General features: G+C 55.2%; 2 protein-coding genes across 6 annotated transcripts in view; both read right to left on the reverse strand.

Annotated features, from left to right (window-relative positions):
- The window catches only part of FOXN1 (forkhead box N1), a 12,882-nt gene extending 4,793 nt beyond the window's left edge, over positions 1 to 8,089 (reverse strand). The window contains exons 1-5 of the mRNA XM_035724826.1: positions 7,967 to 8,089; positions 7,125 to 7,583; positions 4,609 to 4,719; positions 2,728 to 2,858; positions 1,328 to 1,424 (exon numbers count right to left, since the gene is read on the reverse strand). Coding sequence (XP_035580719.1) covers positions 1,328 to 1,424; positions 2,728 to 2,858; positions 4,609 to 4,719; positions 7,125 to 7,583; positions 7,967 to 8,089 — 921 coding nt within the window. The remainder of the gene's footprint in view (positions 1 to 1,327; positions 1,425 to 2,727; positions 2,859 to 4,608; positions 4,720 to 7,124; positions 7,584 to 7,966) is intronic.
- A 21,914-nt stretch (positions 8,090 to 30,003) lies between these two features.
- On the reverse strand, positions 30,004 to 53,566 carry SLC13A2 (solute carrier family 13 member 2). 5 transcript variants are annotated; one of them, XM_027626299.2, is made up of 13 exons: positions 40,344 to 40,422; positions 39,749 to 39,863; positions 38,623 to 38,751; positions 37,579 to 37,715; positions 37,245 to 37,459; positions 36,308 to 36,485; positions 36,072 to 36,194; positions 34,026 to 34,244; positions 33,737 to 33,825; positions 33,332 to 33,453; positions 32,017 to 32,178; positions 31,247 to 31,384; positions 30,004 to 30,720 (listed from the first exon to the last, which is right to left on the reverse strand). In XM_027626299.2, exons 3-13 carry the CDS (start codon positions 38,719 to 38,721, stop codon positions 30,565 to 30,567), a joined length of 1,638 nt encoding a protein of 545 aa, XP_027482100.1. In that variant the 5' UTR covers positions 38,722 to 38,751; positions 39,749 to 39,863; positions 40,344 to 40,422; the 3' UTR covers positions 30,004 to 30,564. The 5 variants fall into 5 exon arrangements, with proteins under 5 accessions (XP_027482100.1, XP_027482097.1, XP_027482096.1 ...); XM_027626296.2 differs by lacking the exons at positions 39,749 to 39,863; positions 40,344 to 40,422 and adding an exon at positions 53,424 to 53,566 and having other exon boundaries at positions 37,254 to 37,459; XM_027626295.2 differs by lacking the exons at positions 39,749 to 39,863; positions 40,344 to 40,422 and adding an exon at positions 53,424 to 53,566.
- Positions 53,567 to 60,948: the final 7,382 nt, after the last annotated feature.

Here is a 60,948-nt window from a genome sequence, read left to right on the forward strand (position 1 = left end):
ATAAAACAGGGATTACACAGCTCCCAGGAAAAATAATTAAGCCAGGAAGATGAGATGCAGGGAGGGGCTGGGGGCCAGGCGGGGAGTTGGCAGGGAGGAATGGCTGCGAGGAACAGGGCAGGCCCTCACTTCCCTGTCTCTGGCCTGGCCCCTTGAAGCCCTATAGAGGACCCTCCAAAAGCTTTAGCAGTTAGGGAGTGTTTCGTCTCCAGATCTGTTGGGATATCCGGGCAGCTCTGGATACTGGCTCTGATGCTTCTCAAATCCCAGAGACAACTCACCCCCCCCCTTCCAGAATCTCTGGTGGATGACCATACTTCCCCATTCCCGGCCAGACCACTCTGGCCATCTTGCCCACTCCTCATTTGATCGCAATGCAGCAAGTACAAACTTGTTTGAATATCAGCTTCAGATTATCCTCAGGCGGGACAATTGGGAAGATAGTGGGGCCAGAGATCACCTACTGGCCGGTGGAGCTAAGTTCTGGACCTGGGCCTCAGCTCCCATCTTCGGCCTGGTTCTCGGATGAGATTATATCCACCAGGGTGTAGACCTCGGAGAAGGCACTCCTCACACACAAGCTCTGATCTCCCCTGCACCCACCCCAGAAGAGGTCTGTGCTGGAAGGTATGGGGCGGGGGGCATGCCGAGAAGGGAAGTGGGTGATGTGTGAAGCCAAACAGCTTGAGCCACCAACCGATCCCCCTGTTGTGTGACCTTGAGCAGGTGGATCACCCTTTCTGATGTGTTTGCCCATCTGGACAGAAAGGTATCTGTCCCGCCTCTAGGGAGGGAATCTGGTAGAAGCCCCTTCCGTGGATGACAGGAACTAGCTACTGTACATGGGAAGGCCAGGTGAGCCACCCAGTTCCCTGGGACACTTGAAGACCATGAAGCCCACACCCCGTTTTCTGACAGTGCTGCAGCTGAGCCTGCCACCCACAGAGGCAGATCTTAATCTCTCCCTGGAAGGCAATGGGTCCTGTGGTCCCAGCGTCCCATGCCACCCTGGCTGGCTATTGCTCTTACTCAGATTCCTCTAACCCTACAGCATCCTGGGGGCAAGGGTGGGGACAGTCTCTCATTTCTTCCCAAGCTCTCTCTCCCCACTCGGGGTAGGTGGATGCTTCTTGAAGCCTATCAGGACTGACAGGTCCGCTTTCCACCAGCATGAGATCGGATTCCAGCCTGCTGTGTAACCTTGGGTGAATGGCTTGAGCTCTCTGTTCCTGACACAGAACTCTCAAGAGAGAACTCTCTGGCTCCAGAGAGGCCTGGTTCGCCCAGCACTCAGGGATGGGAGGATTGGGGTGGATCCCGGGCTCACCTTGAAGTAGGGAAAGTGCTCCGTCATGAAATTGTAGATCTCGCTGACAGGAAGGCTCCCCGTTTTACTGTTCTTAAGGGCCATGAAGATGAGGATGCTGAAGGCAGAGAAAACCTTGAGAGTTTGAACTTCTGAGCAGGCAGGGAGTCTGCCCCTGACCACCCCGCCTGCCCTGGCTGGAGTAGTTGAGAGGAATAACCTGCTGCAGATTTAGGTGAGAGGCTCCATGGGGTGGAAAGGAGAAAGGATGAGAAGGTGTCCACTGAAGTTGGGAATTACCGACCTACAAGGGTCTTGTGGAATGTAAGAGATCTGGGTTGTAATCCTGGCTTGGCCACTCGCTGGTTGTGTGACCTTGGGTGAGTGCCTTAACCTCTCTGAACCTCAGTTTCCTCAGCTTTGAAGTAAGAAAAGTAATAGTTACCTCAGAGTTGTGAGGATTAAGGGTGCATTACCAGGCACCCTCAGCCAACTGCACACTAAAGGTTGGATAGTCAGGGAGGGAACTATGGTTTCTTGAGCCCCTACAATGTGCCAAGCATATTCTCTCACTTAATCTTTCCAAAGGCCTGAATATTGCTGTTCCTTTTTTTTTTTTTTTTTTTTTCTTAAAGCAGATGAATAAACAGAGGCTCAGAGAGATTAAGTAACTTGCCGGAGGTTTCACAGCTAGTAAATTCGAGAGCCTGGACTTGAACCGAGCTCTGTTGGACTCCAAGGATGGGGTATTCTCCTTTCTGTGCATCATCCTGCCTCCCACAAACCCCTTCTCTGTGCTCTTGGATGCTCTTTGAGTTCCTTTTCCTTCCCTGAGTTCACACTGGCTGATGATCTGATCCCACTTGGGGCCTGGCACACAGGAGGTCAAGTGTCACTGTTGATGGGAGGCATGAAAGTTCAGGGGGAAGGTCTCCTAGACTGGCTGGGTGTTGCGGCCTTTGGCATTTACGACCCCAGCCCCGATCCTGCAGGCGCTGGATACCTGAGCTGAGTCTGTAGGCCTCATCTCTCACTTATCTCCCAGAGAGCTTTGGGGTTCGGCTTCTCTCTATATCTAGGGGAAAAGGAGGGGGAAGGGGGCGAGCATCCCTCCTAAACTCTCAGGCCCAGACCCCGGGCCCCATGAGGCTAGAATTTAGGGGGCCCAATCTCGGGGCACCAGCCTCTGCTGAGTAGAACCACTGACATAGCTCCACAGGGTTAGACAAGAGGTCAGAGGTGATCTAGTCTGTCCGCCTGCCTCCGTGCAGGACTGTCCTCTCCAGCATCGTCTCGAAGCCTGCTGAGTATGACTTCCATCCTCTGCCATCACCTTATACCTTGAGGATTCCATGCCTCAGTTTCCCCACTGGTCCTCTCAGCCCTCTTCCTTCCACCCCAGGGGGGTGCTGGGAACATACCTGTAGGAGTAGATGGGTTTTGGGAAGAGAGGCTGGTGCCCATCTGTGCTGGCCTGGGGCGCGATCCGCTGGTATGGATAGTGTGAGGAGCCCAGATACGGTAAGGGGTAGCTGCCACCACCTGGTGAGTACTGTAGAGGTCAAAGGGGCAGAGTGGTTGCCATGGTAACCAGTCCTTCCCAAGGTGGGGTAATCCCCCTCCCACACCCCATTCATATACATCCAGGGAGAGAGCTGAGGCTAGATTCTTCTCTCCCTGGTTATGGGCTCCAAGAGCAGAGCCATCTGAGGGGGCTGGCCAAGGGCGTGGACATCTGAGGGCCTCTGAGGAGCTCCCCATTCCCAAATCTGGGATCTCAGAGGCCTCAAAGCTCCTTTCCTCCAGTTCCTTCCTCTCAGGCCCGTTGCATGGTGATGGAGAAGCGGCCTGGCTGGGCTAGAGAGTGTAAGGCCCTCCAGGCCCCCCCTACATTTCCTGCAGCAGCTGGGTCGGAAGTGGGGTGTCCAGCCCGGGCCTTCGTTTGCTGGGCACTGCCACCTTTTACGAGTTTCAGTGGCTCTTTGAAAGGGCCGGTCACGGTGGTGGGCAGGTGGGGGTAGGAGGTGGTTTTACGGCAAAGGGAGTGGCTGTGGTGCCAGGGGTGGTGTTTTATGGGGGGCAAAGGGGGTAGGAGACTCTGACTCCCCCATCTGCTCCAGGCTGAGGTGCTCTTTCCAGGTCACCCGAGAGACACTTAGTGCCTGAGTCACCCTCTCTGCAGGCTCTATAAAGCCCTGGGTGCGGCCATCTTGTTCGGGGTGGGGGGGGGGTGTGCGGAATGCAGAAAGCATCAAAGCAGGGCTGGGCATGGTGAGGCCATGTAAGGTCTGGCAGCCCCTTAGCCCTGCTGTGGCTCCGTCCCTGAGGGGCCAGGCTGCCTCAGGGACACCCCCTGCCCTGGGTCAGACCTTGAGCCTCAGGAGGGCTTTAGCCATCTCAGCTGGGCTCCTCCTGGCAGCGAGGATGACCCCTCATGTGCCCCCTCTGCTTCCCTCCACCTCTTTCTTGCCCCCCAACAAAGCAAGCAGTCTGACCACCTCCTCCACCCCCCACCACCCCCATGTGCCTGCCTCCCTGGCTTGGCCAAGATCAGGGCCAAAGCTAAAGAGCTGGGAGTAGAACCTGCTCCACAGGCAGGGCCTGTCTCAGTGCCAGGCTGCAGGTGGATGGAGCTGGGCGCTGGGCAGCCACTTGCTCTGTCTTGCCCAGTGACTCCTGGGAGCTGCCTGGCTGCTCTGGGGCTCTTTTCTTTCTCTTTAAAAACCTGCATGCCATGCCAATGTGGGGCAATTACTTGGCATCCTGTCCATGTCGGAGGAGCTGAGGCTGGGCCGTGGGGTGGGGAGAGGGGAAAGGGCCGAAGATGATGGGGTCTTGGAGACTTCCAGGTGGCAAGGTGCCCCAGCTCCATGCCTGGTCCCACCCTGTCTTGGTGAAAGGGAAGCTGGGGGCCAGGGCTATGTAGCAAGACAGTGGCTGACCCAGGCGAGAGCCCATTGTTCCCTTTCTGCTCAGTCTTGTGTGTCACCCCACACACTCCTTTCCTCTTGGCCCCTGTCTTTGTCGGGCTCTCCTCCTCCCTCTTTTCTGTTCACATCTGGGCCCTGCCCCGCTCTCAGCCCCGCTCCCTTTCCTGAGACTCTCCACCTGAGACTCTCAGATGAACCCCACCTACGCCTAGAGAAGGGCGATTGCTTCCTTCCCCACGGACCCCTGGCCCCCCACCCCAGATGGCCCTGGACCTGGCGATGCAAGCGTGCACACGCACATCCACGCCCGCACATCTCACACCACAATATCCTGGGGCCCCAGGGGAGCATGCCCACCTGCCCCTGACCCACCTGGTGGAAGGGGGGCTGGGAGGGACAGTACATGTGCTGCAAGGGGGGCTGGTAACAGTACATCCCAGGACCAGTCTCCAGAGCTGGGGGCTTGACCTTGACTTCTGACCCCTGCTGGAAGGAACAAAAAACAGATGACCAGGTAGGGCCTTGGTTTTCCCGTGGCTTGAAACTGACACAAAAGCAACCGCTACTCTGCCTCCCCCAAAGCTTAGTCCTGGAGAACAAATGGAGAACAGAGAAGGTCAGGGCGTTTCCTGAGGGAACTCAGCCAGTTAGCGGTGGAGCTGGGGCTGGAAGTGACAGCACTCCCTGGCCCGCACCTCACTTCAGGTGAAAGGCAGAGGCCAAGCTGTCCAGGCGACTAGGGGAGATTTGACGACGGTCACAGTCAGGTGGGGTAGGGTCAGAGATCTCTCTGGAATAGCACGAGGACACAGTGCCTGATCCCACGCATCAAGCCTGGCTTGGGGCCTGCTTGCGTTCAGAGCTGCCAGCCTCTCGGAGCAGGTCTGCGAAGGACATCTGGAAAAGGCTACCGCTCTAGAATTCCCACTGCAGAGCCATAGTAAGGGGAGCACAGGAAGTGGCCAGAGAGGTGGGCCCAGCTGGTGACCCAAAGTCCTGCCCCTTCCACCTCGGCAAAGCTCCGGAGGAGCTCCCCCCAAGGGGAGCTCCAGCAGGCTCTTTGGAGGGGGCTGATGAGCCCTGCCCACGCTGTCTCCTGGCCATCCTCAACTCAAAGGCCTTTGCTCTCTACTCCGGGGAGTCTGCCCTCTTGCTGGTCTGCTTGAGTCCCGCGGCTCTCCTTCACCCTGGCACGGGGACCCTATAGCTGCTGCCAGTGGTGGTGGCCAGGCTCTGGCTTCCCATGGGTGGTAAGCTCCCCATGGGGCCCCCAGAGTCTAGCACAGAGCTCTACGCTGAGTAGAGTCCGAAAGAGTGCACCCCTGGTTTCTAGAAGGTGAAGAAGGCCGGGCGGAGGTAGGCCACTCTTCCTGGGCTTACCAGGGGCCTTGGGAACCAGCATCTGGGCCCAGAGGGTCAAATCAACTGTCAGCTCTTTCTGGATGTGCCCTGGGGTTGCTGATGCAGAGATAGCCATAATCATAGAATCTCAGGCCTGGAAGGGCCAGCAGCACTAGGTCCAACCTCCTCATTTGGAAGATGATGGGGTTGAGCCCACTAAGGGGAAGTGATGTGTCCGAGGTCACCCAGTGAGTCGACCAGCTAGCTGTGGCTCTCTGGGCCCCGGCTCCTCTCCACTGGGCAGGGGGTAAAGGGAGTGGGCTCAAATCTCAACCTCCCTTCCTATAGGCCGAGGGTCACCTTGGGAAAGTCACTTGACGTCTGTGGAACCTCGGTTTCCTCAGCTGCAAAATGGGGATAGTGGGAAGTCTTTTGAGGGTTGTCGTGAGGATTAAATGGGGCACTTGAGAGAAAGCATCGGGCACAGTGCCCAGGGGCTGGCAGTGCGTGGATTTGGGGGGACAGGAGCTAATATGATGTTGCCCTCACCATGAGCGGCTGTCATGTTCAGCGGGCCTGAGGAGAAGCCATCAAAGGGCCCCAGAACCAAGGGTCCTGTCTTGGCCACAGCTGGCAGGAACCCAACCCCTTCTCTATCTTCCAAGTCTGGGAATCAGGCTTTGTCGGGGGTGGCTTGGGGATGGAATGGGAGCTTGTTTGAAAGCAAAAGGTGAGGAGAGCTGGTGAGCATCTGGAGTAGGCACAACCCGGGCTGAGCCCGCTCAGTGCTCACTACCTCAGGGACCTCCAAACCTCCCTCTAGCTTTCCTCTCCCCAGGGCAACAAACCCATGAGGCAGGTCCTCTTAACCATACTTTTCCGATGAGGCCCAGAGAGGTTAAGTGACTTGCCCAAGATCACACAGCTAGTGGGTATGACTGTGGAATGACATGCTGACTTTCCAAGGTGCTTTCAAGGTATTTCTATGAATACACCCAGCCCCCCTCCCCTCTGGGGCAAAGAATAGGGCCTGGAAGTGTCCTTTGAGAAGCTGTAAGCCCTCTGTCCACCGGCTGTACGCTGATGCCGCTGATGCCGGAGAGGGAACCTTGTGCTCTGTGGCTCCTCCCTCAACCCTTTCTCTTGGTCTCTGGAATGTGTTTTTCTTCTCATATTTGCATATGGGCGGGTAGGTCTGGCTGGGGATTCTCGACTTTTAAACAAACAGAGAAGTCACACACTGGAATCCTGACTCAGGAGCCGCTGGGAAGCTGCCAGCTTCCTTAGCCTGACCTGCCTCCCCCACCTTGGCCCCTCCAAGCCAGGGCAGGTCAGCATCCCCTCCCCAGCTGACCTTGGAGGCCAGAAGGAAGCTGAGACCCCCACTTTCTGAGCTTGCTGCTTCCCTGGCACAGCCTGACCCTGAGTCCCAGAGGGGAGAGGTCTGGAAGGGAAGGTGGAGTTTGATCTCAGAGGACTCATTCTGGGCTTCGGCCAACTAGGACCCCTAGGGGTCGGTGGGAAGCCCACCGGCCACTGGTACTCACCAGGACTTGGGGGCTGTGCTCTTGGCTGGGGTAGGGGAGCCCGTTGCACCAGGCCTCTGCTGAGAAGCTAGGCAGGAAGGCCTCAGCCTCCCCCACATCCACGGGGATCTCCTCGAAGGCCTCCAGCGCCCCCGGGGTCTTAAAGGAGTGTCCATCGAGGGCCAGGGCGGTCTGGGCCTCGGGGAAGACGTCCTCGTGGAAATGCCGCTTGTATGGATGGAAAGGCCCGTGGCCACCCTTGAGGAAGCGTCCGGGGCTGCTTGCTGGGCCCTCCTCAAAGCCGAAGCTGGGGTACTTGTCTGAGGGTGAGAGCCGGAAGGGGCCCGGGCCCGGGCCAGCTGGGCAGTGGACTTGCTCAGGGCCTGGTGATGCGACGGTGGGGCTCTGTGGGGGCAGTGAGGATGCCCTCTCTGGGGGGCCGTCGGACACAAATGATGAGCAGCTGAAGCCGGCAAGCTTCTGGGGTGGACAGAGGGTAGAGAGCCTGTGAGTAGAGGCTGGACCAGGACCCTACTCTGTGCTAGGGTAACCGGGTCTGCGGCTCAGCTCTGGGGGAGCCCCCAAGTGATCGAGGGGACAGAAACTGCCCTTGGAAGCCCTAATCTGATGAGGGCACACTGCTCCTAGATCTGAGGTTCCCCAGGTCAGATGGATGCACAGCCTTGCCCTGGGAAAGCCCCAGTCTGAAGGGATAAGCAGAGGCCTGCATCCGAACACTTCTGGATCTTGGAGTCACTGGGTACTTGCTCACTGCTGGAAGGGACAAAGCAGATTCCAGGAGGTGCCCGGGGGGTGGGGGTGGGGGTGACTGGTCCACCTGCTGCGAGGCACCAGGTACTTACGTTCTGCGGGGCAGGGGAGCCTGGGAGGCCCGGTGCCTGCATGAGGTCCCCCTGGGGCTCGCCCTCCAGTCTGGCGGGGCCGGGCAGCGTGGCGTCAGACTGCGGCGGGAGTAAGGACACCATCACCCAGTCCTGGCCTCGAAGAAAGCCGGCTGTGATGAGAGTGAGGACCGGGGTCCTGGGGCGACCAACCCCAAGCTCACTGCCGCCACTCCCACCCCATCCCTGGGCTGGAACCCTCACTCCAGCCAGACATCTGGTGAGACAGAGAGAGACAGACAGACAGATAGACAGGCAGATAAACAGACACAGTGAGAGAAACATCTAAGACGGAAGGAAGCAGATAAACAATGAGAGCCAGAGGAGGAAAGCATGGATGGAAGACTGGAGAGAGAACAAAGCACACCAGGTAGGAGACTCCCCCCCCCCCCCCGACCCCAACTCCAGCCCCAGGAGGGACTCCTGGGGGTCCCTCACAACTCACAAACTGCTCTGGAGCTCAGCTGCGGATGGTTCCCTCGAGACCCTGCCTCGGGCCCCTATCTCCCCAGTGAGGGACTGGGCTAGGTGACCATGGCGAGCCACCTCTGCTCAGTGGCTGAGCAGGATGTTGGTCTGGAGAGAAGGGGGAGCTGGAGAGAGTGGATCCAGCCCCAGCCTTGGGTGGGAGAGGCGGGGCCTGTCACAGGTGCCACTTCGGGGACTGGTGTGCCCGGTGTGCCCCTGGGGACTGAGGGGACCTGGTTGCCTGCTGGCCCTGTGAGCCGGCCCACTGTGCAATGTTGGGCACGGGCACTTCCTCCTAACGCCTCCAAACTGCATCTCGTACCTATGACCTTGTACAGGCCAATGGCCTTTTCTTTTCCTTTTTTTTTTTTTTTTTAGTATTTTATTTTCAAGTAATCTCTACACCCAACGTGGGGCTGGAACTCACAACCCCGAGATCAAGAGTCACATGTTCTATGGATGGAACCAGTCCGGCGCCCCCAGACCACTGCCTTTTCTGAGCTTTTGTTTCACTCTTTGGAAAACTAGGGGCTTGTAGTAGATGACAGCTTAGGGCTCTTCCTGCTCCGATCTTCTAGAAGTACAGAACTTTGTCCCCGGCACAGCCCAGAGGTTGAGAGGACTTAGGTCCAAGCCCTTCCTTGCCTGCTGTGTCAGGGAGCCTCTCTGAGTTTCGACACCATCATCTACAGAGCAGGGGGAGAGGTAGGGCCTCCCACTTAGGCATGCTGCAGTAAATGAAATCACACACAGGAAGCATTTTGCACAGCGCCTAGCACATCCTAAGTGCTCACTAGATGTCAGCTCTTGTAATTAATATCATTATTAGAACGCCTTTACTATTCTCATCCTCAGCTTTCTTTTTTTTTTAAAGATTTTATTTATTCATTCATGAGAGACAGAGGGATAGAGAGAGAGAGAGAGAGAGAGAGAGAGAGAAGCAGAGGGAGAAGCAGGCTCCCAAGGAGTAGGGAGCCTGATGCGGGACTCGATCCCAGGACCCTGGGATCATGACCTGAGCGGAAGGCAGACGCTTAACCATCTGAGCCACCCAGGCGCCCTCATCCTCAGCTTTCTGCCTTCCTTCTCCACCACCTGCAAAGGACAGTTCCTCGGGAATGTATTCCTCTTTGCCAAGTAGTCTCTGAGGAAGACCACCATTTGCTGAGGGCCTGCTCTGGGAGGGCCACTGTGTGAACAATTTGGAAAATTTTCTCATTGGTTTGTCAGAACAAACCGGTAAAAGGAAGGTACACTATTAAGCCACTTGACAGTTGAGGAAATTGATGCTCAGAAGGGTTACGTGACTTGCCCAAATCACATAGCTAATCCTTAATAGAGTCAGGATTCGAACCCAGGTCTGTTTGCTGGACTCCTCTTACGGTTTCTTCATTTGGTGGGGGCCAGAGTGGGTGCCGGCTAAGCTGAGGGGCCAAGCAACAAGCAAAACATGAGATTCACACTTACTGCCTCCTACCCGAGACCTCTGCCAAGCAGATCAGGATAACTGTGCATTTCCCAGGCCGAGCTCTCCTGGGAGCTTCCCTGGGACCCATGGTGCCCAGCCTGGGGTCGGCTTGCCGTCGATGAATAAACTACTTCCTCCCTTTGCCTGGGGGTTCCGGGGACAAGGAAGGGAGGGCATTTGCCCCAAGTGCCTCAGGGGATCAGTGGCAGAGGGGGCTAGTAGCTGGGGTCCAGGTGGAGGCTCTCCCGCCCCTTCAAGAGTCCCTACCGCCCCTTCTCCATGTCCCGGCACCCGCTCACTCACAAAGCTAAATGTGGCGTGACCAGGGAAGCGCCGAGCTGGCCGTAACTGGACACCACAGGGGAGCGGGCATGGGGCCCGAGGTGCAGGGCGGCCCATCTCTGGCTCCGCATGACCGCCGGCCCGGCCCCGGTTCCCCGGACAGCTCTGGGACAGCTCTGGGACAGCCGGGGCCTGCCTGCCACGCCCGGATCTGGCCCAGAGCTGCTTTCCCAAGCCTCCTCCAGCACCTCTGGAGGCAAGGCCGGGGGCCCTTTCGCCCCCCAGGTCTCAGGCTTCGGAACCCATGGGGCGGTGGTCGCTCCCCTCTCTGGAGGCAGAGTAGTATGTGGTTGAGAGCAAAGGTTTTTGATTTGGTCCGACCTGAGTTTGAATCCCAGCTGTGTCACTTCAGGGCTCTGCGATTTTGAAAAAAAAACTGTGTATTTCTTTGTATCTTGCTCCTCTGATAAATGGGGCTTGTGGGCCTATCTCACACAGTCGTCATGAAGATTAAGGGAGACGACGTGTGTAGGATGCCCGGCCCATAGAAAATGTTCAAGGACACATGTCATACATTGGCCTTATTGGCCAAATGTGGCTGTGGCCTGTCACCCTAGCCTCTAGTTTCCCTGATGGTCTTGCGGCTTCGGGCTTGGCAGGCCTGGGGAGGTGGGCCAATGACCCCCGGGGTGGCAGCTCCCCTCGCTAGCCCTGCCCTCTCTGCCCAGCCTTCACTCAGCCTGGCCTCAGGGGGGCTCAGACCCTGGCTCTGCTCCTCAGAGACATGAACGCGAGGAGGCCTCTCTGAGCCCCAGCTTGGGCTGCACCTCCTGCTGAGGGCCTGACCTTCCCGGAAGGCCCCCTGAAGCCTCTGCCCCACCCCCAGCCTTGCATCAGCCTCTATGTCCCAGGACATTATCTGGAGCCCTGGCTGACTTCCTGCATCTCAGCGGCCTTAACTGAAGGCTTTGGTTCACACACGGCCATATGACTTTTACACGACTTGGCCAGGTCCCCAGGGACAGGATTAAAACCAGGGAGTGTACCCAGAGCTCAGAGGCCCACCCCTCCATTTGCACTGAGGATGCAGAAATGCCGGAATGGCCCTCCGTGCAGGGCTTCCTCTGGTTGGTTTTCTAGATGCCCACTCCTGACTCAGTGGTACCCCCCTTGGTCACCTCAGCCCAGACTCTGTTTTATGAATGAAGAAAGAAGGCCCAGAAAAGAGGTTCAGTGACTTGCCTAAGACCACACAGCCCCCAAAAAGAGGGGTCCTCTGCCATCTGCATTCAAAAGAGACCGGGCAGTGGGACTCTGATTGGTGTACATGGGGGGCGGCTCCTGTCCAGTGCAGCGAGGAGCTCACTGTGGGGCGAGGGAGGAGGCTGCGTTGGTCCCTGACCCCTCCCTGGAGTAGCCAGCAGAGCCCCTGAGGTTGGATGATCTGGTTCAGAAGCTCTAGAGTCAAAAACTGGTTTTGAATCCCAGGAACTGTGGGACTTTGGTTGGGCAAGGTGCTCCACTTCCTTCCCTGGGCCTCAGTTTCCTCATCTGTAATAGAGGCCTAATAATACATACCTCTCTGGAGGATTAGATGAAATATTGCTTGTAAATAGCTTAATGCATAGTACATGCTCAATAAATAGTAGCTATTAGTAATAATTAGCAGTGGGACAGAGTTAATTTAAAGCATGAGCTCTGGAGGTGGGGGATGGAGAACGGCCCCCCCTCCGTCTCCATGACATCATCCTCCTGCACTGGCGGACGCTAAACTTCCCTCCCCTTGACTCTTTGGCCTCAGAGATCATTCCAGCGATCCCCCTGTGGTAGAGCCAGGGTCCGTAGAAACTCCCAGGGAAGGGGGGTGGGGTGGGGAGGGTTACTCTATTGCTTCGGATCCCCAAGGGCTCCAGTGTCCTGAGGCTGGCATCCGCATTCGGAGGGAATTTTAGAGTCTAATCTCTACCCTACTTGGTTTTTCCCAAGGAACTTGATGGGGGGGCGGGGTGTGTGTGCAAATAGCAGCAAACCCGTGTGGGAGGTCCAGCTAGCCGTCCTCCTTTCTCAGATCCCAGCAGCTACCAGAAATGGTTGCCACGACCCTGCCACTTAGTGTGGGCTTCCTCGACCCACAGCCCGCCCCCTTTCTGGGCTGGAGCTAGGCCAGGGCTCTCGGTGGTGGACTGTGCCCTGGGGTCCCCTCGACTGTAAGGACGATCGGCCTCCCAACTCTCCATCTATAGAGCACCCTGCAATTTACAAAGCACATGCATCTGTCGTCTCCTTCGTTCTCCCTTTGCCCCAGAGGGTAACAGGCAGGGGTGTGCCGGAGACAGCTACCGTGGGCTTGCAGGAGCTGACCGTGCCCACCTCTTTCCAGCTCCCCGCTCCGTCAGATCAGCCGGGATTGGCCATGGTGTAAGCATTTAGTCACGGACATTAGCAAACACTACAAATCAGAGCCTTTTTGTGGGGGGGGGGAGCTGGGTGGTGAACATTGATCAGCACACCACCAGTGGGGGGGGGGGCAAGGTCATTAACCCCATTTTTCAGAGGAGAAAATTGAGGCCCAGAGAGAGGAAAGAACATGCCAGTGCCCCACAGCTAAAACTGAAAATCACAGTTCCTGATTCTCAGGCCGCCAGCCCCAAGCACAGCCCCAGACACACAACTCTCCGGACGTCAACCCTTCATTTTAGTAGCTCAGCATCCTGTCTGCCGTCTGCTCTCTGAGCTACCTCTCCTCTGTCCATGACCCTCGGAGAGTCGGAGGGCAGGGGTGGGGCTGGAAGAAGGAGACTTGATCTTCCCTGGGGTCAGAGAGAAGGCAGAGCAGAGTCCCTGCTCCCTAACCTGAGTAGGGAGCGCCATGGGAAGAAATTCCCCAGAAAGCATGACAACGGGAGCAACAAGGAGCATTACTGCATCCTTGCTCTGTGCCCTTCTCACAAACAGCCAGGCCCCGGGCTACCTCTACCCAGCACATCTCCCCTCCTCTCAGAGACCCTTCTCCTGGTGCCTTAGGACTCAGGCAGAAGGGGCCATTTGGGAGTCGGAGGCGGGGGACCCCTGTTTGCTGGTTGTGTGACCTTGGCCAAGTCACACCCTCTTTCTGTACCTCTGTACCCTTAAAAATGCAATGAGGGGCCAGGACCATTTGCATCTGAAGTTGCTGAGACTGGTCCTGCGGGGCCTCAACCCTGCCCTGCCTTCAGGAGGGACCCCCCCCCCCCCACCGCCCCGCCGAGGAAATCCTCAAGGAACCAGCTGGGGGAATTATTATACCCCAGAAGAGGATTATCATCCTCATTTTATAGATGAGGAGACTGAGGCTCCAGAGGTTAACTCGACTGACCCGAGTTTGCCCAGCTACCAAATTATGCCCCCCCAGGATTCAGACTCTTCAAAGCCAGTGTGCCTAACCACGACACCACCCGGCCCCAGCTCAGGAACACCTCAGCTTCCTTGCTGGCCCCTGGGAGCCGGAGTGGCGGGTCGGGGGCCACGTTGGAGGGTTCCCTGGGAGGGTCTGTCCCTGCGTCCTCTGTGGGCAGCTGAGTCACAGAGGACACGGAGGGCCCTTTCTGGGCTCTCCGCACACTCCCTCCCACTGGGCAGCCTCCTGCCCGCCCTTTATGAGCGAGGCGGAGAGGGTACGGTTCCGCCTTAATGGTTTCTGTCACTGGCTGCGGCAGCATGTTTTATGAGGGGTGGGGCCCGGGCCTGGTGCTGCCGGTGGCCCCACCCGGGGCTCCGCCCGCCCGGCTGCTGGGAGGGGGCCCTGGAGCAGCTCAGTAATTACCTAGTTGGGGGTGGCAGCGAAGGGCCCCGGGGGCTGCTCCCGGGGCTTGCGCACCCCAGGATACTGGGAGTCTGAGGGTGCCAAGAAGAAGGGAGTTTCTAGATCCTCTCGTCCCATCAAGGCTGGCGGTTTGGAAGCTAAAATTCTGGCCCCTCTGGCTCTTCACCCTGCCTCAGTTTCAGGAAAAAGGGTCAGCTGCCCCTGCCTTGAGATCTGATTAAAGTGCTTTGAGAGGCAGCCTAGGGACAGAAAGGGCAGGGGGAGGAGGGGGGGAGAGCAAAGAATGAAGAGCAATATGGTGTCCTCCATGGGATGCTTTCCTCAAACCTGAGCCTCGGACACCTGCAGCTGAGCCATTCCCATCCCCCAAAAACAGAGCTCTCCCAGAGCCACTGCAGTCATTCCCCTGCTTCTGGAAATAGACGGGTCCTATTTCGGCGTGCCCATCCTGAGAAAGAACTTGAGCCACCTTCTGTGTCTGGGGCTGACCTGGAAGTTCTTCCAGATATCTAAACTTGAGCCCCCTGGTCATCTTAGTCCTCCTGCCCTGTTCTTCCTGCCATCCACCAACGGACCCTTCAGAGGCTAGTCAACAGCAACGGACTCATCCCTTCTCCAGGGTGGGTCCCAGCCTTGCTGTGGATGCCCGACTCCAGCAGCTTCCTATCTTCCCCACTCTCCTTTGCCCGGCGTCCCTTTTTTTTCCACCATGCCTGGCCACCTCTGAACAGCTTCCCATCTCTCCAGCCCACCCCCAGCTCCTGCCACCCAGCTCTGGCCCCAGAGGAGCTGAGTCCAAGCACTCACAGTGGGCTCGGGGCCATGGCCACCATCGCGGCTTCGGGGAGTCATTCAGCCCAGCAACACCCAGGGAGCCTCCATCGAGGTATAAATACTCCCACATGCCCGGACCGGCCCCCTGCCTGAGGGCTGGGGCGGGGCTGCCTCCCCAGGCCAGGCAGGCAGGTCACATGCCCCATAAATGCCACAGGACCACAGGCCCTTCCCAGCAGCCCTGGGGAGACCAATTGGGACCTGACCTTTCTGGATAGATGGACGATGGATGGATGGATGGATGGATGCAGTACACAGATGAATGGATGGACAGATTGATGGGCAGACTAATGACTGGATGGGAAGCTGGACAGGCGGATAGATGGGCAGATGGACAGACAGACAGATGAATGGATGCGGGACAGATAGATAGGGGTCCTTGACCTGCCTGTGGATGCTCATCTGGTAGATGGGAAAGAGGGGATGCTTGGATTTAAGGAAATAAGAAATGCCACCCCTCACACTCCCATCCATCTCTTTCTGAGACATGCTTACCAGGACCCCTTTTCTCCTAGAAAAGACTGTCCACCTAGTCAGAGCCCACTGGCTCTACTGGGTTCTCCCTACTCCTTGGATGCCCTTTTCGGGAGACCTAAACACCCCAATCCCCCAGAGATCTTTTGCTCTTACTCTTGGAGGTCATTCATGGTCCGCCTTTTCCTCCCTCCTGCCTACTCCGGAGTCCAGGCTCTGAGGCTGTGAGCCCACCTCCAGATCTTGCTCCCAGAAGCAAGGTCAGCTTGCTCCCCAAGGTTAGCAGGAAGAGGAGGAGCAAAATTCTCAATTCCAAGAACATGAACCCCTTAGATGGGCAACTTAGGAAGAAGGTGCCCCTCCCCACCACCTTCCCCCAGGGGTTTTTAAAGGCATGATTGGGTCTGATGGTGAGAACAGGCTTGACAAGGGACTTGTAGGTAGACAAAGTGACCCAGAACCACTGGGGGCTTGACTAGAGAGCAGGGCTCCTGGAGGGTGGGGACTTCTTGCCTGCTTAAGCCCCCCAAGGGGACAGGGTGCAGGAAGCAGTGGTCTGAGGCCCCAGACACTGATTTCCAGAGAAGCAATTTCCTTCTACACCTCAGTCTGCCCCAGCTTTAAAAAGGCCAAAGAGTGGATGGTGAGGTGAGGAGTGATGGAAGAAACAGGGGGATTTTTCACAGATTATGAAATATGGCCTCATTCTCCCTTACGACAAGCTTCCTCCAGCCAAGCCGTCTGTGGGGAGGTGGAGGGATGGGCAGGGGGATGGGACCACATTGCCAGCCATTGTGTACCCATTAGCTCTGCAGACAGTCCTGTGTCCAGAAGTCACTCGGCTGAACCTGTGGTCCCCTCCCTAGCCCCCCGCAGGCTGCTGTGATAACTGGCGGCGGAGCTGATTGGCTATGGTGGGACTGGCCGCTGAGGATTTGAGCTGTGAGACCAATAGGCATGACTAGAACCTTGTTTTACCTCATCCCCTAGCCCAGCATTTATCAACTCAGAAGGCCCCGGCTGCCCCACCAAGTCCCCCTGTTCTCTGATGGGGAGTCCTTCTGATCCAGGACCCCAGAAGTGTCCTCTCCCAGCTCTGCCGTCAGCATGGCCAGTGGGGGGATGAACTTCAGTTCCTCCTTTATTACATGGGATCATCTTTGCCCTACATGCCTCACCTGGTTATCCTGGGGACCGAGTGAGAACCAGAAAACCAAAATTGTCGGGGGAAGCTAAACCGACACCATCTTTTCTGGTGCTCCCGCCTCCTCCCCTGAGGTCCTGGGCCCATGGGATTTCAGGAAAGGGTTTGGGGGCTGACGTCGTTCCCCCTTCAACCATTGGCCCTTTCCAGGGTGCTCCCGATGGGGGCGGTAAAGAGTGCTCACATCCAGTTGGTGGGCCCCTCTTTGCCTGCCCACCTGAGCGGGGGCTCGGGACGCCCACCTTCCCTTGGGCCAGGGGCCTCTTGGGCTCTGTACATATCATTTTCTGAAGGCCTGCTCATTATTACCAGTCTATCATTATGGGTATGAATTCTGCCACCAATACTAATAACATAGATCTAGTACCAGACAAATACTTACTGGTGCGGCCCCTCCCCCCATGTCACCCTGAGCGCGTGCGTGCACATCTGTACAAGGCAGGCCGTAAGCTAACTGCTTGAATTTACCAAACTGGAGTGAAAAGAGCACTGGAAGGCCCTCCCACCCAAGTCCCTCTCTGTTTGACAGATGGGGAAACTGAAGGGATTGTGGAAGGGATTGTTCTCTGCTATGCATATCTGGGCACTGGCCCTTCCTCCAGGCACCTGGGCTGGGTGAAGCTGGCTGAGTGCCCGCTCACTCCCTTGCCCATCTGAGGAAAAGGATGCCGAGAAGTGGTACATTCTGGGGGTGTTGCTCTGAACCCATCTAGCTGGTGGGCTCCTGCCCCCACCTCTCTCCTCTGAGCATCCCCAGGTCCCCCCCCACCACCACCACCCCCAGGCTTGGCATTGTCATCCCAAAGAACTTTCTCTCCAAAACCCTTCCCACCTCGGAGAGATTGGGCATGCTCACAAGCATGCACAGAGAGGCCGAGCCTCCTCTCCAAAACCACGTGCTCTGTGGGGCCCAACATGGGCTCCAGTCCCCCCTCCCAGAAGGAGCTGAGGACATCTCCGACAGTGAACACTGCTGCTTCGACTCTGCTAAGTGGAGTCTGATCACTGGGCTTTCTGAGCATGGTGGTGTGTGTGCGTGAGCACGTGTGCATGCATGTGTGTGCACGCGCTCGCGTGTGTGCGCGCGCTCGCGTGTGTATCCTTGAGTACAACCTCTGCCTTCCCAGACGGATGGACTGGTGTAGTGTGGGACATGGCTATGGAATTTACAAGTGTAGGTGGAATCTCCAACTGTCTCCCGGCAATCCAGTTCCAGGGACACGCCCCATTCTAGGGGTATGTGTGTGCATGTGTGTGTGCGTGTGCGTGTGCGTGTGTGTGTGTTGGTGCCCAAGCTGGCTGTCGTTTGTCAGAAGCAGTAATTTCAGGCCAGAGGAGCAGGGATGAAAGCTGACTGATCATGCACCTTCCCATGAGCATGGGATGGAGGTTAGGGTCAGACCTGCCAGTGGGGTCTCGTTGCATCCAGGGGTTCTTGAGGGGGTGCCCACCCCCCCCCGAGCTCCCAGAGTAGCCACGAGAGCAAGGGTTCCCTTTTTTCCTGTGACTCACAGCTGGCTCTCGAGTCAAGTTCCTTAAGCCATCACGATTCAGCTAATTCTCTCCCCGGCCCCATTAATCCGAGCTGACTAAGCAAGAGCCACAGGCAGGGTAGAGACCCAGGGATGCTCACGACAGCAGTCATTCCTAAACAACCCGGCAGGCCTTCTTGCCCCGGCTTCTGTCCATCTCCCTGCTTGGGGCCTGGCCGTGCCTAAATGGATTGGTTCCATTTGCGGCCCCCCCCACCCCAAGAAAGCGTGCCACTACTTCCCTCTGGGGCCCTCTGGGCGTGTCTCTCCATCTTCCCTCTCTGCCTGCCACCCACCTGCAGCGTAGAGAGGTCCACCTGAACATCAGACCTCAACTTGTCTTTTTGCACTTGATCTCATTTTTACTGTTTGGCCAGCATCCAGCCTTGAAGGCCTGGATAGGCTCAGGAAGTAGAGGGCTTCTCCAGGGATGACCCCATCCAGTCCTTTCTGTTCTGGTGGCATTGCTCTGGGCTTTTCCTAAACACTGGGAGAAGGGGGAGGACATAGCAGGACCTGGTGGGGATGAGGCCGAGGGGTGTTGGGCTTTGAGGGGGATCTCTGGTGCACAGAGTGATCCGTTCTGGGGAGGTGGGGATGGAAGATGGGTTTGGGGATGGGGATGGAGGTGGGGCTGAGGAGGTGAGGTAGAGAGGGATGGGATTGTGGAGACGGAGGTGAAATTGGGGATGCGGACGGGGGTGGAGGCGTTAGGGATAGGCTGAGGGTTGAGGTTGGAGGTGGGCACAGAGGTGGAGGAAGGGGCAGTAAATCGGAAAAACCAAAATTATTTAGGGATGTTTGATGCCTCTGAGATGCACTCTTCTGAGGTCATCTTGTCATGTCCCTGCTCCTGGGCATGTTGCCAGCCCAACCACACCCATCCAAGATCAATGGTCGCCTCTCCACTCAGGAAACCACCTCTTGTGGTCACACAGTCAGCCAAACTCAGTTTATGATCCCGAAACATGTCATGAAGTCCAATGTCGATCCCTCCTGCTTGCGGAAGCCAGTCTTGGGCCTAGCCATGGTTGTGGGCTGTGACTGGGAAGGGAAGAAAGGAGGGCATGGCTGCAGGGGTCCCCTGTCCCTTGCATCCCTCTGTAATGGAGAAAGATTAGGGGAGGTGGGCAGAAGTGGCTCCCAATAGCCCCACCTCATCAGAGTGTGGAGCTGGAGAGACCCTGAGAAGGGCCGTGGGGCCTTCCTTCTGTCCTTTCCTGTACATCAGGTCTCGGGAAATTTCAGTGTGGCTTATTAACAGTCTCTGGCTCTATGCTTGAGCCCTGTGCACGTGGTGGTGTTCTGCAATCCAGGAAGACTCAAGCCGGAAGGAGGGAGTTAGACATCAGGAAGGACTTCCTGGCTGGGAAGGATGGAGAGAGCCCATAGGAAAGGGAGCTGTGGTGCTTTCTTAGAAGGCAGATGGGACTCTCCTTGGGGGCTAAAGAAAGGCCCTCCCTTAGACCAGGGTGTGGGTGGGGGCTGGCTCATGACAACCTCCCGGAAGGCATGTGTCCCTGGTGGGCTTTCCCCCTCGTCTTTCACTTTCCCGAGCCTCCTCCCCCTCTCACAATGAATGGCGAAGGCCATTGGTAGGAGGCAAGGTGGTAGGCTCAGTCTGTGGATGAGACAAAGGTGGGGGGGCAGGGACCTCCCCGATCTTTCTCTCCCCTTCCTGAGAGCAGAATTGAGAGGATTCTGGGGCTCCCTGAGCGTCCTCTGAGAACTCCCTGGCATTCCCGGGAGAACAGGTTCCTGGCCCTGGGAGGTGAGTGAGGCGCCGGGCCTGGGGGGGGGCGGGCAGCATGCCTCAGCAAGCCCTGGAGCCGGGAGCTGAGCTCCGGAGAGGCAGCACGGGCGGGGCCGGGCGGGGAGCTGGGAGGACATGCGCCTCTCCCCATGGCACCTCCTCCTCTGAGGATCCCGAGCCTCCCCAGCCCCAGCCTGACTCTGGCCCTGCCTGGCCCACCACACGAGAGAGGGTCTCGAACAGAAGGTGCCGCCCCACCCCCCATCAGTTGGGTCCTGTGGGTCGGGCAATGACCGAGGTGGCAAAAGGGCCTGAGCCAGCCCCTATGGGGACAGGGCTGGAGTGCAAGGCCATCCTTCCACTCTACCCTCCAGTCAGCCCAGAGGAGCTGGGTCTCATCAGTGGGGGAAGGCCAAGGCTATGGGTCAAGTGGAGCAGTGGAGACTTCATGACTTTGAGGGAGCTGACTGAGCGTCCTCCTGCAGGATTAGCATAGTGAGGAGGGCAGCCCTGCCCGGCATGGGACATGAGCGGCATCGGGTCCAGGAGAGGGATGAGGGGACTTCTCTGGGATGGGCCCTGTTCACCCAGGTCCTTTCCCACTGGCCAGCTGTGCCCGGCCACGACGCACACACAAACACACCCCCCCACCAACACCCCCCCCTCCACGCCCGAAGGCGCAGAGAGAGCTGGCAAACACGCCCACTTGTTAGAATCTGTGCTTTATCTAACTTGCTTCTTTGGACATTTAAGGAGGGCCTGGGGGACTCCCCGGGGAATGCCAGAACCTTCCCTGATCAGGTAGGGGGTGGGGAGAAGCTGTGGGAGCCAGAGGGGGCTTCCTGCCGCTCCAGCCATTTCCCTAAGAGTCTTTGCTTGCCAGACTCTCAATTCTACACTTCAGGGGTCCTAGACCTGCCTTCCTATCCCAGGTCTGCTCACCAGACCTCTCCATCACAGAGGTCTTGAGGGAGAGCGGTGTTCCTAGACCTCCGGGGGATTCTGCCTTGAGCTCCGCATCCGACACTGGCCACAGCACCTGTTTGCCACCTGTCTGCTTCTCCACGAGCTGTACCATCTCCTTTCTGCACCCCAGGCCTCCCCCCAGCCCCCGGGGCGTCTAGACCCCAGCCCAGGACGCCCAGAGACGTTGAGCAATGTCTGGATCAGCACAGCCCCTTGGCACCACCCAGCCCCCGGAGCTGGGATCCCTCCTCTCCCCCAGAAAGCCACTAAAATTGGGCATCTGCCTCCCGTCTTGCAGCTCTAGTTTTCTGGTCCTAGCATTGCCGAGCCCTCATTTTCTCCCCGCACGGGGTGGCTCAGCATAGCCTCTCCAGCCACAGAGCCGCACACAAAATCCAACACACCCCAGAACCACAAGCCCCGCTACAGTAAGAAGGGTTGGCGTTAGGCGGCCTGGGACAGGGACGAGAGGGAGGAACACGAGGGGGGGGGTTCTCCTTGGCCTCCAGGCACTCACCCCGCTTCCTGAGTCTCCCTTCAGCTGCAATAAGAAGATGGGGAGCACCCAGGGGCTCCCAGCCTCTCCCAGGGCCCGTTAAAAAGGCAACCCCCTCCCTCCCCATGCTCTGGCCCTGCCCTGTTGGCCTCCACGGCTGACTTGGGACCAGTCTCCTCTTACCTGCTCAGCGAAGCAGGTCGGCGTGGGGGCCCGGGTCTGGGGGGCCAGGAGCTCCGTCCGCCTGTCAGTCCGTCAGCTTGGCCGTCCTGGGTCTGTGCTGACATCAGGTGAGGGGAGGCAGCTGCTGGGTGAGCCAATAATTATGATATCAGCTTCCCCTTGCCCCGAGGGGCTGCTGCCAAAACGGGGAGAAGAGCAAGGTGACTAAGAAGCTAGTTTGCTCCTTGGCTCTCGTTTGACAGGTCCCGGCTCCTGCGCCCGCCCCAGCCGCACCCCGGCTCCCCCCCAACCCCTCCCTTCGCCTGGGCCAGCCCCGGCCCCCAGTCTCTGCCAGCGGGCACAGCCTGTGGCCTACGGAGGAGGGGGTTGTCCCGTGGCCCCCACCTGTACCCCAGAAAGGGGCTGTCAGCCCCCACGGGTGGGGCATAGGCCTGTTGGGACATGCACACGTGTGTCAGGAGAGCTGGGCCACCACATGTATGTTCGTGGAGCCTGCAAAGGGATCCTGGGCAGCAGCACTGCATGGTGGCCCAGGGTTCCTCTGCGGCCTGATGGGAACAGGCAGTGGGGGTGACCCCTCAAGGGCCAAGCTCAAACAGATGTGCAGAGAACTTATCTGTCCACGGGGTCCGGTCATCTGTCTGTCTCTCCAGTCCCTCTGATACCTTCAGGGTGTCTCGTGTGTGTGGGTGTGTGCGGGCGTGGGCACCCAGATGTGGATGTGGATGTGGATGTCTCCCTCCGTGTGTCCGTGGGCCTGTGATTCTTTCCAGGTGTCTGTACATTTGTCTCCCGGGGTGGCATACACCTGCACCGGTGTCTTTCCCTGTGTCTGTATGTGGGTCTGCGACCCTATATCCTAGGTCCCTGTCCTCTTGTGGGTCATCTGTGTCTGCGCTCTGAGTCAGCAGTCTTGGTCTGTGTGTGTGTCTGTGGGTCTGTGCAGGTGGAGATGGTGGGGGGCCCTTGGTTCTGTATCATGATCCCAGAGCTACTCTTTTTGTTCTGGAGGATACAAAAAGAAACCCACACGGTTGTGGCCCTGATTCTGGGCCCACAGAGTCCACACGGAGAGTGGAGTGCCTGGCGAGCCCTCAGAATTGGTCCCCACTGCTCCCCTCTGAGCCCCCTCCCGCCCCACTCCCCCCCTGCCCCAGGTCCTGTCCCCCCCTCCTTCTCACTGCTTCCCTTTTCATCTTCTTTGCCCCACCCCTGTCTCCTGTCCTTGGCCATTCCTTCCCTCCTCCCTCTTCCCCACTTGTCCTGGTTTCTAAGCACACTTGTCTCTCTTCCTGGAGCTAAAGGCTGCAGGTACCTAGTGGTGATCTGCTGCCCAGCAACACAGGGGATTTGGTTTCTGGCCTCGGGGTATGGAGAGGGCAGTTCCTCCCCACTTACTCTATCTATCTCATTCCGAGGAGGGAGGTAATGCTAACCTTGGCGGGGGAAGGGCGGTGGTCATCTGGCAGCAGCGTAGAGTAGACTTAAACGTTTGGAGACTTCCTGGTCTAGGCAGGGAACAATCATTTCAGAAAAGAGACTGCTGAGGCAGGTAATAATGAACCCATCTGTGAGTGATGGTTAGCGGTGCCATCCTCCGTACTTACCACTCGAGTCTCAGTTTCCTCATCCGTTAAAAAAGGAATGATATTATTTACTCATAGATTAAATAAGATTAAATAAGATGATGTTTAAAGTTCCTAGCACAGGCGTGCCTGGGTGGCTCAGTCGCTAAGCGTCTGCCTTTGGCTCGGGTCGTGGTCTCAGGGTCCTGGGATCAAGCCCCCATCGGGCTCCCTGCTCGGTGGGAAGCCTGCTTCTCCCTCTCCCGCTCCCCCTGCTTGTGTTCACTCTCTCGCTGTGTCTCTCTCTGTCAAATAAATAAAAATAAAATCTTAAAAAAAATAAATTTCCTAGCGCAGTCTGGGGTATACAGTAGATGTTCCATGTGTGCCCCCTTTCTCTTCACCAGGTCCAGTGGTGCCAGGTGGGAAATGAGGATTTGCTGGTTTGCCCACTTGGGTGTAGGAATTGTGTTCTGGGGCTAGAACAGGGGCCCTGGCTCAACCCACCTTTCTCTGGGGCTCATGTTAGCAATCAAAGCCCTGTTCCCTTAACCTAATAATCAGTGGAGTTTCACAGTGAAAGAGCAGCTGTCTGGACCATCTAGTATGTTTGCTATTGCTCCTCTCTGGTATATGTGGGGCTAATTATTATTTTTAGACTCATGGGTATTTCCATATGGATACCCTGGGCACTGAGAACCATGAAAGCTGTAAATTGGAGGCTGCTCTCATTGCTATCAATCAACATTATTCTGAAGGCCCTAACCAGTGCAATAAGATAAGAAAAAGAAATAAGGGACATAAATATGAGAAGGGAAGAGGCAAAACCTTCAAAAATTACAAATGATGTGATTGTTGACTTAGGAAATCTAAGAGAATCACCTAAAAAGCTATTAGGACTAATGAGAGAATTTAGTGAAGTACCAGAACACATGTTAAGTATAGAAAAACCAAAACCATGTCTATGCAACTAAAACAGCCAAGTGGAAAATAAAAGGAGACAAAAGATCCTATTCACAATAGTAACAACATTATACGGTACCCAGGAATAAACTTAATAAGAAGTATATAAAATCTCCATGAAGAAAACAATAGAACTTTACTGATAGACATAAAATAAAGCCTGAATAAATATAAAGGCAATCATGTTCCTGAATAGAGAGGTCAATATAATATTGTAATGATATCAGTTCTGCCCTAAATAATCTATAAATTGAATGTAATTCAAATCAAATCTAATTTTTCACCCCCTAAACTTGACTAGTTGATTCTAAATTTGGGGGAAGAGTTAATACATGAGGATAGCCTAGAACTTTTGGAAAAGAAGACTAATAGGGAGAACTTGCCTTCCGGATTTCAAAATGTTCTATGAGGGCTTCTGCAATTAAACCAGTGTGATTTTGGTGCAAATTAGCAAATAAATTAGTGGAAGATAATAGAGTCCAGGACGAATGGGGATTTTTGAGACTTGGATATATAATAATAAGTGTTCTAAGCAGCAGGAAAGTGTAAAAAAATTCAATGAATGGACCTGGGATAATGGGTTTTTCCATTTGTTTTTGTTTGTTTTTTAAGGTTTTATTTATTTATTTGAGAGAGAGAGAGAAAGCATGAGCAGGAGGAGGGAGAAGCAGGCTCCCCACTGGGCAGGGAGCCCAATACAGGCTCCATCCCAAGACCCTGTGATCATGACCTGAGCCAAAGGCAGACGCCCAATGGACTGAGCCACCCAGGCGCCCCTGGGTTTTCCATTTGAAAGAAAGAAAGTTAAATCCTACTTCACACTACTCATTTAAAAAATCCAGGTAGATGAAAGTCTAATGTAAAATGAAAACCATACACATAAATTTTAAAAATATAGAAAATATTTTAGTAATTACGGAGTAGAGAAGGCAGTTTTTAAGCATGGCATCAAATCCAGAAACCACGAATGAATATACTGATAGACTTGACTAAGTAAACATTACAAATTTCATTAGAACAAAATATACCATAAACAAAGCTATATATATACCAGCCTGGAAGAAAGCGTTGCAACATATATAATAGACAAAGAATTACTATCAATAATATGTAAAGAGCTCCTCTAAATAGATCAAATGATCATAGGAAAATAGGCCAAGGACATGAGTAATCAATTCAGAGGTAAAATACAAACGGCCAATAAACAAATGAAAAGATTTTTAACTTCCTTAAAAATCAAGGAAATGTAGATTGATTCAGAGGCCAAGGGTCCCAGAGGGGCTCTGATGGGATGCCAGGAGAGACTGGTTTTCACCTTACTACAGACTCTGCTTTTGATGGTGAGGTGAACTCTTTCTTGGGAGACAGGATCCACCTCTGCCCCGGGATTGGGGGCGGGCTCTGGCTCCCTCTTGCTTTTTGGGAAATACTACTTCCTCATTGCAGGCCATCTGGGAGTCGAAGCGGGAGCCTTGGGAATTCCAGTGTTTTTGGACCCCAAGGGGGATTTGTGAGGGCTTTCTTCTCATTCTCCACCTCCAGACGGAGCATTCTCTCCTTCTCTCATCATCCCAGCCCCTCAGAGTTCTCTCTTAGACCCAGAAAGTCTGTCCTGGTGTCTAAGCTCAACTCTAGCGGCTGCAGTGTTGGCTCTGCTCTCCTTGGAAAGGACTTGTACCTGGAGGTTTGGTCTCACACACTCCAGCACCCTCATTTCAGGGCCTGTAGGTATAACCGGGCTCTGGCCTGGATGGACTGTGGCTGGGTGTTGAAACAGACAGGGGCCAGGAGAAGCTCTGTCTTTCTGGAGACTGGAGGTCAGAACTTGTTCACTGCCTGCTGCTTAGCTCTGCCCAGGGCTGGACTGCTTTGAGCCAGTATCAGCCCTAACGGGGGATGGAAGTCTCTGGTGCCGATGTCCGCCATGCTCCCATCTTGTGCAAGGCTCTGGTTACCCCAGGGAGAAAGAAGAGCATGTTTCCACCGTGGGGAGCCCCAATGTGATGGAAGAGGGGCTCCCTCCATGTACCCCACATCAGGACTAGCCATCTTCTATCCGCTTCTGTCCATGTGACTGGACTTGTCTCCCCAAAATGGGTTCCCAAGACCGAGCCTGCCACATTCCAGGCCTTCCAAGTCTTACTCCATTGGCAGGGAAGACACTGAAGACCGCCTGCAGGGGAACTGGGCCCAAGTGAAGCTGCCCGGAGGCCCTGAGGCCTGAGGACCCCATGTCAAAGAAGGGTTGGAGAGGTCTGGGGTTAATCCGGATGGGTTTCCTGGGGGAGAGCCGGCAGCTCCTTGGCTATAGATGGCAGAGAAGCACTGACCAGAGTTGTGGAGGGTGTGTGGCGGGGGCACCCGGTTGGAAGGCCTGAGCCTGTTCTGGTTGGCTGACCCTCTGGGAAATTCAGGGAGTTTCCAAGCTGAGAGCTTGGTGGGGGGGTTTGGGAGGGAGGGACACAGCCAGAGTCCTGCTGGGGGAGAAGGACAGGCTTCTCCGGACTAGTCTTAATCCCTCCTGCTTTAGGAAGCAAGGCTGTGGAGGTGGGGGGAGAGCGATGCCTGTGTGTGTGTGTGTGTGTGTGTGTGTGTGTGTGTGTGTACAGACAAATGTCTGCGGCTGTGTCTGTGAGTGATTCTGTGAATGACTGGGGGTCTGAAGGGCTGTAACTTTGCACACATGAGTGTCTCTGCAGGTTCTCACGTCTGTGAGTTGTTCTGCGTGTAAGAGTCTGTGACTCTGTGTATACATGTGTGTAGGTCGGTCTGCCCTTAAGAGCAACTGCTCGGAATCCCTGTCCCGATCTCTCCAATCAGGCTGCTCCATGCTCTTGCCCCCACTCTTCTTTGACTCCTCCTCAACCCCTCCCCTCCCTGAAGTTGAGGGCTCACCCTTTTGACTGCCTGCCCCTAGGAAAACCTCACGGCTCTGCTGACTACAACGAATGGGGCCCAGACTGGGGTGGAGGTTATGTGGGGCACTCTCATCAGGCTGGAACCCACCAGAACCTCAGCGACCCCAGTTCCACCCCACCCCTCACCCTGCACCCCCTCGCCCTGTCACCCTCCAGCCTACACAGCTCACCCCTCCCTCTTCAGCCTTCCGTCGGAGACTTTGGAGAGACAGAGAAGTCATGGCCTTCCGTCGGAGACTTTGGAGAGACAGAGAAGTCATGGCCTGAGCCCCCCAAGGGACCTATTCTGGATGTGAGGACCCTAACCTCCAGAGTTGCCCTTGACCTAAGGCCCAAGTCAAGATGAACCCAAAGAGTGGGATCGACGACCCTGCTTCCTTCCACCTTCTCCATCTCCCTAACTAGGGTTCCCTGGCCATCCTGCCAGTTTCTCTTTGAAAACTTGGCTTGATAGATCTTCCATGCGCTCTCTGGCTGCCAGCTGCCCATGGGGTTGGGGCTGGCTGGCAGGATGAGGGGGGAGGCAAACGGGACACTCCCAGGACCCTAGGGGACAGGGGCAGGGTTTCGAAAAAGTAAGAGATGACTGAGAAATCTAGGCCAATCCGCTGAGCCTAAAGGTGACATTGGTTCAAGGTCACACAGCACTCCACGCACAGCAGTCTGGAAAGGGGCTTTGAAGTCAGTGTGCCCAACTTCCCTCCGGGAGCAAGAAGCCCCCCTATGCTTCTGATACATGCATGCATTCATGCATGCATTCATACAACCGTCACTGGGCCAGGCCCTGCGTGAGGAACTGGGGACCCAGCGGCATCAGGCAGATTATCCTTGGTTGGTTCTGGCCTCACTCACCTTCTCTAGCAACAGGAGGTGCATTACCACAGAAGTTCTTGAGTCCCAGCACTGCGCAAATTCAGCCGCTAGGAGACATCTGGAGCACCCCCCACCCCGCTACCTTTCTGGAAGCCATGGCAGAAAGGGTGTGGGTGCAGTGCGTCGTCCCCATGGTGCCCCATCCACCTGCCACAGCCTCGAGTGTATGCGGGAGGAGATGAGCTGCTAGGGCAGCCTGCACAGACCAGACCTGGGCTGACAGCCTGGCCCTTCCTTCAAAGGCTGGCCCAGTCCGTGCCACTTTATTGCCTAACTAATGATGGTGATTAGGCCAACAGGTGCTACGTGCCTTCTGTGTCCACCCTCCTGCCTGCTGAGAAGGATGGTATCTGAGCACCCGGGGCAGGCCTGCCCCGTGCTCTGCCAGGGCACCCACCACCGCTGCCCGCTCAACCGTCAGGCCAGTTTTTGCCCACCTTGTCCCCAGAGAACGCAGGGCTAGTTCAGTCCTCATCCGCTGGGATTGCTGTGTGGCCTCAGTCCCCATCTGGCCCTCTCTGAGCAGGACTGAGGGGGAAGTGGGTAGGTGGGAAGGGAAGCCGAGGACAGTGTGTGGGGGGCATGCGCCCCTGAGAAACACACCTACCTTTCCCCTAGCTACGGCTCGGTTGTGGGCACCCAACTAGAACCCAGAAGCAAGTAGTAGCAGGGGGTCTTCCTTGCAGATGAGCTGGGGCTGCTCCTTAAGAAGCCACTGCATTGTGGGGTAAGTCACTGGAAAGATCCCACCGTTCTGGAGGGGTTGGCCCACCACTCCCAGTTGGGGGGTGCTATTGCCTAGGGCCCGGGTTGTGTATGTGTGTGTGTGTGGGGGGGGGTCCTAATGTGGGTCTGGGTGGGAGCCATGATTTATGACGGTGCTTCATGAGTGAGGAATGCCAGCCTGGGGGGCTGGGGTGGGGGGCGGAGCCTCTTGCCTGACACTCCTCATTCTGCTGGATGTCTGCCATGTCCTGTCAGGATTCTCTTGTCCCCTGGGGATAGCCATGTTCTCCCACATGCGGCAGCCCCCTCCCATCTGTACCTCGCACCTCCAGCCCTGGGAGGACTGAGCGCCGGCCTGGCTGAGGGGGAATCCAGACCTGAAAGCTTTCTGGTTTTCTGTCTTCACAACTCAGCCCCCTTTGTTAGTGGGCATGAGAGTGATGGTAAATAGCTCTTTTCTCTCCCACTGCGGCAGGAGGGAACTAGATGAGACTTTTGGAAACTTCCATCCAGATGAACTCAAGCCTCACTGGCCACCGTCCACAGCGAGAGACTTAGGATAGATACAAAAATGAACTTCCAGCTAGGAAGGGTTGTTGAGCTCCTAGAACGGATGATGGGTGGGGCGTCATCCTTCCCCACTCTTTTTTTTTTTTAAAGATTTTATTTATTTATTTGAGAGACAGAGAGAATGAGAGAGAAAGCACATGAGATGGGGGGAGGGTCAGAGGGAGAAGCAGACTCCCCACTGAGCAGGGAGCCCGATGCGGGACTCGATCCCGGGACTCCAGGATCATGACCTGAGCCGAAGGCCGTCGCTTAACCAACTGAGCCACCCAGGCGCCCATCCTTCCCCACTCTTACCCCCACCTTGCCAGATAAACGAAGACTCTGGAGTGCAGGCAGGTGGGGAAGCGGAGGGCGCTTGGCCGTGAGGTCGGGAGGCAGCATGACCCAGAGCGCTGTCGGGTCCTGGACCCCGAGGTTCATGCCGATTTTGAACCTGTTCTTGTGAGTCTCACTTGTATCCCTCCTGCTGCAGGTTCCTTCTCTGGGTGAGGGTCCTTCTTTCTGGACACCGAGCATGGGTCAGTCTGCCTTCCCTGGTCTGGCGGGACTGGTTTTTCAAGCCGGGGGAAGGGTCGGCCGAGGAATTGGCAGAGGCAGAGGGTTTTATGTAAATGCCCAGGGAGTGCTCTGGGAACGGGGAGGCCGGTTTTCCCAAAGACACGCAGGGACTGGCAACCTCCAATTAGCCGGGGCCGGTGATGTCAGTGCTGCTTTCCTGGGTGGCTGCGCCCACTCCAGTCGGCCTTGGCAGGGCTTCCTGGCCATTACCTTCTCCCTTGGGTGGGAGAGGTGCCAAGGGGGCCACCATACAGGAGAGAGGCCAAGTCCCCTCCCACCATACTCCCCAAACTGGGGCCTGAACCATGTTGTGGACCAGCCCCGGAGAGTGCCGTGAAAAACCAGCCCAGACTTTACTGGAAAAAAGACTTTAATGTGGCTAATATTCCATCCCTCTCCCTAAACCTGAGGAGCTGGGGAGACCTCAGTAGCTGGGCTGGTCCCAGAGGCTGTTGCCATGGCAACTGCTGGTAGGCCCTGCTCCCCAGGCTACCCCAACCCCAAATTTCAATAAATACAGTGCAAAGGGGTCTGGTCACCCACCAAGCCGGGGAGACGAGGACCCGGAGTGCTAGAGAGGGCATGTTGTACGGTCCGAGAACCCACACATGCGCACTGCCAAGCATGCACACCGAGGGCCATGTGCACACACGACAAACCCCCTCTCAGGCATCCTCACGTGACACGCCATCCACACACACACACACACACGCGCGCGCGCACACACACACACACGCTCACACACACATTTTCCTCAGCAACGAAGCACTGAGCACACACACCCCTTCCTTACAGACACACACACGAGGTTCTGTATATATGTGCTTTCTCTCAAGGTTTGGCTTAGAGCCTGGGTGTCCCCTCCTGGCTCAGAGGAATACGAACAGGTGGGTCTTCCTGGTCTTGGCCAGACCATACCCTGGTCTAGGGCCTAGGTGTTGTGGCCAGGCAGTTGGCCGTGTTGTTGGTGTCAGCCCAGGAGGGGAAGGTGTGCAAGTTGAAGATGGGGTAGCTCCAGCTGTTGATGGCCAGTGTGATGACCAGGACTCCGATGATGTTGAGCAGGAATCCTGTCCGGGCCTGGTGTAAGGAGAGCCAGTCTGAGTGACCAGTTGCTGAGCTGGGCCAGAACCTATCTCTTAGGGGCTCAGAGAGGCTCGGGAGCTCTCTTACTGGCAAAACTCTCCCTGAGAAATCTTCTTGTGGGTCTGACCTGCAGCACTAGGAAGTGCCCCTGCCCCTTGCTTTCATCCCAGCGCTAAGGAGGGAAAAGGAAGCCCTTCATGAGCTTTCAGGGCCTTGGGCTCTGTTCTCCCTGAGTCCATCTCCCTGGGTGCAGGTGCCTCGTACCTTGGAGCCTCCCCTAAATTTCTCACCCTCTCCTTTCCCTCTCACATGTTCTGGGGTTTGGCAGGGTCTAAAGATGCTCCAACTGGGGATCATGGTGCAACCTCCCCTGCTGCCCCCTCTCCAGCCCCCCCGCCCCAGACAGGATTCACTCTTAACTCTGAGAACCTCAGTGGCTTTAAGTTACTTTGTGGTCCACCAAGAAGGAAAGACAGAACAGGGCGGGGTGCCGAAGCATTCAAGCCCCACTGCTACTCACCATGTCGGACACTTTGAGACCTCCAAAAGAGAAGACAATGGCATTGGGGGGGGTGGCCACAGGCAGCATGAAGGCTAGGGAGGCGGCCAGTGTGCAGGGAAGCATGACATAGAGAGGGTGGAGGCAGATGGCCTGAGCCTGGATGGGGAGACAGTGGGGAGAACTGATCTCAGTCCCCATCCCACAGAGGAAGACGTGGCCCCCAATTCTCCTGCTTCCCCTCTCTGGAGGACAACCCGCCAACAACATGCACTCTGGCCACGAACCCACCACTTTTGCCAGGAGGCCCTGGGTGACCTGGGAAGGGCCCCTTGACCTCTCTGGAGGGGATGAGTGTGCGGCCCTGCCCAGTGGGGCGTGGTGAGAGGAGGGGCCCATAAAACGGATCTCAAAGGGGCTCCAGGGTGTCATCAAAGGCTGTGGGAACGCGCCAGGGGAGGAAGGGGCTGGGGACGCTCCAGGGAGTCATTTCAACCTGTCACCTCAGGACTGACCAGAACAGGGACTGGGCCAGGGAGGTGGGCGAGGCCACCAATGAGGCTTATCCGGATACTCAAGGCGTGACTTCACCAGGGATGGAGTGAGTCAGGGGCCAGAGAGCCTTGGGGCCCGAGGTAGCTGAAGAGTCTGGGGAAGGGTGGAAGCTCAGGGGTCTTCTCCCGGAAGTGAGAGGAGGTGCACACAGTTTCCCTCTGACCTGCAGGTGGGGCCCCTGGATGGGGTGGGCAGGAGGGCTGCCTGGAGGAAGTGTGTCTGCGGGACCAGCTCACCATGGAGGCCAGAATGGGCAGGAAAAGTGTGGTGGTGGCCACATTGCTGGTGCACTCAGTGAAGGTGGCAATCAGGAGGCAGATGATGAAGGCAATGGCGGGAGATGGCACATTCTGTAGTGGGGTCAGCTTGTCCCCCAGCCACTCGGACAGTCCTGATTTCTGTAGGCAGAGGAAGATAGTGTGTGAGAGGGTGAGATTCCTGGGGCTCTGAGAGGGCCCTGCTCCTGCCTCCACCTCTCCAGAGCCTTCAGAAGTCGGGTCTGCTTGGGAAGGAAGATAAGACCCAGCCAGAACCAAGAGGCCCCTCTGGTGATTTTGAAGAACGCTTGGCTGTGGGGAGAAGGGTCAGATGAGGAGCCGGGAGATGGGGCCAAAGGGCCTTCCTGGGAAGCCTGGGACGTGGTGGGAGGAAAGATTTTAACTCCTTTTACTCTTGTTCTCCCAACAGCTCTTGGGAGCTCCCTGGCCACCCTCAGTCCTCTCCGGGCCTCCTCCAGCCCAGCAGACGGGCAAGGGGCGAGAAGGGGGAAGGGCCCTGGTATAGATGCTGGGAAGAGGCTGACAGGAGAATGGGGACAGCCCACAGGGTCATGAGGGCTCCCAGGTCTTTCCCTGTCCATGTGTGTACTGCCAGAACTGCCAGACTGTGAGTCCCAGGGCACTGGGACTTTGTCTCACACAATGCTGCCCACTCAGCACGTGGCACAGTGCTTGCCACAGTCCGTGAAAACTAACCTCAGATCCAGGAGTCCCTGGCACCGATCCCTGACCCAGGGAAGCTGCCTGCTGTCCGTGCAGTGAACGAGCTTAGCCAGAACACGGAGGCCCAGGGGCGCAGGCGGGTTCAGGGATTTCCCTCCTGGATGGAGGCTCTGGGGAATGAAGCGCTCTCCGGTCCCTATAGCCTGGCTGGGTGTGACCATGGCGCCCCCTGGTGGCCTCAGCGGGCCAACTGCGTCCACCCAAAGCTCGCTACTCCCCGGTGCTGAAGCTGTTGCGTTCTCCGTCTGGCGGAGGGTGAGGCCGGTGGAGTGGGGGCGGGGCGGGGTTGGCACTGAGAACAGTCGCTGCCCACCAGAGGAGCCTGCCTTGCCTTTGACTTTGAGACCCTAACAGGCAGAGGTCCTTATGGCCTGTGTTTCCTCCCCCTCCCTTAGACAGAGCTCTAACCTGCCTCTCCAGCTGCTGCCGGGGCTCTGCCCACCAGGAGGCTCCTAAGTGGGGATCCCCTGTGTGGGATAGAAGCAGGGCACCTCTTTCCCTGCCGCAGGGTCCCCCTCCAACAGGCTGCGGAGGGGGCGGGCTTTCTCACCTCACTGCCCTTGGCCAGGGCAAAGCCGCCCCCCAGCAGGAAGACGATATTCCAGGGCATCTTCTCATTCACCGTCTTCCAGTTGAGGAGGGCAGGAGGGGCCTTCAGCCTCCCCGGGTTTTCTATTTCCCAAGCAGAGGAGGACGGATCACCAAGAGCCAACAGGTTTTTCCTCCCCTCCACTTGGGTCTCCCTGTGAGTCCCTACCCGAGCTTACTGCAGGCGGGAGAGGGACCCCCAGTTCTGCAGCATCCTTACTTTGTCCCTGAGTCCCTGCACTTTTGGCAAGTCATCCCAACCTGTCTGGGCTTTGACTGTTCCTGTCAAGTGTGGTTGAAGGCTCATTCCATGCTAGAAGGCAGGGGCTGCCCAGAGGCCCCTCCCTGCCCCAGTCCAGGTTCTTACCTGGATCCGGAGTCAGCCCTGGGATCTTGGAGGGCACCAAGAACAGAATTATGCCAATGAAGATGGCCACTGTTCCATCGGATGCCATGCTGTGGGCAGGGCAAGGAGAGCAGGCTTAGGCTCCAGGCTGCGCAGGGTCATAGGGTGGAATGGCGATGGAGAGGAGCCCCTCCCAGCAAGTCTTCCCCACCATATCACCTCCTGGTCTGCACCAGGGGCCCTGCTTCCTTCCCTCCTCCCTTAGCCAGGTGAGCCCCAGAAGTATCCCCCTCTCCCCAAGAATGCTCACCTCTTTCCGTCCTTATCGGGAAAAGCCAGGTTGCCCCAGCCAACGAAAAAGCCCGGCTCCCGGGTGAACCATAGCACCACCAAGGTGACAAAGAGGACAGAGACAGCCTTTTCTGCAAAGGTCATGGGGCCCAGTAGCTTGTGTTCTGTTTGGATGACGCGGAAGGCTGCCCGTGCTCTCTCCTGTGCCTGTCCCCCAATGCCAAAGTTCTTCCGGAAGCTGCAGGCAGAGGTGGGGGGTGGGGCAGCTCCTGAGGACCCCGCATCAGGCAGGGGGGCAAGGGACTCTGAGCACCTGTGATATGTTGATGCCTGCAGAGGCCACCTTAGGGTTGCTACATGAAGGCTCTGGCCCCACCCAAGGTTTTGAAAGAAAAGCTGAAGACTCTCAGCGGGGCGGGGGGGGGGGGGCGGGGAGGGGTGGTCGTGGTTCTTATTTAGCAGAGGCAAGTCTGGGGCTCCAGGGGCCAGTTTCCCCATGCTTAGCCCTGCTCCATCTGTCCCAATGACCCCTTTTCCCTCCAGAGATTTTCTTGCGCTAAGCCCTCCCTTGCCCAGAGAGAGGAGAATCTAGAGGCCTGGACCCCACGACTCCTTCTGGCCCCAATTCGCCACTCCCCTCCTCCAGCAGCCTTTCAGGAAATCCTTCCCTCCCTCTCCTACCTGCTTCTGGGCATCCCCTGCCAGCCTAGCCCCACCCACATCATTCTTAGGGGCACAGGAGACGACCGCCCACTTCTGTGTGCCCCTTGCTTAACTTAGGTTGACTTTTAACTTTCCACTTGGGCAACTCTCAACTCCCCTGATGGACTGTGAATTTCTCAGTGGCAAAGACCATCTACCTCACACATCTTTGAATGTCCCACGGTGCCCTGCATATGGGGGTCTCTTTGACTATCACCTAGCTTTGTACCAGCCCCCAGCCTCGATCCAGCCGCCTTGCACATGTCCAAGTGAGTGTTCCAAAGTACAGCAACAATACTTAAAAACTTTCAATGTCCCCCCCCCCTTCCATCCTCACCCTCCCACCACTGCCACCTGAGCAGGAAAGTCAAATAACGCCTACCACAATACCACCTTTATCACTACTCTCAGCCCACACTGGTAGCAGACATCACCAGTCGATCCCAGACTCAATTCCAACTGAGCTCTGGCGAGGTCTCACCAGATTGTCAACTCAGACCTCGGGTCGCTACCAGTAACTCAGGGTTGGAAGTAAGAATAAAACCTATTTACTACTCTTGGCCTCAAGGACAAGGTCCCAACCCTTGATGCGGCACACGGGATCCTCCATCATCTTTCCCTGCCTACTTCTCCAGCTTCAACTCCTGATATTCCTTTTTGCACTTACGTTTCAACCAGTAGAACTAGAGTTTTCCCAAACACACGCTTTTTCTTGCCTCTGCACCTTTGTGTAAGCTGTTCTTACTGCCCGGAATGCCTTTACCCCATTCTCTACCTGGCTGGCTTCTCGTTCTACAAGATTCGGTTCAGACGTCGCGTCCCCCAGGGGCATTCTGGGATTGCCACTATCCTGGGCTGTGTTCCCACAGCCCCCAGGCTTCCCTCTGTCACGGCCCCCACCACACCGCCACCCATTAGATGGTGAGCTCCAAGGACAGGGGCTGTGCCTAATATCCTCTCGTATTCTCAGTGCCTCGCGCAGGGCCAGATGTCCGGTAAGAGCACAACAAATGCTTTTGTAACTGACCATGTTCACTGTGTGCTCCTTAAGCATTTACCAAAGGACCGAGGAGCATTATGGAGTGGATCTGGCCTGGGCATCAGGAGACCTAGTTTTCAAACTCAGCATTGACAAATCTAGTTGTACACCCCTCTAAGGAGCCTCAGTTTGCTCATCTGCTAAATGGGATAATAGTCTCCACCCAGTCAATCTCTCACATGGTCGGGACAAGTGCACAGAGAGGCCTTCTCAGTGGGTCCGTGATTATACCCTTTGCCACAATGGCTACCCGGTTACTCAACTGGAATCTCCTGGAGGGTAAGGGCAGGCCCCCGGGCTTCTTTCACTCCCACCACCACTTACTTGAACCCCAGGAAGAGGATCTGCAGCCACAGCCAGGAAAGCAGCAGCAAGATGGCCATGGCGGGGAAGGCAAAGCCGAACCAGGAGGCAAAGTTCACCACGTTGCCGTTCTGGGGGAAGAGCCTGATGGGGGGTGCGGGCTGTCGCATGACATTGCCCCAGGCGCCTCCCAGCGCAAGTGCAGACCCCTTCCCGCCCCCCCCCCCCCCGCCCCGACTCTGCCCCCGGGCACTCACGAGTTGACCTGGCCTTGCAGCACCAGGTTAGGCGTGGTGCCGGTCAGTGTGGCGATGCCCCCGATGCTGGCGGAGTAGCACACGCACAGGCTCATGCCCTGGCTGAAGCGGAGCTCCTCCCGCTGTTGTGCCGTGGGCTCTAAAGACGCAGCTGGGACAGGGTGCACCTGCCCGTTATCTGGGAACAAAGGAGAGCTCCGCTGGCTGGCGGGGCGGGCCTTGCCAGTGAGCAGCCTAGACCCAGGCTGGGGTGGGGGGTGGGGCTCGGGGGTGGGAGGTGCAGAGGCTGCGTCCAGGTCTGCAAGGGCTTGCACTCCCTGAAGTCTCAGGCTGGCTCAACCCTCAGACATCACCTGGCCCAACCTCTCTTGAGAGAGGGAAACTGAGGCACAGAGAATGCAAGAGGATTATCCAAAGCACACAGGATGAAGGGAGCCTGGATCCCTGACAGCCCACCCAGACTCCAGCTCTCTGCCTCCCAGGGTGACCTGGCATCTTGTTTGGCCCTGCACTGAAGGGATTCTCAGAACATGGGGTTTTTCATTTTAAAACTAGGGACAGGGGCACCCCTGGGTGGCTCAGTTGGGTGGGTGTCTGCCTTCGGCTCAGGTCATGGTCCCGGGGTCCTGGGATCGAGTCCCACATCAGGCTTCCTGCTCAGCGGGAGTCTGCTTCTCCCTCTCCCTCTGCCCCCTCCCTGCTTGGGCTCTCTCTCTCTCTCAAGTAAATAAATAAAATCTTTAAAAAATAAATAAAAAGAATAAAACTAGGGACAGTCTTGGGCGAGCCAGGGCAAGTTGGTCGCTGCACGTCTCCCTTTTCTCTCCCTGAAAGCTCCGAGATGACCACCCCTGTCATGGATGTCACCTCAGACCCTCCCCAAGAGCTGGGGGAGGTGGTGGTGGTGGGGTTGGGGCAGAGCGGGGTCAAGCTTCACCTTTCTCACCAAACTTGGTCTCCTCCTTCTGGGGACTTGGTTCCTGGAGTTCAAAGGTGGGGTTGTCGCTGCCTTCCTCCACGTCCTTGCCCGTGGGCGTTCTGTGCAACTGATCCAGAACGGCGTGCGCGATGGGCACCATCATGGCTGTGGTGGCCGTGTTACTAATCCACATGGACAGGAAGGCTGTGACCAACATGAAGCCCAAGAGCAGCCTAGGGACAGATGGAGACGGGCGGACCCGCTGGCTGGTGTTCCAGTGTCCCCTTCAGGGACTGGATCCCCAGCACCCCACCCGCTCCAGGTTCTCCAGTCCTGGCTTGTGGGAACTCACAGGGCCGGCCGCACCCCAATGATGAGGAGCACACGGAGAGCAATGCGTTTGTGCAGGTTCCAGTTCTCCACGGCAATGGCCATCAGCAGCCCCCCGATGAACAGGATGTTGCTGTCCTTTAAATACTCGATGCAGACCTGGCAGGCAGGGACAGCAGGAAGGGGTGTCTCCCATGCCCCTGGCCTTACAGGCTACAGTCACTGACATTCCCACAAACACAGGTTGGTCTCCTGGGCTCTCAGAACCAAGTAGAAATGGTCTTTGGATTATCTTCCATTTAAAATTAACCAGGTTCCTGGGCGCCTGGGTGGCTCAGTCAGTTAAGTGACTGCCTTTGGCTCAGGTCATGATCCCGGGGTCCTGTGTCGGGCTCCCTGCTTCTCCCTCTCCCTCTCCCCCTGCTTGTGCTCACTCTCTCTGTCACATAAATAAATAAAATCTTAAAAAAAATAAATAAATAACCGGGTTCCTCTCTTCCTGCCAAACCCTTTCTTTCTCCCCTCAGAAATGAGTGGGAGATAATTGAGCCTGATTCCAGTCATTTTTCAAGCCATGGACTGGGACATAGAGAATTTAGTGCTGATACTAGAAAGTATAGCAGTGGTTCTCCAAGTGTGGTCCATAAGCCGGCATCAACCCCAACCTGGAGTTTGCTAGGAACGAAATGCTCAGGCCCTGCCCTAGGTCTACTGCTTCTGAAACTCTGGGGTCGGGCCCAGCAGTCTGTGTTTTTCACCAGCCCTGCAGGTGGTCCTGAGACATGCACGCTGCTCACGTTTCAGAGCCATTAACCCAGGACAATACAAGTTCTTTAGCTGACTTTCAAGGCCTACACCTGATCCACTCTGAATTAATTCTCAACACCGACCATGCACTCGTCATTTCTAGAATGTACCCTCGCCCACCCCCAGCCCTGCCATCTTCTAGCTGACTCTATCCTTAGTGCTCCCTGACCTGGACTCTTCTGTGTGTCCTGCCTGTGATGAGGCTTCCTCCATCACCAGTGTTTTAGGGCAGACCCCCCCCCCCCACCAGGAGCCTTACCTCGGAGGCATCCATTATGCCCATCATGGGGTACAGGACGATGGGGAAGAGGGCGGTGACAGCCAGGGGCAGAGCCTCGGTACACCAGAAGAGTGCCATGAGGATAATGGAGTAGGCACAGTAGGCTTCCTGTGGGCGGGAGGGGCGGGGGGTAGCAGAGCTGCTGGAGGGGGCAGGCCTGCGTCCCAGAGTCATGTCACCTCTTGCCCCCAGAGAAAACAGGCCATTGGTCACAGTGTAGGGAGAGCCTGTGAAACCCACAGTCGTTGATTCCTGAGTCCAAGCTCCCATTTCAAAACGGAAATAAAAAATAAAGCAAGGCACTCACCACCTTGTCTTTGACCTTGGGGAGGCCAGACGTTATAATCCAGCCACACGGGAAGGACTGGAGAGCCTAGAGTTGGGTATCAGGCCCCACCCAGCCCGAGGGGACTGCAGGGGGCCAAAGTGAGGATCCCCTACATGAGATGGGGGCTCATCTGGATGAGACTGGGGCCTGGTCAGTGTGGACTCCTGCCTGGCACCCTGGCCTTCCCTGGCTTTGTCAGAGCCCGCAAGAATCTATTTGTAGGCTGATGCAATGAATGTTCGTTTCCTCTCCCAGAAGGGGAGCTCCATGAGGACAGAGTCGTTTTTGTGGCATCTGGGTGCTTGGAGCTCAGGACCTAGCAGGCTTCAGAGCAAATCTTTTCTGAATGAATGAACCACTGGGAAGTTTAGGAATGCTGGGAGGTCTCCTTCCCAGCAAGTCTGACATGACTATAGCATCACACAATTCCGGGAGCTGCCATACACATTTACAGAATATGTAAAAAGGATCCCCCTCCCTGAGTTGTGCGGGGAATTGGAGGGGAAACCCTGGGTCATCGTCTTGCCAGTCTTTGGGCACCAGAAGCTCCTCTTTCTTTCACAGGGCCTCCTTTTGAGTCTAGCGAGACCGGATCTCAGACCTGGGAGGGGACCTGGGGCAGAAATGGCAGTCAGCCTCCAGCATCATGGGGCCACCGGAGGGAGGGCAGGAGAATCATTAGCTAGAAGGAGGCCTCTGGGGCACCTGCCCACTCTTTGTGGAAGGGGCTGCCGGGCTGTGTGCTGGGACAATGGGCTGGGAGGTCTTCTCTCTCACCTGTCTTGACTGCCTTGCCCCTTCTTGTTTTTACACCTGGTGCTCGGCCGTGCTCACCCCTGAGTACCTCCTGCCCTTAGTGCCCTGAAGCTTGGGGAGGGTCCCTGGTGGTAGCCTGGGAGAAGAGGAAGCTGCTGTTTATGGAGCAACTTTTAGGAGCTGGGTGTTTTCAGGTAACTCAAACAGCCCTGAAGGTGGGTGTGGTGGGCCCAGGACCTAGAGGAGCTCTAGAGGGTAAGTGGCTTGCTCAAGGTCACAGAACTGGGGAGTGGCAGAGCCAGAATTGAACCCAGGCAAGGCGTCCAGACTGCAGAACTCCAAGGGCATTTCCCCGGTGTTCTGGGAACCGCTGGAGTGGAGGAGCACGCAGCCTGCGCACCCCACTGTAGAGCCAGGTCTGTCTGCCTGACGTCAGGCTCACTTTCTCATCACGAAACTTCCACCAGCTCTCCTCACCCTGGACGTGAACTCTTTGGCTCCAGGGGTGGGGCCACCCTGACCTTCGCCCAGAGATCCACCCCCCCACCCCCCCGCCCCCCCACCCCAAGCAAGAGGCCAGTTCTGCTGAAGTTGCTGTTCTCAAGCCCTTCCTCACCTGCAAGGGAGGTGGCGGCCAGTTACTCATCCTCCCCTGGGGCTAAGGGCAGGCCAGCCCCCAGGACCCTGGCGTCCCCTCCCCACAACTGACTCGGAATTCTCTGGCCAGAGACAAGGAGGGGGCTGGGCTGCCCAGTCACTGCTGATTTAAGAAGAAAGAGCTGCTAAGGACAGCAGAAGTACCCCGAGGACTGCTCCGCGCCAGGCCTTGGGCGCCCCATGCTTCAGGTGATTGTCGCATTTCACGGCTTGGTGAGGTAATGACTGACTATGGTTCCCACTCCACAGATGAAGAAACAAAGGCACAAATAAATGAAGTCAGTGTCTCAGCATTACATGTCAGCAAGTGAAGAAGCCAGGCCACGTGGTTCTTGAGCCTCAGCTTTCTCTTTCTACCCTGAGCTCCATCCCTTTATAGTTGGGGGGGTGCCCTCCAGCCTCAGGTTCACAGCGACTAGTGGGGTGTATGGGGATGGGCCGGGGCTCTGGATTCCAACAGAACTGTCCTTCCTGGGGACTGCCACTTCCTGCCATCAAGCTCCGGGCAGGTAAACTCAAACCCCAAACTTTCCCTTCTGAGACCCCATTCCCGTGCTCCAGAGAGAGCTGTTGATAGTTAACCCCGACCCTGTGAGCTCCAGTATGTTCTGTCTATGGCTCCCCTACTACCCCTTTACAACTTCCCCAAGTCCGTCTCCTTGTCGTCTGTCTCTGGATCAAACCCAAAACCAGGTTCAAAGTCCCATCCAGAAGCCTTCTCTGGCCCAGGTGGCTCTAGCCCTGTGTCCTCATACTCTCTCTGGCCCAGGTGGCCCTGGCCTGTGTCCCCATCCTCCTGGGCAGTCTTGTCCAGCCGTAGCATAACTTGCTGACCTGTTCTTCCTGGGTCATAGGGTTCTTAACTGGGGCATGGAATTCCAAGGAATCTGAGGGAAAACGATTTCATCTTTGTGCTAACATCTAACTAAGGCTCTAGACATAGGCAACAAAGCCATACTGTGGTTACTGGTCGCGCGGGTGATTTTGTCACAAAGGCCCTTGATCGTGGCCATCAGCCATCAGGTACGGGCACAGATCAGTTGGTGCCGTTGTCTCAAAATGTATCTCAAAATATTGTTTCTATCCATCACTTGTTTTGGCATTACGGTGGTTATACCAATGCTAGATCTTTAGTGCGTGCATAATTACCTGTATTTCTGAATTGCGATTGGCTTTTTCATATTTGTATTACTGTATTTCAAAGTAACTGGGGTGCCTGGGTGGCTCGGTCGGTTAAGCGTCTGCCTTCGGCTCAGGTCGTGGTCCCAGGGTCCTGGGATCGAGCCCCGCATCGGGCTCCCTGCTCCGCGGGGAGCCCGCTTCTATCCTCTGCCTGCCACTCCCCCTTCTTGTGCTCCCTCTCTCGCTGTGTCTCTCTCTGTCAAATAAATAAATAGTAAACTCTTAAAAAAAAAAAAGAAAAAGAAAAAGAAATGGTGACTAACTTGGTTTTGGCTCAGGTCGCGATCTCAGGGTCGTGAGATCGAGCCCCAGGTTGGGCTCCACTCGGTGCCTCTGCCCTTCCCCTCGTGCTCTTCCTCTCTCCTGAATAAATAAATAAATCTTTAAGAAAAAGAGAATTCCAAGAATAAGATGACCGACTGACTGCTCCACCCAGAGGCCCCTCAGTTCTTCCTTTCGGCTTATCTATTATCGCAGGCAAAAAGGATGCAGGCAAAGCGTCCCGTGATGGAAACCAAAACTACCCCCCAAGCAAAAGGGACTGCCTGACAACCGCAAGAACCTGCGTGACTGACCCCACGACGGTGGTCAACCTGACCTTTCCTGCCCACCTGCAGGGACCTTTCCTTTCTTCCACATTTTCCTTATAGAAACCTGGATGCACTTTCCAGCACTCTGGAGACCATCTTTGAGACCCTAGTCCGCTGCCTTCCCGGTGTCAGCCTTGTTGAAATGGAAATCCCTTTCTTGTTTTGCCACCACTTGTCTCTCTGCCTTTGGGTTTTGTCAGCGGCGAGTGGCCCGACCTGGTCTGTTCGGGGCCCTCATGGCCAGGTGCTCCTGCTCCCTTGGGTCCTGGTTATACACCTGCCTTAAGGTGAAGGGAAAGAAAAAAAATGGTCTAGCACCAACTATTGTGGCTTCCCTGAATCACCTTGGGAACCTCCTAAGCTTCTAGGTCCATCTCCAAGAGGAATTCCTCTCTGGGCGGGAGCAGGGGTCTCTACAAGCCACAGCGATGCACTGTGCGCCACAGTGAGGAGTCGACAGAGGTCAGGCATGCGTGGCTGGGTGGGCGCTCTGCGTGCATTCTCGTTCTCTCTCCTGTTTCCTCCTCACATCTGCATGGGGCAGTGGTTCTCGCTCCTGCTGTTGTGAGGGAGGAACCTGGGCTGGCCAAGCCCAGCTGGCAGCCTATTGGCGTGGGACCCGGTCAGCTTATGCTCCAGCCCAGGGCAGCTCCCTGGGGCTCCTGGCGCAGCGCAACTCCGCACTCCGATCCTGTACGCGTAGCTTGCACTGCTGTCCGAGCTGGCTCAGACAGCGGCAGGGAAGAGTTTTTTTTTCCCCTGGCAGCTAATGTTTCTTGCTCCCTCTGTCACTACCTCCCCCTTGCCCTGTCTGGCAGAGGAGGTGCTCTCCAGCCCTGTGCCTCGGCTGAGGATTTGCTCCTCTCTCAGTATCCTTTTATGAGCTCCTGAGGACAGGGAAGTGAGTCTTTTCACCTCCGGGTCTCACCCCTGGCTCTTTGGCTGGTGCTGGCCTGGGTGTGAAATCCCCCTTTCCCACTTGTGCTACACCCACCTCTACCCCAGGAAGTTGCTGCTACTGGGACCCCCCTGGGGGGCAAGCCCTGGGCCCCTCAACTGTTCATCAGGCACTCATTGGACAGATACTCTCTCCACTCCAGGTCTGCAGTCCTGTTGGTTCTATGCCTCAAATGCCCCCATTGACTTCTCTCCAGCTCTCGGCCACCAGCCTCGTCCAAGCCCCAGCATCTGTCACCAAGACTCCTACAAGGTCTCATTCACCTCTCTTCCTCTCTTGCCCCTGAAATCTCTTCCCCTTGCTGCAGGCAGAGTGGTCTCAAGTCACAAGTCTGGTTTAATCCACCCCAATCCTCCAACACGGACACACTCACCTCAAAGCAGCTCAACGTATCCCACTGCTCTCGGGAGAAGTCCAGGGCTGATTGAGCCTTCTCCTCCTTGCTCTCTGCTCCAGCCACACTAGCCCTCTTCCAGTTCCTCAAATACTCCACCCTCCTCCCAGCCACGGGGCTTTGCACACACATAACTTCCTCTCTTCCCACTTTGCCCAGCTGCTGTCTACTCATTCTTGAGATCTCAACTCAAGTATTCCTTTTTCAGGGAATCCTCCATGGGTTCGAGGCTCGGTTATACTCCCCGTTTTCACACACTAAGCCCCTGTCCGTCTTCTGCATAGCACTTATCACAGGCTATAATTAAATACTTTGTTTCGTGAATTTCTTGATGAACATCAACCTTTTTCATCAGACCGTACTCTCTAGGGAGCTAGGCCCGAGTCCGTTTCTGCCCACCCCATCAGGCACCTACGTGGAGTTGACGGTGTGAATGCATGAATGAGAGCACCAGGCACTAGGGACACAGACATGAGTCAGGCCCAGCCCTGGCCCTCCGGACTCCGAGTGCCCCCATGTGGGCTGGCCCCTAGGCCCACGGTGGGCGGGCTGCCCGGCAAAGCCAGCAGTGGACAGAAGAGATAAATGTTCAGATGGCTTCCAAACCCCAAGGCTGGCAGCTTGCTTCTTTTGTAATGGGAAACACAGGTCAGAGGTCAGAAAACCTGCACGCCCAGGCCCAGCTTTATGGGCACCCCTCTCAGCTTTTTCTTTTCTTTTTTTGTAAGCAACACTGATCGGGGCACCTGTGTGGCTCAGTTGGTTAAGAGTCTGGCCTTGGGCTCAGGTGATGATCCCGGGGGCCTGGGACAGGGCCCCGAGTCAGGCTCCCTGCTCCGTGGGAGTCAGGAGTCTGCTTCTCCCTCTCCTCCCCACTCGTTCTCTCTCTCTCTCTCTCTCTCTATTTCTGTCTCTCTGTCTCTCTCAAATAAAGAAAAAAATAAAAAAGCAACACTGATCATTTCCAGCTGTACACACATTTATCTCTTTTATGTGGTTTCCTTATCTGCAAATGGGAATAAAAGAAACACCTGCCTCACCGGGCTATTATAAGGATAAAGGATGTGACTATGTCGCAAAGGACCATCCATGGCGGTGAGCAGATGGTGGGGCTGGTGTTGGGAGATGAATGCACTCCCGGGATCCTGGGGAACCAGGGTGGACTCACGAGGCACACATGGAGATGAAAGTGCCAGAGAGTCCGGTGCAGACTCTGGACCCGGGGTGTGGGCAAGGTGTGGGACCTGTGGGCATCATGGCCTTTACCCGTGACGGGCACAGAGCAGCCCGGGGCTGTTGGGCAGCTGCAAATACGCCCGTAGTCTCCAAGCTGTCACCACTTATTCCTCCTGGTGATTGAAGGTTAACCCAGGGAGGGGAGATGGCTTGGCACACAGGGGGTCACTCCCACTGCCCCTCTGCCCCTGGTGAGCAGGGGATGCTGCTGGCAGTGAGCACTCCCAGGTCTGGGGGTGAGGTGAGGTACTAGGTGGCAGCCGGCCAAGAACCGTGGCAAAGGCGAGTCCAGAGTAGGATCCCAGAGGAGAAGCGGCCCTTCCCTGAGCCTCCGTCTTGTCTGGGCTGAGGAAGGCTTCCAGAGGGGACACTGAACGGGTGCTGAGGGATGAAGAGGAGTTCAGTGGGTGGGTGGGCAAAAGGTGTTGAAGTGAGGGAGTGAGCAGAGAGGGACCAGAATGAGGCATAAAAGATCTTGATGCATTCTTGGAGGGGTATATCGCTTGGAAAAGGCCTTGTCTGCCTTGGGGGAGATCTAGGACTTTATCCGGAAGACAGTGGTGAAAAGTGAGGCCCTTAAAAGATTTTAAGAGGAGAGAGTGACACGGTGAGGTTATACTAATGCCACTCAATGTGATTTTTTAAAAATGATTTTATTTACTTTAGAGAGGGAGAGAGAGAACATACATGAGCAAGGGCAGAGAGAGAGAGAGAATCCTAAACAGGCTTCACGCCCAGTGCAAAGCCCGACTTGGGGCTTGATCTCATGACCCTGAGATCATGACCTGAGCCCAAACCAAAGAGTCAGATGCTCAACCGACTGAGCCACCCAGGCGCCCCATGCCCTAGGTGATTTTAAAAAATATATGCACAAGTGTTTGTATATATGTGGGAAAATCTCTGATTCAGGGATTCTTACCCTTTTTCTGTCTGATGAAGCCTTCTAACTCCTTAGAATCATGTTTTTAAATACATTAAGTAAAATGCATAGAATTAGAAAGGAAACCAATTATATTGAAATACAGTTGTTACACCAAAAACTAATGATGTAATATATGGTGATTAACATAACAATAAAAAAAAGGAAAAAAAGAAATACAGTTGTTAAAATATGAAAAATGGGCAAGGTCATGATATCTGTTACTCTGTCTCAGCTAATAAGACCTTCACTGGTTAATGGTTACTGTAACTGCAAAGTCACGAGGAACTGAAACGTTATTTCAAGGTACTTGCAACAGCTCTAATGCAATGTGACAATATCTGTGATTTCCCCGCGGCAAAATCAAAGATATGGTTAATACTACCGTGGTTTGTTATCTACATTCATAACAGAAGGAAGTGCTAAATTTTCTTTAGAGGTTATTGACAATAAAATATAGGGATTTTGGTTTTTTTTCCATCTAAGTTCACAGACTCCCTGAATTCTCCCCGCAGATTCCCAAGGAGGAGGAGTCCCTGCTCTGGAGGATAGCCACCATGCTGGTCACTGAGACTGCCCTCTGGACGGCCACGGGGCTGAGGGTCGGAGCAGGACCTCTCCATTTCACTCTTTGGTACCGTCAAATTTCATACGATGTGAGTGTGCCATCTAATTAAATACACACATCATCTAAAGATAAAATTGGGGGGGGGGGCGCCTGGGTGGCTCAGTCAGTTAAGCATCTGCCTTCAACTCAGGTCATGATCCCGGAGTCCCGGGATCAAGCCCCACGTGGGGCTCCCTCCTCAGCGGGGAACCTGCTTCTCCCTCTCCTCCCTGCTCATGTTCTCTCTTGCTATCTCTGTCTCTCTCTGTCTCTCAAATAAATAAACAAAATCCAAAATAAAATAAAGATGAAAATAGGGAGCTTAGACCAGCTATATTGTGGCGGGTAAATTGGAAGACACAGGATGGAAGGCCGGGGGGCTCTGGGAGGCCCTAGGAGGCCGTGCTGGCAGATGGCAGGGCTCAGAGCAGGTCATGGCAGTGGACATAGAAAGGACAGACTCCAGAGAGGGTAGGAGAAGACAGGGTCTGGGTGAGGGCTGATGGCTTGGATAGGGAGGAATGGGAGCATAACGCTCTCACGTGCCCACCCTGGGTCTAGATGCGCGGCAGTGACCCCCAGGGAGAGGAGGCGGGCTGAGGGGACTTGCGGAAGGAGGTGCAGAGTAGGCCGCGGTGTGCGATCTTCTTTCCAGGAATACTGGGCCCATGCTAAATACCTAATCTTTTCAAGAGACTGAATTTGCAAAGGCGACGATGGCGAGTCCACATATAAAAATATGTCCTGCAGTGTGTGCAGCAAACAGCCCGGGTAGCCAAACCACAACCTCTACAGCAATTGGCCCAAACAGTCTGGATTTGCTCAATGACGGCTAGCTTTCCTGTTTCGCCCCCACTCTCTACCCCCACTTCCAACTCTGGACCAACCAGTGAAAGCCAAATACGCATCCCTAAGCAATCACACAGGATGCCCTGCATCGATCGGCCCCCTCCGGCTTCCCCTGCTAACAGCCTCCCGGTTGAGGCGCCCCCGAAGCCTCCCCTTTCCCACTCGAAAGCATTCCGGCCCCCGCCGGCCTTTGAGGCTCCGCTAAAAGCAAGCGATGGAGGCTGGCTGGCTGCCTGTCTTCCCTCTGCCTGATCTCACTCCGGAGATCTTTGTTTTTAGTTCTGCACCACAGTGTGAATGAATGTGTTGCATCATCTTCTGTTCTAAGAGGCCACAGGGAAACAATGGGTCTCTGAGTGTCAGAGAAGACAAACGTGGCGGGGGAAGAGTCCTGACCTCCCAGTTTGGGCTGGGGGCCAGGTCTGCCTATGTCCACTGAAGAGCAAAATGGCAGGCAGGAGTGACTGTGAGCAAAGCATTCCCGCACTCCGTGTGTTTGAGCCCCACAACAGCCCAGGCCTTGCCGCTGGGTTCTATCCAGGAAACTAGTGTTGAAGATTCTACCTTGTTTGCCCCATTCCTGACCCTCACCTAGCAGGTGCTGATGGGCATGGACACAATTTGATAATTTGGGAACTAAGTCCAGACTGGGGAAGAGAGAGACGTCTCTCTCCTCCAGGCATCCTTCCGGCCTAGGAGGCTGAGTCCTAATCCTGCTCCCAGGCCCCCCCAGAGGCCAGAAAACCTGTCTCCGGGTGGTGGCTACACTTAGGGACGACACCCCACTGCTCTTGTGCGGGTGACCAGCTGCACCTCACCTTCCTGATTCACAGGTGGGGACACCGAGGCTCCCTCATCAGGACAACAGCCTCTGTGAACAGAAGTCATCTCTGGAAAAGAAGTCGGGTGTCCACGCAGTGCCTGGGGCTATCTGTACTTTCCAGGGGCTAGGAATTCAGACGAGAGGCACAGAGCACAGGGAACCACCCTGTACCAGGCCCCGGGCACCAGGAACCCCATGTACACAGGTTCTCGTTCTATCTTCATTAAGTCCCTTAGAGCGGAGAGGGTTGGTGAGGTCACAAGCTATACATGCTATAGAGTGGATCTGGACCCACATCTGTCTGGCTCCCAAATCCGTTTTGTTCCCTGGACTCTGCCTTCTTGACCAAGAGCCAGGAAGTTTCAAAAGATAGAGGCGGACCCCAGAACTGAGGTCCAGATTCCACGTTCAGTCTTCATGGCCACAGTGAATCATCTAAGTCCTGCTCCGTCTCTGGAGCTCAGGAATAGCTTTTAGTCAGGGTATTTTAATTATATGGGTCTTAAAGCTCACGTGGGCAGGCAACACAACGTAAGGTGCGTGTAGTCTAGGAGTGCAGCTGATTCAGATTAAGAAATTCTGCCTTCTGTTCTTCCTGTAAATACAATCTGGATTCTAGCTAAGCTCTGTCCTGGCAAACATTGTGCCCCTAGGAGACTGTTTTTCCAGATGGTCCCGTGGGGAGGGGGGAAACCGGCATTTTTTTTTTTTTAAAGATTTTATTTATTTATTTGACAGATACAGCGAGAGCAGGAACACAAGCAGGCGGAGTGGGAGAGGGAGAAGCAGGCTTCCTGCCGAGTCCTGGGATCATGACCTGAGCCGAAGGCAGCCGCTTAACAACTCTGGTTGCACTCTTAAAGGCACAAACTGCCCGAAGCAGGCGCCCGGAAACCAGCGTTTTTGACCCTAAAAATCCTCACTCCTTCCCCTGGCCTTGCAGGGCTGACAACACTGGCTCACCTCCCCCTTCCTCTCTAACTGAACATACACCATCTTCCCCCTGGCTCAGCTCCCCATGCCATGCTGGGCTTGTTCATCCCTCCAGCTTGCCAAACTCGCTCCTGGCCTCGGGCCTTTGCACTGTGTGTTCTGCCTGGACGGCTCTTTGCTCAGAGCTGTGCTTGACTGGCTCTCAGTTGCCATTCAGGTCCGAGGGTAAATATCATTGCTCCGGGAGGCCTTCCCTGACCACCCTATTCCGAGCAACCCAGCCCTAAGCCATGGTCACAGCCTGTCCTATGGTTTTCACAGCATATGCTTCTGCGTGTCTTTCCAGCCCCATCCCCCTGCGCTTAAACAGTCCTTGTGACGTAGTACGTGCTCCCTGATGGCTGAGCGAGTGGGCGAATGAATGGACGGGTGTCAGGTGTGGGACACACCCATGGTGCTTCCTCACTGTCCGGTTGCAGGGTTGGGGGAGCAGTGAGGAGGCCTCGGGCCCCACTATCCCTTGTCCCCTGGGACCACCAGAGGATGACGAGCACTTCCAGGATTCGGTTGCTATTTCTGGAACACACCCTACGATTCCAGCCCCTACACCTTTGCTCCTGCAGCTGCCTTCACCCGGCCCGCCTGCTAAGGATGCGTCTGACTGTTAGCATCCCACTCAGCCTTCAAGGCCCAACTCAAAGGCCACCCGCTTGGGGTTCGCCCCTGACTCAGTGGGAAGAATTTGCTCCCTCCTCTGAGCTCCTCAGCCTTCCCAGCTCTATCTCTGTGTAAATACATGTTCCTCTGACAGCAACCTAAGGACAGAACCCTCTGCTCCTTTTCAGTAACCCCTAGCACAGAGCAGGAGCTCATCGGACTGCAGCACAGTGGGAGGACTGGCTGATGGCTGGATGGATGTGAGGGTAGGTGGCTCAAGAGGTGACTCACAACGGGCCACCAGCCTGTATCTCTGGGCAGCCTCGGGCAGAGACCCCCAAGGCCGGGTTCCAGTTTAGCCTTTGCCTTTCTCTAGCTGGGACTTCAGACAAATTACTACTCTGGGCCTCAACTGATATGTCTGTAAAATGGGGTAATAGTAGTACCCTCACAGTAACTCAGAGGTTATTATGAGACATAAATGGGTTAGTGCTTTGAAGTGCTTGGCACCATGGCTAGCACGTAAAAAATACTCAGTAAATATCGACTGTTACAATATGGACTACCCGTCTGAGCCTTGTGGGGGGGCTCTTCCTTCCCACTTCAGGGGCCAGGGGCATGGAGGTAAGCTTGGCGACTCACTACAGACAGCGGGGATGCAACACAAGGTCCTCTTTGCCCACATTCCTGCATTCATTCTACAGGTGTTTGTTGAGCACCTATTATGTGCCAGGGGATTCTGCATGGAAAAAGACCAAGTCCCTGCCCTCATGGAGCCTACAGTCTGGTGTAGGTAGTCGGAGAATAAATAGAAAATAAACAAGTGCATCAACAGGGGTTCCTAATAGAGCCTGACTGGCAGCAGTCAGGGAAGGCTTTTTCTGAGGAGGTGGATGGAGGCTGAAACCCAAGGAGTGAGAAGCAGTCATCTGGGAAAGAAGACTCCAGGCAGGGAGACCGAGCAATTTGAGGAACGCGGAGAAAGTGGGGGAGGCTGGAGAAGAGTGAACGAAGAGGGAGGATAGGAGGCATTGGGGACCACGGAGTCTCCAGGAGTGGAGGCCCAGGGACTCCTGGCTACTCTAAGAGGTTTGGGTTTTATTTCGAGTTTGACGAGAAGCCTGTGTAAGGGCTTCCACAGGGTAGTGGTTGGGTGAAGAATGGTCTGGGGAGGGAGAGGAGAGAAATGATGGCAGCCTGGACCCACGTGGGAGGCAGTGGCAAGCAATCCCATTCAGAGTATCTCATAGATCTCGAGTCAACAGGACCCGCTGGTGCGCGTGAAAATGAAGGAAAAAGAGGAATCAGGAATGGCTCTGGGGGCACCTGGCTGGCTCAGTGGGTAGAGCGTGCAACTCTTGATCTCGGGGTTGTGAGTTCGAGCCCCACGTTGGGTGTAGAGATGACTTAAAAATAAAACATTAAAAAAAAGAAAAAAAGGAGTGGCTCGGAAGTAGAAAGTTGAACCACATCTTGGTAAGACAGCAGAAAGAGCCAGCTGGAAAAAGATGAGCAAGCGGTGTTGTTTTGGATGGTAAGTGTAGAAGCATATGCTGTTTAAAAGAGAAGATTCAGGGGCGCCTGGGTGGCTCAGGGGTTAAGCATCTGCCTTCAGCTCAGGTCGTGATCCCAGGGTCCTGGGATCGAGCCCCGCATCGGGCTCCCTGCTCGGTGGGAAGCCTGCTTCTCCCTCTCCCGCTCCCCCTGCTTGTGTTCCCTCTCTCGCTGTGGCTCTCTCTGTCAAATAAATGAATAAAATCTTTGAAAAAATAAAATAAAATAAAAGAGAAGATTCAGGAGCAAGTGTCCAGTGTTAGCTGGGTAATACTGAGTTTAGAGGTTAGGGCTGGGGTTAAGATTAGAGAGTTGTCAGTATGCAGACAGCCAAAGTCACCTAGGGAGAGAGTGGGAATCGGGAGTGGGGAGGCGGAGTGGAAGGTAGCCCCTTGGAGACTGGAGCTGTCTTAAGGAAAGACCCGTGCCGTGCAGCCAGATTTGGAGGACTTCCATCTTGAGAGAGACAGAGAAAGCATGCCTCTGTGGAGGGATTGTGGGATTCAAGGAGGGTCTGTTTAGTTTTTTTGGTGAGAGAGAGTGTATGCTGATGGGAGAGATTAGGAGAGAGGGGAAAACTGATGGGGCTGGACAGGGGATGAAGTCCTTGAGAGGAGCTGGTTTCCAGGGCCCGAGCCGAGGGGCCAGACTCCACAGGGATGACAGCGTCTGTGAGGCCAAAGCAGGCAGCAGGGCTGGGGTGGGGGGTGAGGGGGCGGGGGGCTCCCGACTCCTAGCCCTCCCGCCAGGGGGCCTGGCTTCTCCTGACTCCGGCTTCCCTGTGCCACCCTAGGCAAGTTGCTGAATCTTTCTGGGCTGTACTTTCCTGAGGAGGGAAATGGGAATCAGGGTCCCTGCCTGTCCTTCCTCCTGCAGTGAACACACTTGGCCCAAGCTGTCTGAAAACCCATCGGATGGGTCCCCAGCACAGAGCTGTCCCTGGCTTTGGCCCGAGAGGAGGGTCTTAAAGGTCAGCCAGGCCTTGTCACTTACCAAGTGTCAGGGGCTCAAGAGGTGGGCCACGGTATCCCCATTCTCTCACCCCTTTGGGATACCATGAACAAAAAGCTTGCCTCGATTTCCCTTTTTGTGACAAAAGGATGATAATGGCTCAATGGGCAGGCCTGGGGCTGTGGGTGGGGCCGGGGCCAGGATCCCGTCTCAGCCTCCAGGAGGCAGCAGGGTGAAGAGAAGCTAGACCACACCCCCAGCTCTGCCGCTGTCTGTGACCTACCGGCCGAAGCTTGAGCTTCAAGACCCTCCTCCTGAACTGACCCTTCCCAAAAGCCCCATAATTTTAGATTAATAATTTATGGTCTTTTACTTACAAGGGGGCCTCCAAAATGTATTATAGCCAAGCTCCATGAAACCAGAATCTGCCTTGGGATTTGGGTAAGTGACTTAACCTCACTTTTCCCATCTGTAAAATGGGGTAGTCAGGCTTGCCTCTTAAGATGAGAGGAAGGGTCCGTCAGGGGGAGGGGGAAGATGAGAGGAAGGGTTACTGGGTGCACAGTCCAGGGCATGTGGTGGGGGCTCCAATAAATTGGAGCTGAAGTTATGGTACCTGCTGCTTGGTGGAGGGGGGCAGGAGGCTGTAGCCCCTCTCCCTCCATCCAAGGTACGCTGTCTATGGTGCCCGCTGGCAGGGTCCCTTTGTCCAGTTCCTACCCCTCTCCCTCAGCTGACTTAGCCCTTGGGATCAAGGGTGAGCTCTTCCTCTTTACACTTTTTTTTTTTTAAGATTTTATTTATTTATTTGAAAGAGAGAGAGAGCACGCGGCAGAGGGAGAAGCAGGCTCCCCGTGGAGCAGGGAGCCAGACGCGGGGCTCGATGCCAGGACCCTGGGATCATGACCTGAACCGAAGGCAGAGCCTTAACTGGCTGAGCCTTAACCGGCTGAGCCAACCAGGCGGCTCTCTGGTTGCACTCTTAAAGGCACAAACGGCCCGAAGCCAGCTTCCTCCTACTCCCTTTCCACTGGTCTCCAGCAGCCAGCCCCGCTCACGCCCCACTGAGCCCAGCAAGGCTGGGCGAGCACACAGTAGGCAGAGAACCCCAGCTGCCTCCTCTTGCACCTCCTTTCCCAAACTGGCTTCCTATCTCTCAAGGCAGTAGATTTCGAGTGCACCTAAGCAATTCGCCTTGGGCTGTTAATCCTGGGTGCCAAGCAGAAGCCCCCTTTGACCTCCCAACCCTCAGTCTCAGGAGGACCAGGAGGTCATAGCCTCATTCCCAGGTCAGGGAAGGATGAGTAAACTATGCTGGTCCTAAGGATGCCCAGCCCTCATCCAGACTGCCCTGCACCCCTTTGGAGGCAAACCCGGAGTCCTTACCTTGGTGGGGACAAGGATGGGCAGGGGCAGCAGAAAAATGGGCAGGAAGAACACAAGCAGGTAGGAGCGATAGGCCCACAGGCCCTGCCAGCAGGTGGCCATGGTGTGGACCCGCGAGGGCTGCTGGAGCCGTGGCCTCTGGGATCCACTGAACTGAAGGAGCGATGCAGCAGGTAGGCAGCCAGCCAGGGCAAGCTTATATAAAGCTGGTTGAGTGTTAACCATTGACCCACCCTGGCAATCAGACTGAGTCCGGGAGGTGAGAGTAAGGAGGAGGGACCTGCCGGAGGTGTAAAGATCAGGAAGACTTGGCAAAGAAAGGAATAAAAGCTTTAGGTTCTTCCAAGACGTGAAGCCCAAAGTTAACTCCTTCTGTGTGCGGAGGCTGCCAAGGGCTGCCTCTGGAGAAGCTGGAGAAGGAAGGGTGTCCGGGAAGCCCCAGAGCCAGCCTCTGTGGGGTAAGACCCCTGCGCCCCCCCCCCACCAGCTCAGCCTCCCCTCTCTCCTTTTTTTTTCCCCAAAGCGGGTTATCCGCACAGCGGTTCCTACTGGGCCCAGTGAGGCAGCCTTGCCTCCAGACGCCCTGCCCTCCAGGAGTTTCCAGTCTAAGATTGAGTCCGGCCAGTCTGAAGTAAGCCCTCCTCCTTCTTCCAGGTATTAAGGAAACTGTCAAAGTTACCTGTCCTGACTATCTCTTATTCACTGTGTGACGTTGAGCCACTGACTTAACCTCTCTGAATAACCGCTTCCTTGTTCTGCTGGAACTCTTTCCTATTATGAGGCATAGACGAGACCAGCTATGGTATGTTGATCATAAAAGGTTAGCTTTTTACAGTTCTTCCTGGTCCCCCACCCTCACCCCAAACTGCCATAGAAGACCAGAGAGGTCTTGATCTCTCCATTTATACATCGTCCATCCATCCATTCACCCATCCCATTCACCAGACAAGTATTTGGCACCAATTGTAAATTCAGCCCTGTGTTCAGGGCCAAGGATGCAGAAATTAAGATGATGCTGGTAATAGTGAACATTTGTTTAGCATTTAGCACAAGCTAGCTGGCGTACTATTTGATTTACTCTGTACAAACACACTATGAATTAGGTGTAACTATTCTATTTTACAGGTGGGACAACGGAGACCCCAGGACACAGAGCCAGCCAGAATTCGAACATGCTTTCTGAGTGCCCTGGGGAGGTCTAAACCCATCCGGGGGGCACCAGGTGAAAGGAGAGCATGAGGAGCGTGGGGCATGTGAGCTGCACCTTGGAAGCGGAGTCTGTCTAATTTGGTCGCCAGGTGCTGTAGGGAAGATAGCTGGGAGAGAGAAGGAGCTGAGACCTGGAGGGTGGTGTGTGCGTAGGGGTGTTTGTGTTGGAGGGGGCGGGTTGTGGGTTGCAAGGAACTGCTGGAGTCTGTCCACCCAGAGCCTCTGTCTCCTGGTGCCCTCACCCTTCCCCCACACCATACTACACACAGGAGAAATTCAATCCATATTTCCACGATTCTGTTAATGATCCGTGCGTGCCTGGATAAGAAGGCAGGGTGTCAGGGAGAATATTTCAGGATGTAAACACAGCCTGGGCAAAGATGCGGAACCGTGGCGGAGTTTAGAGAACAGAAGGTTCTCTGTGGTTGGAGTATGGGTTTGTGGGGGGCAGGACTGAGAGCCAATAGCCACACCTCCAAGGGGTTCAATGGCCTGGCCTGGGCTGGTATGCCAATGAGATCCTCCTGGAGCCAGGGAGGTCTGTGGGAGAGGACCCCCGGTGCCCTCTGCAAGGAGAGCAGAGAGCTATGGAGGCAATCAGGTCACAGGCCTGCTGGGGCCAGGCTGGTGGGAAGCTACAGTAAGAAAGGACAGACAGGGGGCGCCTGGGTGGCTCCGTCGTTAAGCGTCTGCCTTCGGCTCAGGTCATGGTCCCGGGATCCCGGGATCGAGCCCCGCATCGGGCTCCCTGCTCCGTGGGAAGCCTGCTTCTCCCTCTCTCACTCCCCCTGCTTGTGTTCCCTCTCTTGCTGTGTCTCTCTCTGTCAAATAAATAAATAAAATCATTAAAAAAAAAAGAAAAGAAAAGAAAGGACAGACAGGCCGCCCTACACCCCTGTCCGGGGTATGGCTTCTCCCCTCCCACTCAGCCAGCCTGCCGCCTGCTTAGGGCAAGGTGAGGAGCAGTCAGGAGGCACAGGACAAAGGGTTTCAGATACCCAAGACAATACCTGAATTCTGTCTCAACTCAGAGGTAGCTTCTTCTGTGGCCTGAGGCCCTAGAGGAGCCCCGAGGGGAGCAGGGCTGGGCCTCCTGCAGAGGAGACGTCCGGTATGTGTGTCGTCTGCATCCCAGTTTACCCAGCTCTCCATACCAAGCTGATGTGGGCTCAGAGCAAAGTCACTCACCCAGGGTCATGCAGCCCGCGAGAAACTGAGGAAGCTTCCAGGTTCATATCCGAGATCGTGTGTGCGCTCTGCCCAGCCGTCCGTGTCCTGGGCCCCCGTGATGACACTGGACAAAAGTGAGAGAGTCACTTTCACTGAGATCCCGCCCCCCCAACCCCAGGCTTCACATTTGCAACTGCCTTCAAAGTCATAGACCCTTGGGACTCTTGCTGAGCCTCTTGAGGCCCTGTGGCTGCTTGGCGGTGCTGCGTTGGCCAGGAGCCAGGCCCCATCAGTGATCGATTCTTCTTCAAGGCAGAGCCCTGAGACCAGTGGGGAGTCTCTGCTCAACACTTACATTAGGAGGACTTTCCCCCCACCTGGTGGTCACAACCAGGGCCCCCCTCCCCCAGGCCTTGCTCACTTTACCCCCCCTCCATTTCCTTCAATGATTGCTGCAAATAACTGTTTTTGTTTTTGTTTTGTGGCTCCTAGTGCATGTAAACAACCCGTGGCAGGATGCTGTGACTGTCTTTCTTCAGTCTTGTGGGGCGCTTCCTGTACCAGGCCTCTGCATGATCTCAGGGAGGAGTCCTGACCTTGCACTTAGACCATTGACCCTCCTGGAGAGGGCCGCCTGGGAACAGCTGAGAAGGTCCTAGCCGGACAGGAAGTGGTCCCCGACTTACAAGAACCAGCCTATCCTCAGAATCAAGAGGCAGATATGCTGGAGAGAGAGCCAAGGCTGGGGCTGGGGCCCAAAGGTGGCTCTTAGGATGTTCGGACCCGGATGCAGGGGCGGGCATTCAGACACAGGCAACCGGGATTGAGCAGGTAGGGGTTGGAGCCCACAGGGGCACAGTCCACGTGGTCCCAGAAAGGTGGGAAAGGCTGGACGTGGCAGGAAGCACCAGAGATGAGTTGTAAGAGCTGGAGCTGCCCGGCCTAAAGGGGAGAAGACAGGGTGTGGGGTGGCCTGCCGATCCTTGGCTGAAGCAGAGGGCGTGAGTGTTCTCATGGACAGAGAGGGCCGCGGGGAGCAAGGTAGGAATGCACACTGCGGCTTTTTTGAGGGCCCCCTGGTGAAAGGTGATATGTGTCCCAGTCCTGAAAGGTCCCCTCCTGGGTGGCCAGCCTGCCCTGAGGCAGGAGGGAGAGATGGAGATCCTACACTGCGTGGGGGGCCGGCACCTTGCTCAGAGCTCTGAGAATCCCAGACCCAGACTCTGACTCCAGAGGCCCTTGTCTTCCAGTGCCTTTCCAACGGGGCATGTTCATTTTATCTTTCCCTGTTCCTACCCCCACCCCACCCCCACAGCACCTTGCAGGCTGCTCGAGAAGGTACTTACATGACCCTGTGAGATCCCATCCTTGTGATGCAGGCTGGCCGGGGCTGAGGACGGAGAGGGAGTCCTCGGAACCAGTCAAGAAGGTCTTTGGCTTCGTGCAGGATAGAAATCAAAGGTGAGGGGCGCCTGGGTGGCTCAGTTGTTAAGCGTCTGCCTTCGGCTCAGGTCATGATCCCAGGGTCCTGGGATCGAGCCCCGCATCGGGCTCCCTGCTCCGCGGGAAGCCTGCTTCTCCCTCTCCCACTCCTCCTGCTTGTGTTCCCTCTCTCACTGTGTCTCTCTCTGTCAAATAAATAAAATCTTAAAAAAAAAAAAATCAAACATGAGCCAAGAGGAAGCAAGACAGTTTATTTATTTATTTATTTATTTATTTTTATCCATTTGAGAGAGAGAGAATGAGAGATAGAGAGCACGAGAGGGAAGAGGGTCAGAGGGAGAAGCAGACTCCCCGCTGAGCAGGGAGCCCGATGCGGGACTCGATCCCGGGACTCCAGGATCATGACCTGAGCCGAAGGCAGTCGCTTAACCAACTGAGCCACCCAGGCGCCCAGCAAGACAGTTTATTAAAGATATAGAGAAAGCGTAGATACAGACAGAGTGTCAGGGAGACCCTAGGAGGAAGGAGAGTGAGTCTTGTCTTTGCTTGGGGCCTGGGGTTTTTATTAAGGAATGTGGTCCAGCGCGGGTGTCTTCTCGGTAATCCAGGAACAAAGATGAGCCTTTAGGTGTCCTCCAGAAGTCACCTGTGCCCTGGAGCCAGGGGTCTTGATGAGTCAGTGGTCTTGGAAAATGGTCATGACCTACGACCCTATCAGGTCATTCCTTAGATGTTATCCATTGTGCTGGAAGCCTCCAAAGAAATCACTAACTCCCTGGCATGCATTATCTGTGCTATAAGGCATGCATAAGGTGGGGGTGTAGGGCCTGGGAAGACTCAAAACAGGAAAAGGGAGTCAAAAAAGCAGTTTCTCTCGCAGTCCCTATCGTTGCGCTGTCTCCTTTGTTTTCCTCTTTGTCTCAGCTCTCAGCACTCCTGCCCTGACTCCACTCTTTCCAGAGTCTCACCTGGCCCTGCATTTACTAAGACTTCCGGGAGGTTCCCATGCTCTTCCTTCTCTTCGGCATGTTCTCCCTGCCTCCCTCCCTCCCGCATTGCTGGTTAAATCTTGTTCACCTTTCAAGTGTCAGTCTAAGACTGAGTTTCCTTTGCGAACGTTCATTACCACCCGGAACAGGTCCCCTGCTGAGGGCTCTAGAAGACCCTATCACAGCACGAGCGCATGGGACGCTGCATTTCATTCTCATCCACCAGACTCTAAGTTCCGTGAGGGTAAGTCTGTCCTGTATGACTGTCCTTATATCCCTCTTCAGCCTCTTTAGCGAATACCCAACAAATACATGTTGAAAGGATGGATGGGTGGGTGGGTGGTGGATAGGGTGCCCATGTGATAATTTATAAGGTTCATGCCAGAGAGTCAAGCCCTCTTTCCATCATGTTCTGGAGCTGGTCTCTGGATCTTTCAATAGCATGATGGGGGCCATTGGTCAGGTAAAGAAGGCAAAGAAGTCAATGGGTTTTTACCACCATCAAGATTGTGAAGAGGAAATAAGGAATAACACTTTCAGGTTGGCCCTGCCCACCTACTCTGGAAGCTGAGCCTAGGCAAGAATCTACAGAATGTTCTGATGCTAATAGGGACCTGAGGCTCATTTAGATACAGTCAGCCCAAGAACCTCCTCCCTGCATTACTGAGCAACAAGCCTGTCCCCTTGTCTTCCAAGTTTCTATGCCTAGTTCTTTTTAAAAATTGTGGTATAATATACATAAGGTAAAATTTACCATCTTAGTCATTTTTATGTCTATAGGTCAGTACTGTTAAGTGTAATCATATCATTTTGCAACCAGTCTCCAGAACTTTTTCATCTTGCAAAACTGAAACTCTATACCCATTAAGCAGTAACTCCCACCCCGCTCCCCGCAAGCCCTGGTAACCACTGTTCTACTTTCTGGTTCTGTAAGTTCTACTTTTTTTTCAAATAGGCTTCATGCCCAACGTGGGGCTCAAACTCATGACCCCAAGATCAAGAGTGTTTGTCTTTTTCTGACTGCATAAGGCATGCATAAGGTGGGGGTGTTATTTTCTGTTTTTGTGTTTTTTTGGTTTTTTGCTTGTCTGTTTCAGTGCAGCCATCCTAATGGGTATGAGGTGATACTGTGTTGTGGTTTTAATTTGCCTTTCCCTAATGATAAGTGATGATGAGCTTCTTTTCATATGCTTGTTGGCCATTTGTATATTTTGAAGAAATGTCTATTGACCCTTTCCCCATTTTTAAAACAAGTTATTTGTTTTTTTGCGGTCGTTTTTGTTGCTGCTGAGTTGTAGGAGTCCTTTATTTATTCTGGATATTAACCCCTTGTCAGATATATGATGTACAAATGTACAAATATTTTTTTTATATTCCACAGATTGCTTTTTCACTCAGTCGATTGCATCCTTAGGTACATATACCCAGCTCTCTTGAGGCCTCTCTATTTTCTCATTTAAACTTTCTTTTGACATTTACTTTAATTTGATTTCACCTATCTCGGTATTGTGCAGAGGCCACAGAACTGGGAGGACATGGTAAGATTAATGCTGGCTTCCAATCTTTGGGTCTCTGAACCTGATCCCATCCATTCATTATCCATCCAGTATTCATTCATTCATTCATTCATTCATTCGTCAGACACTTACAGAGGAGCATGGCAGAGTTTTGTAATCAAACAGACCTAGGTTTGAATCCTGCCTTTGTATACTTAGTGCCTCCGTGACTTTGGACAGAACAACCTCTCTGAGCTTCAGTTCTGCTGTATAAAGCAACACAGAAACTGAAAATGTAACCGGAAGAATGAATCTACCTTGCTGGGTTGCGGGAAGAGCTAAGACTGTGTGCAAATAGGCCTACCGGGGTGGGGACTCCCTAAAGGCGGCCAACTATAATTTCCTGGGGCTAGTACTGGGGAACACAACCTTTCCCCAGGGTCCCTTGAGTCTCAGGATCAATGATCTCTTAGGGTTCAACTTCAGTTTATTTGCCCAAGAGATCATTAGCTGTTGACAAATGTAACAGGACTCTGCCTGACCAAGCCTCTCCCAACGGTGACAGTGACAAAGTTTCCCTTCAGTCCTGACCTTGAAGGCTGGGAGGCAGGGAGTGTGTTCTGGCTGGCAAGGAGGCTGTGTCTGAGGAAAGCAAAGACTTCTATAAAAGACCTTTCACTGGTGACAGCAGTATTTAATCAGATTGTTCTGGGTGGGGAGTGACGATAAGGCTGGTGACAGTGTTTGTTTGGATCATAGAACTCTCTGACTTGGAGAGCAACTGGAAGACTGCCCAGAAGAGGAGAGAGGCCTGATTGGTCCTCCCGGGGAGAAACCATCTTCCCCTCTTGTGAAAGAATCTTCAGCTTTTCAAAGCCTAAAAAGCAGCTCCCAAGGGTAGGGAGGAGGGGCTGTGGTTCTGGACTCAGCTTCCAATCCCAGCGGCACCCCTCACCAGCTGCACAACCAGCGCTTGGTCCTTGTGCGTCTCAGTTGCCTCATCTGTGAAATGAGCACAAGAACAATCTGCCTGGAAGGGTTGGTGTAGGGTTTCTATAAGAGGGTGTGGCACACAGGAGGTCCTGAGGTCAAGGTTGCCTTCCTCCTCCCTTTCCTCTTAAGCCTCTGCTTCCTGCTGGGCTCTCAAACCAAGCCCCCCTGCTCCCCAGGATGGTGGGGATGGCCTTGCTGATGGGGGGGAGGGGTACCCTTCCAGGC

This window comes from Zalophus californianus, chromosome 16 (assembly GCF_009762305.2).
Source record: "Zalophus californianus isolate mZalCal1 chromosome 16, mZalCal1.pri.v2, whole genome shotgun sequence".
Lineage (NCBI taxonomy): Eukaryota > Metazoa > Chordata > Mammalia > Carnivora > Otariidae > Zalophus > Zalophus californianus.

What these genes read in the sequence shown, in the direction of transcription:
- SLC13A2 (XM_027626295.2), bottom strand. Translation starts at nt 53,525, where the DNA reads ATGGCCACCTGCTGGCAGGGCCTGTGGGCCTATCGCTCCTACCTGCTT. An exon ending in ATTGGGGTGCGGCCGGCCCT is followed by an intron (nt 37,460 to 37,578) that starts GTGAGTTCCCAC and finishes ATCTGTCCCTAG; the next exon opens with GCTGCTCTTGGGCTTCATGT. An exon ending in GACCAAGTTTGGTGAGAAAG is followed by an intron (nt 36,486 to 37,244) that starts GTGAAGCTTGAC and finishes CTTTGTTCCCAG; the next exon opens with ATAACGGGCAGGTGCACCCT.